This window comes from Mercurialis annua, linkage group LG5 (genome assembly GCF_937616625.2).
Source record: "Mercurialis annua linkage group LG5, ddMerAnnu1.2, whole genome shotgun sequence".
In the NCBI taxonomy this organism is placed as follows: domain Eukaryota; kingdom Viridiplantae; phylum Streptophyta; class Magnoliopsida; order Malpighiales; family Euphorbiaceae; genus Mercurialis; species Mercurialis annua.
The window spans coordinates 34,822,424-34,894,512 of record NC_065574.1 but is presented as its reverse complement, the minus strand read 5'-3'; the positions used below and the strand labels follow the sequence as shown (position 1 = coordinate 34,894,512).

The 72,089-nt window shown below is 34.5% G+C and overlaps 2 protein-coding genes and 1 long non-coding RNA gene across 3 annotated transcripts; all 3 read left to right on the top strand.

The window, feature by feature from the left end:
* The first annotated feature begins 31,273 nt into the window (after positions 1 to 31,273).
* On the top strand, positions 31,274 to 32,124 carry LOC130015462 (uncharacterized). Its single transcript, XR_008790671.1, has 2 exons — positions 31,274 to 31,497; positions 31,899 to 32,124. It is a non-coding gene; the product is annotated as an uncharacterized LOC130015462 (long non-coding RNA).
* A 7,658-nt stretch (positions 32,125 to 39,782) lies between these two features.
* Positions 39,783 to 40,624, top strand: LOC126681803 (uncharacterized). Its single transcript, XM_050377357.1, has 3 exons — positions 39,783 to 39,928; positions 40,032 to 40,106; positions 40,156 to 40,624. Exons 1-3 carry the CDS (start codon positions 39,783 to 39,785, stop codon positions 40,622 to 40,624), a joined length of 690 nt encoding a protein of 229 aa, XP_050233314.1.
* Positions 40,625 to 40,630: 6 nt separating this feature from the next.
* On the top strand, positions 40,631 to 46,528 carry LOC126681802 (uncharacterized). The gene is made up of 3 exons (XM_050377356.1): positions 40,631 to 40,739; positions 46,071 to 46,121; positions 46,224 to 46,528. Exons 1-3 carry the CDS (start codon positions 40,631 to 40,633, stop codon positions 46,526 to 46,528), a joined length of 465 nt encoding a protein of 154 aa, XP_050233313.1.
* The last annotated feature ends 25,561 nt before the right edge of the window (positions 46,529 to 72,089 follow it).

Below are 72,089 nucleotides of genomic sequence, written 5' to 3'. Positions count from 1 at the left end.
TTGTTTCGTAACTTTTGTAAACGTTTGTCTTAAATCGATGAAAAGGTTCAACGTTTGGATTTGTTAGGAAACGTTTGTAAACGTTTGGCTTAAATCGATAAAAAGGGGAATCGTTTGGATTTGTGTCGTAACGTTTGTAAACGTTTGGCTTAAATCGCGAAAAAGGTGAAACGTTTGGATTTCTTTCGTAACGTTTGTAAACGTTTGGCTTAAATTGCTAAAAAGGTAAAACGCTTGGATTCGTTTTGTAACGTTTGTAAACGTTTAGCTTAAATTGCTAAAAAGGTGAAACACTTGGATTTGTTTCGTAATATTTGTAAACGTTTGGCTTAAATTGCTAAAAAGGTGAAACATTTGGATTTGTTTTGTAACCTTTGTAAATGTTTGGCTTAAATCGCTAAAAAGGTGAAACGTTTGGATTTGTTTCTAAACCTTTAAAAATGTTTGGCTTAAATCACTAAAAAGGTCAAACATTTGGATTTTTTTCGTAACGTTTATAAACGTTTGGCTTAAATAGCTAAAAAGGTGAAACACTTGGATTTGTTTCATAACATTTCTAAACATTTGGCTTAAATTTCTAAAAAGGTGAAACTCTTGGATTTGTTTGGTAACGTTTGTAAAAGTTTGGCTTAAATCGCTAAAAAGGGGAAACATTTGGATTTGTTTCGTAAACTTTGTAAACGTTTGGCTTATATCACAAAAGAGGTGAAACGTTTGGATTTGTTTCGTAAAGTTTGTAAACGTTTGGCTTAAATCGCTAAAAAGGTGAAACTCTTGGATTTGTTTCGTAACGTTTGTAAACGTTTGGCTTAAAATGCTAAAAAGGTTAAACGCTTGGATTTGTTTTGAAATGTTTGTAAACGTTTGGCTTAAATTGCTAAAAAGGTGAAACGCTTGGATTTGTTTCGTAACGTTTGTAAACGTTTGGCTTAAATTGCTAAAAAGGTGAAACGCTTGGATTTGTTTCGTAACGTTTGTAAACGTTTCGTTTTGTTTCGTAACGTTTGGATTTGTTTCGTAACGTTTGTAAACATTTGAGTTAAATCGCTAAAAAGGTGAAACATTTCGATTTATTTTATAACGTTTGTAAACGTTTGGCTTACATCTCTAAAAAGGTGAAACGCTAGGATTTGTTTCGTAACGTTTGTATTTGTTTCATAATCTTTTTAAACGTTTGGCGTAAATCGCTAAAAAGGGGAAACGTTTGGATTTGTTTCGTAACGTTTGTAAACGTTTAGCTTAAATTGCTAAAAAGGTGAAATGTTTGGATTTGTTTCGTAATGTTTGTAAACGTTTGTTTTAAATAGCTAAATAGGTGACACGTTTGGATTTGTTTCGTAACGTTTGTATATGTTTTGGCTTAAATTGCTAAAAAGAGTTTCGTAACGTTTTAAACGTTTGGATAAGTTTCGTAATGTTTGTAAACGTTTGGCTTAAATCGCTAAAAAGGGGAAACATTTTGCTTAATTCGCTAAAAAGGTGAAACGTTTGGGTTTATTTCGTAACGTTTGTAAACGTTTGGCTTAAATCGCTAAAAAGGTGAAATATTTGGATTTAAACTGCTAAAAAGTTGAAACGTTTTGATTTGTTTTGTAACTTTTGTAAACATTTGGCTTAAATCTCTAAAAAGATGAAAAACTTGGCATTGCTTCGTATCGTTTGTGAACATTTGGCTTAAATCGTTAAAAAGGTGAAACGTTTGGATTTGTTTCGTATCATTTGTAAACATTTGGCTTAAATCGCTAAAAAGGTGAAACGTTTGGGTTTGTTTTGTAGCGTTTGTAAACATTTGGCTTAAATCGCTAAAAAGGTGAAACGTTTGGATTTGTTTGGTTACGTTTGTAAACGTTCCGCTTAAATCGCTAAAAAAGTGAAACATGTGGTTTTGTTTCGTAACGTTTGTAAATGTTCGGCTTAAATAGCTAAAAAGGTGAAACGTTTGGTTTTGTTTTGTAACGTTTGTAAACGTTCGGCCTAAATCGCTAAAAGGGGAAACGTTTTAGTTTGTTCCGTAACGTTTGTAAATGTTTGGCTTAAATTGCTAAAAGGGGGAAACGTTTGGATTTGCTTAGTAACATTTATAACCGATTGGTTTTGTTTCGTATTGTTTGTAAACGTTTGGCTTAAATCGATAAAAATTTGAAACGTTTGGATTTATTTCGTAACGTTTTAAACGTTTGGTTTTGTTTTGTAACTTTTGTAAACGTCTGGCTTAAATATCTAAAAAGGTTAAACGTTTGGATTTGTTTCGTAACATTTGTAAACGTTTGGCTTCTATCGTTAAAAAGATGAAACGTTTGGATTTGTTTTGTAAAGTTTTAAACGTTTGGCTTAAATCGCTAAAATGGGGAAACATTTGGATTCGCTTTGTAACGTTTGTAAATGTTTGACTTAAATCGCTTAAAAGGTGAAACAATTGGATTTGTTTCGTAACATTTGTAAATGTTTGGCTTATATTGCTAAAAAGGTGAAACGCTTGGATTTGTTCCGTAACGTTTGTAAATGTTTGGCTTAAATCGCTAAAAAGGTGAAACGTTTGGATTTGTTTTATAATGTTTGTAAACGTTTGGCTTCAATCGCAAAAAAAAGGGAAACGTTTGGATTTGTTTCGTAATATTTGTAAGCGTTTGGCTTAAATCGCTAAAATGGGAAAACGTTTGGATTTGTTTCATAACATTAGTATACATTTGGCTTAAATCGCTATAAAGGTGAAACACTTGGTTTTGTTTCGTATCGTTTTTAAACGTTTGGTTTAAATTGCTAAAAAGGTGAAACGTTTGGATTTGTTTTGTAAGGTTTGTAAACATTTGGCTTAGATCGCTAAAAAGGTGAAACGTTTGGATTTCATTCGTAATGTTTGTAAACGTTTGGCTTAAATCGCTAAAAAGGTGAAACACTTGGTTTTTTTTCGTACCGTTTGTAAACTTTTGTTTTAAATTTCTAATAAGGTGAAACGTTTGGATTTGTTTTGTAGCGTTTGTAAACATTTGGCTTAAATCGCTAAAAAGGTGAAACGTTTATATTTTTTTTGATACGTTTGTAAACGTTCGGCTTAAATCGCTAAAAAGGTGAAACGTTTGGTTTTGTTTTGTAACGTTTGTAAACGTTCAGCCTAAATAGCTGAAACGGTGAAACGTTTGGTTTTGTTTCGTAACGTTTGTAAGCGTTCGGCTTAAATAGCTAAAAAGGGGAAATGTTTTGATTTGTTCCGTAATGTTTGTAATTGTTTGGCTTAAGTTGCTAAAAAGGTGAAATGTTTGGATTTGTTTCGTAACGTTTATAAACGATTGGTTTTGTTTCGTAACTTTTGCAAACGTCTGGCTAAAATATCTAAAAAGGTTAAACGTTTGGATTTGTTTTGTAACGTTTGTAAACGTTTGGCTTAAATTGCTAAAAAGGTTTGGATTTATTTCGTAACATTTGTAAACGTTTGGCTTCAATCGCTAAAAAGATGAAACGTTTGGATTTGTTTCATAACGTTTGTAAACAATTGGCTTAAATCACTAAAAAGGTGAAACATTTGGATTTGTTTCGTAACATTTTAAACGTTTGGCTGAAATCGCTAAAATGGGGAAACATTTGGATTTGTTTTATAACGTTTGACTTAAATCGTTCAAAAGGTGAAACAATTGGATTTGTTTCGTAACATTTGTAAACGTTTTGCTTATATTCCTAAAAAGGTGAAACGCTAGGATTTGTTTCGTAAAATTTGCAAACGTTTGTCTTAAATTGCTAAAAAGGTGAAATGTTTGGATTTGTTTTATAATGTTTGTATACTTTTGGCTTCAATTGCAAAAAAGGGAAGACATTTGGATTTGTTTCGTAACATTTGTAAATGTTTGGCTTAAATCGCTAAAATGGGAAAACGTTTGGGTTTGTTTCATAACGTTTGTATACGTTTGGCTTAAATTGCTATAAAGGTGAAACGTTTGGATTTGTTCGCAACATTTGTAAACGGGTGGCTTAAATCGCTAAAATGGGGAAACATTTGGATTTGTTTCGTAATGTTTGTAGACATTTGGATTTGTTTCGTAACGTTTGAAAATATTTGGTTTTGTTTCGTAACGTTTATAAACGTTTGGTTTAAATCGCTAAAATGGGGAAACGTTTGGATTTGTTTCTTAACGTTTGTAAACGTTTGGCTTCAATCGCTAAAAAGGGGAAACGTTTGGATTTGTTTCGTAACGTTTGTAAACGCTTGGCTTAAATTGCTAAAAATATGAAAAGATTGTTTTTATTCCGTAATATTTGTAAACGTTTGGATTTGTTTCATAATGTTTGTAAACGTTTGGCTTAAATCGCTAAAAAGGTGAAACGTTTGGATTTTTTTCGTAACATTTGTAAACGTTTTGCTTAAATCGTTAAAATGGGAAAACATTTGGATTTGTTTCGTAACGTTTGTAAACGTTTGGATTTGTTTCATAACGTTTGCAAATGTTTGGCTTAAATCACTAATATTTGGAAACGTTTGGATTTGTTTCGTAAAGTTTGTAAACGTTTGGATTTTGTTCGTAAAATTTGTAAACATTTTGCTTAAATCGTTAAAATGGGGAAGCGTCTGGATTTGTTTCGTAACGTTTGTAAACGTTTGGATTTTTTTCGTAACATTTGTAAATGTTTTGCCTAAATCGTTAAAATGGGGAAACGTTTGGATTTGTTTCGTAACGTTTGTAAACGTTTGGATTTGTTTCGTAACGTTTGTAAATGTTTGACGTAAATCGCTAAAATTGGGAAACGTTTGGATTTGTTTCGTAATGTTTGTAAACGTTTGGCTTCAATCGCTAAAAAGGTGAAACATTTGGATTTGTTTCGTAACGTTTGTAAACGTTTGGCTTAAATTGCAAAAAATGTGAAACATTTCTTTTTGTTCCATAATGTTTGTAAACGTTTAGATTTATTTCGTAACATTTTTAAGATTTGGCTTAAATCGTTAAAAAGGTTAAACATTTGGTTTTGTTTCGTAACGTTTGTAAACATTTGGCTTAAATCGCTAAAAAGCCGAAACGTTTGGATTTGTTTCGTAACGTTTGGCTGAAATTGCTTAAAAGGTGAAACGCTTGAATTTGTTTCGTAACTTTTGTAAACATTTGGCTTAAATCGCACAAATGGTGAAATGGTTGGATTTCTTTCATACCGTTTATAAACGTTTGGCTTAAATTGCTAAAAATGTGAATCGTTTGGTTTTGTTTCGTAACATTTGTAAACGGTTGGCTTAATTCGCTGAAAAATGTTAAACATTTGGTTTTGTTTCATAACGTTTTAAACGTTTGGGTTTGTTTCTTAACGTTAGTAAACGTTTGGCTTAAACCATTAAAAAGGTGAAACGTTTGGATTTGTTTCGTAACGTTTGTAAACGTTTGACTTAAATCTTTAAAATGGTGAAACTTTTGGATTTGTTTCGTAACGTTTGTAAACGTTTGGCTTAAATCGCTAAAAAGGTGAAACTTTTGGATTTGTTTCATAACGTTTGTAAATGTTTGGCTTAAATCGCTAAAAAGGTGAAACGTTTGGATTTGTTTGTAACGTTAGTAAACGTTTGGCTTAAATCGCTATAATGGGGAAACGTTTGGATTTGTTTCGTAATGTTTGTAAACTTTGGCATAAATCGCTAAATAGGTGAAACGTTTGGATTTGTTTTTGTAATACCCCAAATATTTTAAAATAATTAAGTAGTGCCACGTGTCGTGAGTTCCGATAAATTGAATTAAAATTGTTTTAATCTAATTATATCTGGAATTTGGAATAATTTTTATTAAGTGAATTAGCGCGATTTAAGGAAATAACTTAGAAAATTAATAATAAATAAATTAAAAATCCTATAATGGAAATTATTTCTCCAAAATCCGCAAAATATTTTATAGTATTTGTGGTAGAAGTTTTGAGTCAATCGGAGACTGTTTAAAATTTGGACGCGGATAAATTTTGGGCTAATTTGCAACTTTTGAAAGTTTCAAGGACAAAAGTTCAAAGTAGCCGTTTATATATAAGATTTGGATCATTGAATGAAAGATCTAGAATCATATCTTCATTTCCTTTCCTTTTTCAACGATCTCACCGTTTTCGTAGCTCGATCCCCGTTTCTCGTTCGTTTTCGACGTTCTATAGCTGGAATCAATCGTATTTTAACGGGTAATCACAGTAAGCACGTCGTTTAGCCATTTGTTTGAGTTTATTGGATGGGTTTTTGAATTGAATATTAGGTTACGGAGAAACCGTATCGCGATTACGTATTTGATTCGTTTTATACGTTTCTATTGTATTTTTGGTTAGATTAGCATGTTATTTAGGTGTTGGATAAGTTCAGGATTGATTTAAGCACGTCGGAATGGCCGTTTTCAGCGACCGGAGTCGTTCCCATGACGGGGCACGACGTGCACCTCCCCATTTTTGAAGGGAATGGCGTCCGAAAACCTATTCCGACGATTCCCAAACCCGATATCGACTTCTAGACTCCGAAAATGCGAAATTCGGAGGTTAAACGAGTTAAATGTGACTAGTAGTTGGAAATGAGATAGAATATGGTTATCAATTGGTTTTCTTAGAAAAATCTAAATACTATATCGGGAATTGAATTGAGAAGTATTAAGAAACGAACGAAGTATGATTCGTTTATGATGCACGACGGTTTATGCATTGTGTCTTGTCGTGTCTCGAGTCTAGAGTCAATCCTAGAATGAATTCTGATGTGAGTCAATTGTTTTGAAATCGTTTTAGATCCGGCAAGGCAAGAGGCAGTTGGAACAGGAGCTCGAGAAGCTTGATGTTTCTGAGCACCGAAGTATTTTTGGATAGCGTTTTCTGTGAGTTTATATAAATTTACAATTAAAGTATTTACACAAGCAAATATTTTATATTGCTTTACGTTTAATTTGAATATTTTCAATGCAAATTCTTTATATGAATTGCATAAATGTTGGTTTGAAACCAGTATCGATCCGATGGAACGTTCTACCTATTGGGCGACAATAGGACTGTGTGATCACCAGTTTTGATTTACTACAACTGTAAACTTGATTATGAATACGAATATAGAAGTTGGATATATGAATGTGGATACGAGAGTGAACTCGGTTAAAGTAACCTGAGCCTCGTATATATTGGGTTGAACTAGGTTCAGTTATCCCGAGGCCCACAACTTGGGATTAAGAGGTTGGTCGCGGCTGACGTGCTTGAGTTACTCCCGGGCCGGACCATTTGGATTAGTTTGATTTGATTATATACGTTTAGCATGTCGAGTATTAGGGTTTCAATCGGATCTTATACTTGGCTACACGTGATTTGAACACTATTACATTGTTTATGTTTTATATGAATACTTAGTAGTATATATATGAACTCACTCAGTATATTCCCATATACTGACCCCTCACAGTTTTCCCTCTCAGGTGAAAGAAGTTTTTGAAGCAGCAGACTTCTATCCTTCTTCCAGAAGTCTATATTTTGAAAGTATGTAAAGATACAGTACTTTACTTCTACAGCTGCAGTGGATAGATGTTTTGTATTTCAGTCTTTATTAAACGGTTTTCTGTGAGCAAAGTTATAAATTCTTTACGCTTACTGCGTTATTACTGTTTGTGGCTGCCAGATGATAATGTATTGCCTGGCATGTTTTCAGCATGACATGTGTTTTTGTTTGTCATGCATGACGGCTGTATTTGCAAAAAATTGTTTAACGTTTATAGGCTTGCTACGGGTTTCAGAGCTACCACTCCCATTCCCTAGCGCCGGTCTCGGCCCATGAGATTGGGTCGTCACAATGTTGGTATCAGAGCATGGTCCAATTACCATTGCTTATTCCGGTTAAGTGTTATGTAATTTAGTACCTAGGGATCTAGTGCAGCACATAGGACTCGAGTCTCGTCTTTGTCGCGTATTCGTTTGATTTTCAACTTTCAGCTTTCCCTCAAGGATGTGAGTCTATCGTAAGTGTGTGTCTGTTTGCATGTGATGAGATGCGCGTTAAATACTATTATGTTTACGATGATATACGTTTATGCGGTTATGTAACGTTGTTTGTCTTGGTCAGGATGTCTGACCAACGAAAAGAAGAAGAGCGAGCTGCCGCTACAGCACGAAGTGTTATAAAAGGGGCACATGATGTACACCTAGAAGTTCAAGATGAGTCTTTTGTTCACGGAGGAGGTGGAGGCCCATGCGCAGGCACCTCGAGTGCAAGCTCAAGCTCAGCAACCTAATGTTGTAGGTTGTAATCTAAATCAAAATCTTACGGGAATTGCGGCTATGCAAGCCAATCAGGCAGCGGTGCAGGCTATGCATCGTGAACACCTACAACAGCAACAGTTACGTAACGTTGCTTTCACTGATCGAGATATTGTCTTGGCTTACATGCGTCTTAAGCCAACTAAGTTCGACGGCTCGGATGATGCTTTGGACTTCCTAGAGGAAGTAGAACGTAATGCTCGACATTTGCAAGCTAATGAGAGACAGTCCATCATTATGGTGGAAATGTCTATTTAAGGACCTGCGAAAGACTGGTTTCAACGCCATATTCAGCCAACGAAGGACACCATAAACCGCTACAAGGAATATTTTCTACTATTTTAAGTAACGGAAAGCTATCGCGGTCAGTGGCTAACTCTGAGTAGAGGTAATCGATCTGTGCAAGAATATGTTACTGAGTTTACTAGGGCGAGCAGATTTGCACCCGATCTGACTGCAGATCCAGTAAGAGTGAACTCGAGGTTTGTAGAAGGTTTAGGACCCAAGTTTATGATTTTGACGTCTGATATTGGAAGAACATTCATGCAACTGATCGACAGCGCTAGGCAGATGGAAGTTTCTTTTATCTGTTTTGGAAGGATTCCCGATCCTTCTAATGTTACGCCTATGAGAAGTAATACGTTTCGTAGTGTACAGAGCGCACCTACCCAATCATATGTTGGGAGTTACTCTCGACCCACACCACGTCAGCAGGGACGCAAGAGGCCTCGACATGGATCTCGGGTTAGTGCATCAGGCCCAAGATTTGGTGCCAGATCCATGAGTGACATGGGAGCCGGAGCACCTATCTGTCTGAACTACAACAAGAAACACTTTGTAATGTGTTGCAGTGTCTCTGGAGCATGTTTTAATTGTGGCCAACATGGTCACTTTGCTAGGGACTGTCCACGACAGATGCCTCAAGGCTCCATGACTACAGTGGGGCAACCTTCTTATCAGCAGCAGAGAACTGCACATCAGGCAGCGTCACGGTATGATCAGACAGGAAGTACCTTCACTGGCAAAAGAGGTCGTGTTTATGTGAATCGTGGAGGAAGAAATGGCGGAGGCCATGGTACTGGTCAGACTTCACAGGCTGGTAGAAGTCATGCCAGGGTTTTTGCAATAAATCCTCAGGAGGCTCAGTCTTCCAATGCTGTTGTGCAATGTACCTTCCCTATCGCTTCTCAAGATGCATTAGTTTTATTTGATCCGGGCGCTACACATTTATTGGTTTCACCTAGCTTTGCTAATAAGTTAGGAGTGCAACCAGCGTATCTTAAGAACCCTTTATCAGTAGCCACCCCAGTAGGAGACAGTGTATAGGTTAGTATCATTTATCCCTCTTGTCTTGTGAGAGTTCAAGGACGAGACTTGATAGTGGACTTGATATTACTTGAAGTATTATTTTTTGACGTCATATTTGGAATGGATTAGCTAGCTCCGCACTATGCCAATGTGAATTGCCGGAAGAAGACGGTAATGTTCAACTCGCTTGGAATTGATCCAGTTTCAATTCAGGGTTATAAGACAGAATCCCCTACGAGTATCATTTCAGCCATTAAAGCTTGTCGTATGTTAAAGAAGGAATGCCAAGAATTTCTAGCCATAGTACAAGACATGGAGAAGAAAAGCGTAAACTTAAGCGACGTACCAGTGGTATCTGAATATGTTGGCGCAGCGAGACGCGAGGGTTCGGATCGTATATTTCAATTCAAAATCGGAATTCAAACAATCTGGATCCAGAAATTGATCATAAGCATAACAAATGGATCATCGTATCATCTAGTAATTAAAGCACGTATCTAGAAATCTTAGGAAGATTACTTATGTCGATTCTCCAATGATTCTTGTAGTCCCGATAGTACGGCGACTTCAAGCTTGTCAACACGAGTATGCGTCCGATTGAATCCTCGCCTTGAAGTAATCTGCAAGATTTCCTCTTGCCGAGCAACGCTAAGCTCAAACTCTCACCACGATTACGTCTTTGCTCAGATGTATGAAAAACGTTCGCCGAGCTTTTCTGTGATTGATGACTTGAACTCTTTCAAATATGCTCTCTTAAGTGAGGTGCATGTAGAATGAGCAGAGGCAACCCTTTATTTATAGGGTAGAACTTTTCTTAAGAATGCAACACCTCACATTCTAGGTGTCACACACCAAGCAACGGTGTTGACACATAGGTGTTGCCACCTTCTGACACGCCGGATGCTACGTGTCACACATAGAGACATACATGACATCAACACGTGACATCATCGCATGACATCATCACATGACATCATCGTGACATAATCCCATGACATCCTCGTGACATCATCACATGACATCATCGTGACATCATCACATTAACTTGGATAAAATACAATTAGGTGCCTACTAATTTATAACTCTTACAAATGAGTCCCTAATTTGTACTTGTTTTTTCATCTTATATTAATTTCCGAGATATGCTAATATCTATATGAAATCGATCTCTCGTAAACTCAATTGGTTGCACACCCCATTGTGTGTGACTAACTAGGTTCACATCTATATGGCAACAAGAGTCATAAGAAACACGTTTTTTATATTAAATAATCAAATCCCATTAAATTGTTGTAAATCTTAATGACTCTAAGTCATGTAAACCTTAATGACTCTAAGTCATGGGCTTTGTCAGTGGGTCAGCCGTGTTATCAGCTGATGCTATCTTTTAGAGAAACAATTTTCTCTTTCCAACAATTTCTTTAGATAATATGATAATGCCTTTCCTTAAGTTCGGATAAGTTGTGAGGCCCGGTTTCTTTTGCTAGGACAGTAGCACCATTGTGGTCGCAAAAAAGAGGAACTGTCGACTTAATGGAAGAAAACTGTACTTAATTCAGTTACGAACTAATTTATCCAAACACCTTCTATTACGACATCTCATATTATAATATACTTGGCTTCTATAATTGAATATGGAGTTGATTCTTGCTTAGAATACCTCTAGCTCACTACTCTTTTATTATAGATCAATATGAATCCGGAGATAAGACTCTCTACTATCTATATCTTATTATTAATCAGAATATATAAAACGGTCTACTTAAAAAAATCTAGTTCTCCATTTGTTAATACCATATCTTTAGTTCTTCAAAAGTACTCAAAGATATCCTTAACAACCATCCAATGTTCTCAACATTAATTGGATTGAAACCGATTAGTCCCACTAGTCGCATAACAATTTCTAGCTTTGTAAGTGACAACACATACATCAGACTGCCAATTGCCGAAGCCTATGGTATCTTTATAGATTCTTTCTTTCGTCAGAAGTCTCGAAAGACATTCCGTTTTAAAGAAGAATTTCATGCCTAACTAGTATCAATCCTTCTTAGAACTTCCATATTGAACTACTTCAATATGTTTTCTAAGAAGAACTTGTAGGAGAAACAAATTATTCTCTTAGATCTATCTTCATAGAGTCTAATACTGAGAATTTAGGTTAGCTCTCCAAGGTCTTTGATAAAGTACGTAATATATAAACCAAAGTTTTACAGAAGTTAACATTTTGATATTATTATGTTTTTAGTAATATGTTATCTACATACAAGATCACGAAAATGAGTCTGCTCCCACTAACCTTCTTGTAAACATTGGGTTTATCATATTTTTTAATAAATTCGTAACTCCTTACGGCTTTTTATCAAGACGATGAATCTCGAAGCTTTGTTTCCATCCACTATGGATCATTTTAGCTTACACGCCTTGGAACCTTCTCCGGATTCAAAATTCTCTGCTTGTTCCATATAGATATACTCCTTAATTTAACTGTTAAGGAATGTGGTTCTTACATCAACATGTCCAACCATATAATCTACATATGTAGCTATGGCAAGAAGAATCCGAATAGACTTAAGCATGGCTACCAGTGAGAAAGTGTATTCATAATACAACTTCTTGCCTCTAGCAAAACTCTTTTGCAACAAGCCTAGCTTTAAAGGTCTCCACCTTTTCATTAGTACCAATTTTACACATGAAGATCCATTTAATCATTATCGGTATAATACCTTCGGATGGATCGACTAGCTCCCAAAATTTGGTTACTACAAATAGAATCCATTTCAGATTTTATTGCTTCAAACCATTTTTTATGAATCTATATCATATATAGCTTCTAAATAAGTAGAGGGATCAACGCTATCTTTTTCTCCATGACTAAAAAACTCTTGTTTATCATGCGGGAAAACCATATCTCTCCGGTGGACGAAATACTCTATCTACTTGATCTTCAAGATGTGAATGTAGATTCTTTTATTAATTCTAGATTTTAGTGGCTTTAATCAATCTTCATTGATTCATTATTTTGTTGGTAACTAGATGATTCCTCATCTAATTCTATATTCCTTTCTTAGTATCCCTCTTGAATAAACGCTTTATCAAGTAAGACTACCACCGATAGACAACAATTGTTTGTTCGGTTAGAATATAGAAATAACATCCTAAACTGTCTTTAGGATATCAAACATAACCTTTCTATGATTGATTTGATTCCTAATTTATCGGATATTAGTTTCTTGATATCTTCCGAACAAATCTTAACTTCCTTAAGACTTGATTCCATACCTTATCTCATAAGGTATCTATGGATCGAATTTAGTTGGAATTAAATTTAGAATTTTATTAGCGGTAAGAAGGGTATGACTCGATAATGAGATAGATAAATCAGTATATAGCTCATTATTTATCGTATCATGTCCCACATTGTACGATACCTCCTTCTTGACAGACACACCATTCAACCATGGTGTTCCGAAGGAGTAAGTTTAAAAATAATATCACATTCCTTTTAGGAACGTACCAAATTTTGTACTCAAGTATTCTTCCCTTTTAGATCACATAGTAAAGTTTTAATACTTTTTCCAATTTGTTTTTCTACTTCATTCTTGAAGTCATTTGAACATTTAAAAATCTTCATGTTTGTTCGTCATAAAAAAAACTTTACTATATCGTGATAAATCATCGATGTAGAAAATAAAGTATAAGTATCTACCTTGTTCCGGTTCTATAAACATACCATATACATCACTATGTATGATCTCTTAAACGGCCTTAACTCTACCATTTTGTAGCACAAAGAATGATAAGGTCATTTTGCCTTTAAGATACGACTCATAAGTCGGAAGCGATGCAAAATCTTAATTTCTCAAGATTCCCATCCTATCTAACTTGATATGTCTATCTTTTGTAATATGCCCTAATCATAAGTACCAAAGTTGTTTAAAAGTTTGATAACTTATGGTATTAATTTCCAAAACATCTTTAATCAAATAATAAAAACCATTTTGTACATATCCACACCCAACTCCGTAGTATCAAACATAATACTACAAACATCCTTTGTAAATAGAAATCAACTACCAAATTTGTCATACAAATTCAGACATGATATTCCTATATATATTGGGTAAGTACAAAAATATTGTTTAAGTACAACCTATGTTTATTTAAGAAAATTGAAGTTCATCCTATAGCTCTTGTCGCAATGCTAGCGTCATTCCCGAGATTTAAGGTTACTTCATCTTTTTCCTTTCTTTCTCACTTTTACTAAATCCGTAAAGATAAACAAATGTGAAAATTAGCATCGGTATTCAATACTCAAGCTTTTAAATGAGCAATTGACATTGGAACATGAGATGGACACATTCTTTATGGAATTGTCGTTCCTCGCGTCATTGCCCTTTACGTATTCACAATACTTAATGCAATTTCCATTTCAATGTCTTTCGGTTTGACCGAACCACCTTTCAAATATTCTAAATATTTCCGGCAATGACTTATACTGTCCTACATCTTAACAAATGAAAACATTTTTATTTGTTAACCGATGTGCATTTGTTTTTCGCAATAGCCTTGGAGGCATCTTAATATCTTAATCAAACAAAAATGATTTTAAACCACTAGCCGATTACTATCGTGAATGTCACTTTAAAGGATTCTATTTAATCTTATTATCCCATAGACAACAAAGATCTCTAATTAGTATTTGTGTTATTCTGTATATTAAAACATAATGATTTGGTCTTTATCAAAATGGGCTCCCACTATGTATTTTGAATCCTACACTTCCAAAATAGGAAACATGAATCTTTGTTGGAAAAGATTTCAAGCGGGTGATTGAATTCTTATAGTCATTGTTCTTTCCCTCATGTACGCCTAATTGCCGTTATTGGGATCATAATGTACTACAAGTGAACAACACTTGTTCATCATATCTCATATGAGGTTCAATCATTTCCAACTCCTAATGTATTAACCCTCAGATACCCATTGTTGTCATTGGGTTTCAGCATTAGTTAAGTTTAACCCATTGAATCAACTAAGATGTATCAATTTGAAAAATACACGACTCAGGTACGCCTAATTGCCATTATTGTCGTGTACTATATCGATACACCTGTAACATCTCATGCTTAACAATAAACTCAACAACGGCCTCTTGACGATATCATCTCACCCCCATGTATCCATAGCCGACAACATGATAACTCAAAGCGTGTTAGTTTATTGCTCCAATGGAGAACTATTCATAAATCAATTTGTATAATTAATCAATATAAACTTAATCTTTTAACTTTTAGGAAGATTTCTTAGGGTTTTAAGTTATTCCGGTCTCACTAAGCACACGACACATTTTCGCATGCATCTCATACATATTAAAGCTAAAATGAATCATACAATCACACATGTATGATCATGGACTTCCTAGGTCTCATTCTTTAGCCACAAAAGAATGAGCAAACTATTACCTGTTCCGCATATTTTGTTGATGACAACATAATGCACAATCGAGTCACGTATTGTGTTAAATAATCACATTAGAAAAATTCCTAGGATAGATTGGAGGGTCACGAGCGGACCACTTAAGTGTCAATCTCCTAGACAGAATTTAATCAAATGTAATTGATGTCACAATAGCGTTTGCTAGTTTTGCAAACAAGACATAAGCCCTCAAAATTATATATTACATGCCCAATAATAATTCCTAAGTCCATGATTATCAATACATGCATTCAATCGTAAAGTTTTAAAACTTGATGATACGATGGCTCTGATACCACTGTTGGCGCAGCAGGACGCGAGGGTCTGGATCGTATATTTCAATTTAAAATCGGAATTCAAACAATCCGGATCCAGAAATCGATCATAAGAATAACAAATGGATCATCGTATCATCTAGTAATTAAAGCACGCATCTACAAATCGTAAGAAGAATACCTATGTCGATTCTCCAACAATTCTTGTAGTCCCGATAGTACGGCGACCTCAAACTTTTCCGCACGAGTATGCGTCCGATTGAATCCTCGCCTTAAAGTAATCCGCAAGAGTTCCTCTTGCCGGGCAACCCTAAGCTAAAATTATCACCGCGATTACGTCTTTGATCGGATGTATGAAAAACTTTCGCCAAGCTTTTATGTGATTGATGACTACTTGAGTGTGGTGTATGTAGAATGAGCAAAGGAAACCTCTATTATAGGGTAGAGCTTTTCTTAAAAATGCAACAACTAACATTCTAGGAGTCACACACCAAGCAAAGGGGTTGCCACCATTCGACACCTCACATGCTAGGTGTCACACACCAAGCATAGGTGTTGCCACCATCTAACACATCACATGCTAGGTGTCACACATCAAGCATGGGTGTTGCCACCTTCTGACACGTCGGATGCTACGTGTCACACATCAAGCATAGGTGTTGCCACCTTCTGACACGTCGGATGCTACGTGTCACCCACAGAGACATACATGACATCATAACGTGACATCATCGCATGACATCATCGTGACATCATCACATGACATCATCATGAAATCATCACATGACATCATTGTGACATCGTCACATGACATCATCATATGACATCATCACATGACATCATCACATTAACTTGGATAAAATACAATTAGGTACCTAGTAATTTATAACTCTTACAAATTAGTCCCTAATTTGTACTTGTTTTTTCATCTTAGATTAATCTCCGAGATATGCTAGTATCTACAGGAAATCGATGTCTCGTAAACTTAATCGGTTGCAGACCCTATTGTGTGTGACTAACTAGGTTAACATCTATATGGCAACGAGAGTCATAAGAAACACATTTCTTATATTAAATTATTAAAGCCAATTAATTATTAATACTCGTAGATCGTGAGTGACGTCTAGCAACATATCACGACCCTAAAATTGATATGAATGTTTCGATGCATTCTATATGAAACAATGTTCAAATTACCGTACACTCAAAATTCCCTTTATCTATGATTCGGATCTAAACTAGTGTCACGGTTACGTCAAACATTGTTTGTCTTGATCATATTACCTCATCTCGGTTCTTATTCTTGATAAATATGACATCCTGTAGAAACAACTTTCTAAGTAAGTCTTTTGCACCTGCGCAGGTTTTATCATCCATCAAGAACAATTCGAGATAGCATAGAATCTTGTCTCCGTTCATCCAGAGTAATGAATTCTTTCCAGGCTAAACCCCTATCTCCATATACAACTAATTAAAGCCAACACATCCCGCGGCCCTAGCTCATGAAAGATCTAGGGTTAAGGAGTATCAAACTCTAATCACCTATATACAAGATAGTGTCACCGCGAGTCAAAGGACATATGTACAATTATGAACTAGATGACATTAAATTGACTTTGATGAATTACCATGTATAAATCAACACTTTGAGTGTCCACATGTTTATTCTGATCCCCATCAAGTAGTATGAGACTCACTACTTACTATAATTAGTAACTCTTTACTAATCAGGAGAATAAACAGAGGTGACGATCTTTCCAGGATAATGCGATGCAAACATTTAAAACATTATGAAAGAAATCTAAACGTTTCACATTTTTAGCGATTTAAACCAAACCTTAACAAACGTTACAAAACAAAACCAAATGTATCACCTTTTTAGCGATTTAACCCAAACATTTACAAACGTCACGAAACAAAACCAAACGTTTAACCTTTTTAGCGATTTAAGCCAAAAGTTTAAAACGTTACAAAACCAATCCAAACGTTTACAAACATTACGAAACTAATCCAAATGTTTAAAATGTTACGAAATAAATCAAAACGTTTCATATTTTTAGCCAAACGTTACAAAACAAATCCAAACGTTTCACATTATCAGCGATTTAAGCCAAACGTATGAAACGTCTACGTTTGGATTTGTTTCGTAACGTTTTAAACGTTAAGATTGGTTTCGTAAAGTTTTAAAAGTTTGGATTTGTTTCGTAATGTTCTAAACGTTTGGATTGGTACAAAACTAATACAATCGTTTAAAACGTTACGAAACTAATCAAAACGTTTAGAACGTTACAAAACGAAACGTTTCACCTTTTTAGTGATTGAAGCCAAACGTTTACAAACATTACGAAACCATTCCAAACGTTATTCGTAACGTTTTAAACGTTTTGCTTAAATTGATAAAAAGGGGAAACTTTTGGATTTGTTTCTTAACGTTTGTAAACGTTTGGCTTAAATTGCTAAAAAGGCGAAACGTTTGGATTTGTTTCGTAATGTTTTAAACGTTTGGCTTAAATCGCTAGAAAGGTGAACGTTTCTATTTGTTTCATAATGTGTTAAACGTCTGGATTGGTTTCGTAACGTTTTAAACGTTTGGCTTAAATCGCTAAAATTGTGAAACATTTGGATTTGTTTCGTAACGTTTTAAATGTTTGGAATAATTTCGTAACTTTTGTAAACGTTTGGCTTAAATTTTTAAAAAGAGGAAACGTTTGGATTAGTTTTGAACGTTTGTAAACTTTTTGCTTAAATTACTAAAAATGTGAAACATTTGGATTTCTTTCGTATCGTTTGTAAACGTTTGGCTTAAATCGCTAAAAATGTGAAACGTTTGGATTTGTTTATTAACATTTTAAATGTTTGGATTTGTTTCGTAAAGTTTTAAACGTTCGAATTTGTTTCGTAACGTTTTAATCGTTTGGATTGGTTTTGTAACGTTTTAAACGTTTGGTTTAAATAGCTAGAAAGGGGAAACGTTTGGATTTGTTTCATAGCGTTTGTAAACGTTTGGCTTAAATCGCTAAAAAGGTGAAACGTTTGAATTTGTTTCGTTAAGTTTGTAAACGTTTGGCTTAAATCGATAAAAAGGTGAAACATTTGGATTTGTTTCGAAACGTTTAAACATTTGGATTGGTTTTGTAACGTTTTAAATGTTTGGCTTAAATCGCTAAAAAGGTGAAACATTTGGATTTGTTTCGTAACGTTTGCAAACGTTTGGCTTAAATCACTAAAAAGGTTAAAACTTTTGGATTTGTTTTGTAACGTTTTAAACCTTTGGATTGGCTTTGTAACGTTTTAAGCTTTTGGCTTAAATCGCTAAAAATGTGAAACGTTTGGATTTATTTTGTAATGTTTGTAAACGTTTGGCTTAAATCTCTAAAAAGGGGAAACATTTGGATTTGTTTTGTAACGTTTTAAATGTTTGGATTGGTTTTTTAACTTTTGTAAACGTTTGGCTTAAATCGCTAAAAATTTGATACGTTTGAATTCGTTTTTTAATATTTTAAACGTTTGAATTTGTTTCGTAACGTTTTAAACGTTTGCACTTGTTTTGTTACGTTTTAAACGTTTGGATTGGTTTCGTAATGTTTGGATTTGTTTCGTAACGTTTTAACCGTTCGGATTGGTTTCATAATGTTTGTAAACGTTTGGAATGGTTTCTTAACATTATAAACGTATTTCGTAACGTTTTTAAAGTTTGGCTGAATTTGTTTCGTAACGTTTTAAACGTTTGGCTTTTTTCGTAACATTTTATGCGTTTGGATTTATTTCGTAACGTTTGTAAACGTTTTGCTTCAATCACTAATAAGGTGAAACGTTTGGATTTGTTTTGCAACGTTTCTAAACATTTGGCATAAATCGCTAAAAATGGAAAACGTTTGGATTGGTTTGGTTTCGTAACATTTTAAATTTTAGGCTTAAATTGCTAAAAAGGTGAAACGTTTGGATTTATTTTGTTACGTTTGCAAACGTTTGGCTTAAATCGCTAAAAAAGTGAAACATTTCGATTTGTTTCGTAACGTTTTAAACGTTTGGATTTGTTTTCTAACGTTTGTAAACGTTTGTCTTAAATAGCTAAAAAGGGGAAATGTTTGATTTTCTTTCGTAACGTTTGTAAACGTTTGGCTTAAATTGCAAAATGGGTGAAACATTTGCATTTGTTTTGTAACGTTTGTAAACGTTTGGCTTAAATCGCTAAACGGGTGAAACATTTGGATTTGCTTTGTAACATTTGTAAACGTTTGGCTTAAATCGCTAAAAAGTTCAAACATGAAACTTTTAGATTTGTTTCGTGACGTTTGTAAACATTTGGCTTATTTCGCTAAAAAGGTGGAATGCTTGGATTGGTTTCGTAACGTTTTAAACGTTTGGCTTAAATCGCTAAAAAGGTGAAAAGTTTGGATTTGTTTCGTAACATTTTAAACGTTTGGATTCAATCGCTAAAAATAAGAAATATTTGGATTTGTTTCGTAACGTTTTAAACGTTTGGACTAGTTTTGAAACGTTTTAAACGTTTGGCTTAAATCGGTAAAAAGGTGAAACATTTGGATTTATTTTATAACGTTTGTAAACGTTTGGCTGAAATAGCTAAAAACGTGAAACGTTTGGATTTATTTCGTAACGTTTTAACCGTTAGATTTATTTTGAAATGTTGGTAAACGTTTGGCTTAAATCGCTAAAAAAGTGAAACGTTTGGATTTGTTTGTAACCAATCCAAACGTTTCACATGTTTAGCAATTTAAGCCAAACATTTACAAACGTTACGAAACAAATCCAAACGTTTCACCTTATTAGCGATTGAAGCCAAACAATTACAAACGTTACGAAATAAATCCAAACGTTTGGATTATATCGGTAAAAAGGTGAAACGTGAAACATTTGGATTTGTTTCGTAACGTTTGTAAACGTTTGGCTTAAATCACTAAAAAGGTGAAACATTTGGTTTTGTTTCGTAAAGTTTGTAAATGTTTGGCTTAAATCGCTAAAAGGGGAAAACGTTTGGTTTTGTGTCGTAACGTTTGTAAACGTTTGGCTTAAATCGCTAAAAAGGTGAAACGTTCCGATTTGTTTTGTAACATATGTAAACGATTGGATTAAATCGCTAAAAAGATAAAACATTTGGTTTTGTTTCGTAATGTTTGTAAACGTTTGGCTTAAATCGCTAAAAAAGTGAAACCTTTGGATTTGTTTCTTAACGTTTGTAAGTGTTTGGCTTAAGTGGCTAAAAATGTGAAACGTTTGGATTTGTTTCGTAACGTTTGTAAAATTTTGGCTTAAATTTCTAAAAAGGTGAAACATTTGGTTTTGTTTCGTAACATTTCGTTTAAATCGCCAAAAAGGTGAAACGTCTGGATTTGTTTTGTAATGTTTTACACGTTTGGATTAGTTTTGTAATGTTTTAAATGTTTGGCTTAAATCGCTAAAAAGGGGAAACGTTTGGATTTGTTTCGCAACATTTTAAACGTTTGGCTTAAATTGCTAAAAAGGTAAAACGTTAGGATTTGTTTCGTAACGTTTTAAACTTTTGGCTTAAATCGCTAAAAAAGGGAAACGTTTGGATTTGTTTCGTAACATTTATAAACGTTTGGCTTAATTTGCTAAAAAGGTAAAACGTTTAGATTTGTTTCGTTATATTTTAAACATTTACAAACGTTACAAAACAAAACAAAACTTTTCACCGTTTTAACAATTTAGGCCAAACGTTTACAAACGTTACGAAACAAATCCAAACCATTAAAACGTTACGAAACAAATCCAAACGTTTTACATTTTTAGCGATTTAAGCCAAATGTTTACAAACGTTACGAACCAAATCCAAACGTTTCACCTCTTTAGCGATTTAAGCCAAACATTTAAAACATTACGAAAAAAATCCAAACGTTTAAAACGTTATGAAACAAATCCAAACGTTTCACCTTTTTCGTGATTTAAGCCAAACGATTACAAACGTTACAAAACAAAACCAAACGTTTCACCTTTTGAGCGATTTAAGCCAAACGTTTAAAACGTTACGAAACAAATCCAAACGTTTCACCTTTTTAGCAATTTAAGCCAAACGTTTACAAACTTTACGGAACAAAACCAAAGTTTCACCTTTTTAGCGACCTAAGCCAAACGTTTAGAAACGTTATGAAACAAATCCAAACGTTTCACCTTTTTAGCGATTTAAACCAAACGTTTAAAACTTTACGAAACAAAACCAATCCAAACGTTTCTCATTTTTAGCGATTTAAGCCAAACGTTTACAAACGTTATGAAACAAACACAAACATTTCCCCTTATTAGCGATTGAAGCCAAACGTTTACAAACGTTACGAAATAAATCCAAACGTTTGGATTAAATCTGTAAAAAAGTGAAACGTGAAATGTTTGGATTTGTTTCGTAATGTTTGTAATCGTTTGGCTTAAATCGCTAAAAAGGCGAAACGTTTGGTTTTGTTTCGTAACGTTTGGCTTAAATTGCTAAAAAGGTGAAACATTAGGAGTTGTTTTGTAACGTTTGTAAACGTTTGGATTAAATCGCTAAAAAGGTGAAACGTGAAACGTTTGAATTTGTTCCGTGACGTTTGTAAACGTTTGGCTTAAATCGCTAAAAAGGGGAAACGTTTGGTTTTATTTCGTAACGTTTCTAAACGTTTGGCTTCAATCGCTAAAAAGGTGAAATATTAGGATTTGTTTCATAATGTTTTGAACGTTTGAATTTACGAAATCAATCCAAAAATTGCACCTTTTGAGCGGTTGAAGCCAAACATTTCGAAATGTTACGAAACAAAACCTGTTAGCTCAGTGGGACGCGCGGGTCCGGATCGTATATTTCAATTCTAAATTGAAATTCCAACAATCCGGATCCTAAAGTTGATCATATTAAAAATAAATAGATTGTCGTATCATTTAGTAATTAAAACACGCATCTAAGAATCATAAGAAGAATACATATGTCGATTCTCCAACGATTCTTGTAGTCCCGAAAGTACGGCGACCTCAAGCTCGTCCACACGAGTATGCATCCGATTGAATCCTCGCCACGATTACGTCCTTGCTCGATTGTATGAAAAACGTCGCCAAGTTTTTCCCGTGATTGATGACTACTTGAACTCCTTCAAGTGCTTTCTCTCTCTACAACTTTATAGTGAGATATGTGTTGTTTTGTGTAATGAAATGAGCAAAGGCAAGCTCTATTTATAAGGTAGAGCTTTGCTTAATAAAGCAACACCTTGCATGCTAGGTGTCACACACCAAGCAAAGGTGTTGCCACCACATGACACCTTTTATGTGGTGACATCACATAGGTGACATCATATAGGTGATGTCATCATATCACATCCCATATATGACATAAGCTCAAGACTTTATTACTTAATCACCATGACATCATCATTCCACTAATTTATAATTAGTGCTTTAAGTATCATTAATTACACTAATTAATTACTTAAGCCTTCTAATCATAAAATCTGGTTAAAATATAATTAGGTTCCTACTAATTAACTTGAACATAGTACAATTAGGTTCCTACTAATTTATAACTCTTACAAATTAGTCCCTAATTTGTACTTGTTTTTCATCTTAGATCAATTTCCAAGATATGCTAGTATCCATATGAAATCGATCTTTCGTAAACTCAGTCGGTTGCACACTCTATTGTGTGTGACTAACTAGGTTCACATCTATATGGCAACGAGAGTCATAAGAAACGCCTTTCTTATATTAAATAATTAAATTCCATTTAATTATTAATTCTCATAGATCGAGAGTGACGTCTAGCAACATATCAGGACCCCCAAATAGAGATGAATGTTTCGATGCATTCTTTATGAACCAATGTTCATAATTACCGTACACTCCAAATTCCCTTCATCTAAGATTCCAATCTCTACTAGTGTCACGGTTAAGTCAACACTATTTGTCTTGATTATATGACCTCATCTCTCAATTCTAATTCCTGATAAATATGACTTCCACTAGAAACAGCTTTCTATGTAAGTGATATACACCTGCGATGGTTTTATCATCCATCAAGAACAATTCGAGATAGCATAGAATCTTGTCTTTGTTCATCCAGAGTGATGAATCCTTTCTAGGTTAAACCCATATCTCCATATACAACTAACTAGAGCCAACACATCCCGCGACCCTAGCTCATGAAAGATCTAGAGTTAAGGAGTATCAAACTCTAATCACCTATATACAGGATAGTGTCACCGTAAATCAAAGGACATATGTACAATTATGAACTATATGACATTAAATTGACTTTGATGAATTACCATGTATGAGTCATATAGCGTCACTTGTTCGACTCAATCAACACCTTGAGTGTCCACATGTTTATTATGATCCCCATCAAGTAGTATGAGACTCACTACTTCCTATAATTAGCAACTCTTTGCGAATCAGGAGAATAAATAGAGGTGACGATCTTTCCGGGATAATGCGATGCCCTTATTCGCAGGACAACATCGATCATGAACGGTTATTTATATCACTTGTATAATAGAATCAGTCACTCATATTCTTAACACCTTAAGAATAGATTCTATCACAATGTGATAAGGACAATACGTAATAATTGAACACTTAGTTGATGAGACACTTAGTTCAAATAAAACATATATATCTTTCCCATTGGGATTATTTCTACAAATATACATGATTAAATGGCCCTAGGGCACATACTACAACCAATCTCTCACTTGCACTAGTGCCATTGATAACTATATATTTTCACAAGATGTAAATCTTAATGACTCTAAGTCATGTAAACTTTAATGACTCTAAGTCATGGGGTTTGTCAGTGGGTCCGCCGTGTTATTGGCTAATGGTATCTTTTAGAGAAACACCTTTATCATTCCAACATTTTCTTTAGATAATATGATAATGCATTTCCTTATGTTCGGATAAATTGTGAGACCCGGTTTCGTTTGCTAGGGCACTAGCACCATTGTGATCGCAGAAAAGAGGAATTGTCGAATTAATGGAAGAAAACCGCGCTTAGTTATATTACTAACTAATTTATCCTAACACCTTCTATTACGACATCTTATGTCATAATATACTCGGCTTCTATAATGGAATCTGGAGTTGATTCTTGCTTAGAACACTTCTAGCTCACTACTCCTTCATTATTGATAAATATGAATTCTTAGATAGACTCTCTATCATCCATATCTGATTGTAAATCAGAATATGTAAAACAGACTACTTAAAAATATCTTTCTCCATTTGTTAATACCATATCTTTAGTTCTTCATAAGTACTTAAAGATATCTTTAACAACCATCCAATGTTCTCAACATGGCTTGGATTGAAACCGATTAGTCCCATTAACTGCATAGACAATTTCAAGCTTTGTATGTGATAACACATACATCAGACTACCAATTGTCGAAGCCTATAGTATTCTTTGCTAGATTCTTTCTTTCTGCAGAAGTCTCGAAAGACACTCCCTTTGAAAGAAGAATTTTATGCCTAACTAGTATCAATCCTCTCTTAGAACTTCCATATTGAACTACTTCAACATCTTTTCTAAGAAAAGTCTTTAGGAGAAACCAATTATTCTCTTATATCTATCTCCATGGAGTCTAATACTGAGAATTTAGGCTACTTCTCCGAGGTCTTTGATGGAGTACGTATTAGATAAACCAAAGTTTTACAAAAATTAACATTCCGATATTATTATTTATTAGTTATAAGTTATCTACATGCCAGATCATGAAAGTGAGTCTGCTCCCACTAACCTTCTTGTAAACATTGGGTTTATCGTTGTTTTTTTAATAAATTCGTAACTCCTTACAGATTTATCAAGACGACGAATCTCGAAGCTTTCTTTCCATCCACTATGGATCATTTTAGCTTACACGCCTTGGAACCTTCTTCGGATTCAAAATCCTCGGCTTGTTCCATATAAATATACTCATTATTTTAACCATTAAGGAATGTGGTTTTTACATTCATATGTCCAACCACAAAATCTAAATGTGTAGTCTTCGTAAGAAAAATCTTAATGGACTTAAGCATGGCTACCGGCGATAAAGTGTATTCACAATACGACTTCTTGTCTCTAGCAAAACTCTTTTGCAATAAGCCTAGCTTTAAAGATCTCCACCTTTCCATTAGTACCAATTTTACACTTGAAGATCCATTTAATCTTTATTGGTATAATACCTTTGGATGGATCGACTAGCTCCCAAAATTTGATGCTTTATATGGAATCCATTTCAGATTTTACTCCTTCAAACCAATTTTGAAGAATCTAAATGACATATAGCTTTCTTATAAGTAGTGGGATCAACACTTGATCTTTATCTCCATGACTAAACAACTCTTGTTTATCATGCGGGAAAACCATCTTTCTCCGGTGGACGAGATACTCTACTTAATCTTTGAGTTATTAATGTAGATATATATTTTACTAACTCCGGCTTTCAGTGGGTTTGATCAGTCATCATTGATTCATTATTTTGTTGGTAACTAGATGACTCCGCATCTAATTCTATATTCCTTTCTTAGTGTTCCTCTCGAATAAACGCTTTACTAAGAAAGACTACCACCGATAAACAACGATTGTTTGTTCGGTTCGAATATAGAAACAATATCCTTAACTGTCTTTATGATATCCAACATAACCTTTCCATGATTGATTTTGATACCAAATTTATCGGATATCAGTTTCCTGATATGTTCCGAACACCCTCAAATCTTAACATCCTCACTACTGGAAAACGCCTGCTTAGCGACAGATTTTCCCGACGTATGCAAAATCCGTCGCTAAACATGAGTTTGGCGACGGATAACGGCGACAGACTCATATCCGTCGCCAAACTCCAAATATTTATGGCGGGATTCAACCCGCCAAATTTAGCGACCACGGTAGCGACGGATTAAACGCTACGTTTAAACTGGGTTATTTAGCGACGGATTTTTGAATCCGTTGCTAAATGACCCTTTATATAAACGCAGCGTTTTGGGTTAAATATTACCGACGGATTTTAAAATCCGTCGGTAAAATCCAACCTAAAACGCGGTGCTGCCGTCTTTCCTTCTTCATCTTCCCCCTCTTTTCTTTCCTTTCTCCCCTTATTTTCCCCTCCCCTCTCTTTTTCTTTCCTTTTCCCCTTCCCTTCCCCTTCCCCCTCTTTTCCTTCCCCTTCCCTTCCCTTCCATTTCCGGCAGCCGCCGTCCGTCTGGCCCTGCGTTCCCCTCGCTGGCGTGCGTCAGCCACCACCGGAGATAGGTGAGTTTTGTTTCATTCTATTTATTTTTTTAGTTATACTTTTAACTAACCTAATTTATTTATTTTGTTTCATTTTATAATAATCAAAAATATCCCCCACCCATTTGCTGCCTCCGCTCACTGCCGACCGCCCAACTTCGACCGCCGTCGCCGTCCGCCTCTGCCTCTGCCGCCGCTGTCCAGCCCTACTAGGTAAGTGTTATGTTTAATAACTTATTGTAATATGTTAGTTTAATTTATTAAAATTAGGTTAACTAAATTTATTATGTTATTTCATAATTAAATTAGGTTAATTTATTAAGTTGGATGGTTTATTAAGTTTGTTAGTTTATTAAGTTGGTTATATGTTAGTTTAATTTATTAAAATTAGGTTAATTTAATTTATTAGGTTATTTAATAATTAAATTAGGTTAATTTAATTTAGTAGGTTCTTTAATAAATAAATTAGGTTAATTTATTAGGTTTGTTGGTTTATTAAGTTTGTTAGTTTATTAAGTTGGTTAATGATAATTAATAATTAGACTAAATTAGTATTATTAGGTTAAAAAAGTATTATTAGGTTAGATTAGTATATTTAATTAGTGTAGTTAATTATAATTAAAATAATGTTAGATTAGTAGCAATTTAAAAATTATTTTATGATAATATTAAATTAGATAACAAGAATTATTTTTTTACCATAATTTGTTGAAATCAAAATAAAATTATCATAATGTTATTTAGAATTAGTTGATTATGACACGATGTTAGGTTAATTTTTATATTAATTAATGTTTAAGTTAGTTATTGTTGACAAAATTATCATGAATTGGTGTGTTTGTAATATTAAAATGTATTGTTTCTTTACAGGCTTTCCCTGAAAAATAGTGATTCTCATTTTTAGGGAAAATGATGCCGGATTTTCATTTGAAAAATATATAATAAAAATAAAAGAGGTGAATTGTAAGTACTAAAAAATTTCTTTTTTCTCTCTCCTAGTTTCTCTCTCAGCGCTGAGCACATTTGTGCATCGCTGTTGCCGGAATGGCAAGGAACCGATCAGGGAAGATGACTGCTACTAATCCGATGACAACTAGATCTGATGAGGCGAAAAAATATGAAGTGAATAATGTTATAGAAGATCCAGCGATTTCTCATGTTTTAATCCCTGTTGAGATTATTTAAGATGTGGTACCTGTGGTAGAGGTTGTTGTGGAATCTCTAGTCGCTAATCAAGAAGTGACAGTTCTTAATGATGTGGTAGATCTGAAAGCTAATGAGGTGGTTGAATATGAGATTAAGGAAACAAATGGAAAAGAGGAATCTAAAGCTCCGCTGAAGAAATGGAGCAACCTGTTTGACAATCGACAGAAGAGTGAATCAAACGAACTTAAGTATATACCTCCTGCTATTAGGGATGGAAACATATTTGTTAGCTTTAGTTCGAATGAGACGCTGAAAGAGGAAACCAGATGGAGGAATGCTTTTGTTGGGTGTGTATATGGAAGTTTTCCTAAATATGAACGAATCAATGCTTTTGTAAGGAATAGATGGGCTACATTTGGATTACTAAATGTGATCAGAATTAATTCTTCTATGTTCTTATTTGAATTCCAATTTGAAGAGGGATGCACAAAGGCTTTAGGGTCTGGACCTTACACGTTTGATCAGAAGCCGTTGATGTTGAAAAAGTGGCAGCCTAGAATGTCCATGGATTCGAGTGAGATTAGATCGGTTCCGATTTAGATTCAACTTTCAAGATTGCCATGGGAGTTCTGGTCACCAGAGATCTTGAGTAAAATAGGCAGCTTTTGTGGTAATTCTTTATACTGTGATCAGTGCACAACTAATAGATCCAAGCTTGGATTTTCTAGGGTGCTTGTAGAGATGGATGCAACAGGTCCATTCCCAGATACTGTGGAGATGTGTGATGAGAATGGGATATCATTTAGACAGAAAATTATGTATGAATGGAGACTGTTAATTTGTGAAAAATGTTGTAAAATGGGGCACTCAAAAAGTATGTGCAGGGTTAACCAGGATTCTAAAAAAGCTCTAGAGAAGAAGGAAGTGCAGAGTTTTGACATAGAGGAGGAAGTTAATGATGTTGTTATAAAAAAGAAGAGTAATGTTCAAGGTAAAATTGAAGGGACCAATGATCAAATAACCAGCATAATGGAGGAAGAAGCATGGATGGAAATGGCAAGGAAATCTAGTATGAAGGGTCATAATCCTGTTATTCAAAGTGCAGGAAAAAGCCCAGGTAAGTGTCCTAATACTAACTCGTTTAGTCCTCTTGTAAATGAGGCAGTGGGAATTGATAAAATGCAGGAGAAGGGTATAAAATGGAATGTTAATACTAGTCAGGGGGGAGTAAGTTGAGACTCCACTCTAAGCTACTTGACATAGACAGATGATTGGAATTTGGAATATGAGGGGGATTAACAATCCATTTAAGCAATCTGAAATGGTTGCTTTTATTAAAAGGAATAAGTTGAGTATTTTTGGTATTGCAGAAACTAGAGTGAATAAGAATAAGTGGGAGGATGTTTGGGGAAATGTGGAGAAGTATCTAAGTGATTGGGAGTTGATTAACAATTACTCTTGCTCTAGTATGGGTAGAGTTTGGGTCTTATATGATAGTAACATAATTAAAATAAAAGATATTGTTGTCCACAGTCAGTTTATTCATTGTAAAATAGAGGGTGAGAATATGAATTGTTATTGTACCTTTGATTATGGCTCTTACCTTGCAGCTGAGAGGATAGAGTTATGGGATCAGCTTCTTATAATTAGTAAGCTGGTTAAAGAGAGATGGATTATTCTAGGAGACTTTAATGTTGTGTTGAGTAATGGGGATAGAATTGGAGGAAATGAGATTGATGAGAATGCATGTAATATCCCGTGTTTTTATGACTCGATTCGAAGGTTGTTTGACCGTTTAATGTTCGGTTTAGGTTGAACAATAATTGTGTTCTCACTTCGGTTTGTGCATGTGTTTTGGTGTTGGTTTGGTTCACACTTGTGTGTGTGTTTGACGGATCGTATCGTAGCTTTCGGGACGTGTTCAGACACATTTTAAGTCGGTTTTGAGGCTTTGACTGGACCTAGGACCGGACCTACTGAGTAAAAGCGGTTTGGAGGTCCGGTTTGCTCAATTTAGCTGAGCAGAAGGTAAACCGGTTCTCTGACCGGCTCTGCCCAGTAGAACCAGCCAGAGGGCCGACTCATTTTATGCTTGGCCGGTTCATTAACCGGTTCTGCCCAGTAGAACCGGCCAGTGAACCGGTTCACTACGGGAAGGCTTATAAAAGCCCGTTTCTGAAACCTAAACAGCCCCCACTTTTTCCTAAAACCCTAAACACAATTCTAATTCATTCCCAACTGATTTCCTACCTTTCCTTGGTGATTTAGACATTCAGTAAGTGTTCTAGACCTATCCTTTGTTGTTTAATTCATCGATTTCCTTGTCTCTTTGAATTGGATTCATTAGTTATGGCGTTTGGTTAATTGTAGGCTTGTTCTAATCAAATATATTATGGGCTCTCTTCCCTTGGTTGTTCTTAATCTATTCCAAAAGGTTAGTGGCTCTAAATCTTTGTTATAGTTTGTGGAGATTGCTAGATGATGTGTTAATTCAATACTTTGGGTAGCTTGGCTTACATTTCTGTTTTGCCTTGATTCTAAAATCTGTAAATGTTAATTGGTGTGGTTATTGTCTTGTTCTTGTCACTAATACATTGGGTGGATTGATTTGCTTAAGTTAATTGGAGGATTAATGCTTTGGGTAATGTTTTGAATTGAAATTCTTGTTTTAAGCTTTTATTAAAATCTGGAAATCTTTGAGTAAATAAATCATAGGTTGTAGATGTTAATCAATACATTGGGTGGGTTAAAGGAATTGTGCTTATGACATCGTACTATCAATTGATTAACATTGTTGGATTAAATTCTGTTTTGAACTTTAAGCTAAAAGCTGGAAATCTCCTTTGAAGGGTAAATAGGTTAATAACTAGCAACTAATACAATGGGGGATTTGTGATAATTTGACTAAGGCTTAATCATAGGTGAATTAAGGTTTTACAAAGGTTTAATTCGCTGTTTTGAATTGTTAACCTTGCTAGAAATTATTTGCAAAGGTTAGTTTAAAGCATTTGAGATGTTACTTGGGTGTTATTGAATTAAAGGCTTAGCAAACGTTGTGGCTTGTATTTTGCTCACTTAGGGTGATTGTAACCAAGCTACTAAGGGCTGGAAAGTGTTTTAAAATAATGATTCAATCTCGTTACAAACGTTAGCTTATCCTAGATTGTGGTTAACATGGGTTAAGTAATTGATTAAAAGCATGTAAGGAGTAAGATGGTCGTATTATGTTTAGCTAAGTTATTTTAGTTTCAAGTTGATACTTAAAATATGTTGAATCTTATTGATTCTATTTAAGGTGATATATTCAAGTGTACCTTGGGTGTTACTTGTCAAGTGTTGGCAAGCTTATTTGGCTAAATTATGTTTTGGCATTATTAAGTTAAGGTATGAGTTCTTATTAAAATAACTTTGGTTTCATTTAAGGTTTGATTTAAGACTTTGGTTTTAACTTTGGTTTTTGTATGAGTCGGGTTAGACGTGGTCTCCCGACATGTGATGTTGAGCTATATACTGCAGTTAAGGCTAACACACTACTTTGGGAAATCTTTCGATTTTAAATAAAGTATTTAAGTTATGAAAGGACTTTGGTTTTGTTTCAAAGATAAGAACTCACCTAACTTTATTTGCTTAACTTTGTTATTTGGTTTGAATGAAATATTTTGGATATACATTGGTTGTACTTGGTCACCTTGGTTGATTCTTTGGTTGTGTTCGAGATGCTAGTCCTATGTGGTGTCTAGTATTCTTAGAGTTAGGGGTTGTTCGAATTTTAACTCGTATAATGTTTTAGACTCGTCGACTGCTCGTGCTTCGGAGTCTACGCAGGGTTAGCTGTTTGCCAAGATTCACGTGGATAAGCAAGCAGTGAGTTTGTAGTGCTATTTACCGCTTTATTAAGTACCGCAATTTATTTTAGTATTATAAATGTTTTTGAACTGTTTTAAGCGATTATGGATCTGGATTGAAACGAGCTACTCGATAGGCTTGTATCGAGACTGTGTGCACCAGTATATACTCTGGGATCGGCAGACTGTGGTCTTGCTTACGCTGGTAATTTGACGAGGATTAGTTCCCGTCCACTCTGGGTTTATTTTTCAGTATGCTATGTCATACTTACGCTGGGATCATTTCAATACTGTTATTCCATAATCATACTATATTAGTATAAACTGTTTTGATTTAAGGGTTTTAAACTTAATAAATGTAAATAGTATTGCGAACTCATCTCAGTATATCTGACCCCGTTGTTTTCCCAAATTTTCCAGGTTTATGATTTGAAAGCTGGTCCACTCCGAATCTTTATTCCTCGGAGGTTTATTTTCTTTTAATAAATTGTCAAACTACCTTTTTCTTAGACCGCAGTAGTAAACTAGAAGTCTATATTATTCTATTCTGTTTGTCGGATTTGTCTGACTGGCTTTATTTTATGCTTTGGCATTACTATTGTTTAACTCTACTTATTTTTATTTAATGGAAGTACTTATATTTAAACTGATAGTTTAAGTTGGAGTCTCGGTTGCCCCCGAGCATTGGATTTTCTACAGGTTTATATGATTGGTGGTTTTCCGCAAGGCTTGCTACGGGTTTTGGTACAACCTTACCCATACCCTAGCGCCGGTCACGATCCATGAAATTGGGTCGTGATAAAGTTGGTATCAGAGCCTTAGTTTCGAACTAAGGCCAAATTTTTGCATGTTATGTGTTTATCGCTTTAAAGCATGTTAAGTGTTACGGTTGTGTTATAGGATCTACTGCGGAATTAGGATTCAAGTCTTGTCTTTTGAAACGTCATCTTCTGTTTTCAAAATTTCTACCTTCATCTATAGGAATGTTGAGTGTCGGTTTTATGTGTTACTGATGCTTTACTTCGGAATGTTTACTGCTTATACATTGGGTGATTTGTTGGCTGTAGTGCCATATATGAGATATACTTTGAGTGATTTTTGTTGACTGTTGTGCCATCTATGAGATATACTTTGGGAAATGTTTTGATGGCTATTGTGCCTTATATGGTGTTTACTTCGGGTGATGCTTTGTAGGATGTTGTTCCTTATATGATTTTTACCTTGGGTGATTAGTTCTTGGCTTTTACGCCTTGGATAATTTTGATTATAATTGGGTTGCCTTCACCTTGTTGGTGAGTACAATTTGGTTTTGGCTGCGTTGTTGGGTGCTAAATAGGTTGGCACATACGATGATACGTTAGGCTTTGGCCTTGTATAATTTTTAAAGGATTTTTGTGTTAAATCTTTAAACATGTTTTGTAGCTTTATGTTGTTTGATTGCACGTTGGTTTTACACTTTTTATTAAGAAAATTATTTTGATTACTTTTGTGTTTTGACACGAGAATCGGAATAGACGTCTGGTTTTAATACTTTTTAAAAATGTGATTTTTGATTACTTTTCAAGTAAAATGAATTCCATGTATTTCAGAATCTTACGTTTGGATTAGTGTTGACAAACAATTATTTTCAAAATAATTTAAATTATGAGGTGATTCACATTTGAGGATTTAATATTGCTTTTGTTAATTTCACCGCGTTGTGGTTTGTCGACGTTTGAAGCGTCGTTGGTCATATGTTTGGTATATTACGTTTGGCCAGATTAGGTGTTTACAGAATAACTGTTTGAGATTAAAGATTTTCTCACTTAAGATTTTGAAATGCTTTTGATTTTCGGATAAGGTTGAACTCCTATTTTTTTTTTTAGAAAAATTGAGATTTTATTTAAATATTTTTTTTTTAAATTTATAAATGGTTGTGGTGATTTATGTTCTTCTCAATTGAGTGATTGAGTTGATTTTTGATACTTGGGTTGCGTTGAGCTCTTATAAAAAAATGGGATTTTATTTAAAGGCATCCTTCCGGACTTACAAATGTTTTGAATACGTTTTATAGACTGTTGTTTTAGGTTCGACTTGGGTCACCCAAATTTGGGAGTTGAGCTTGGTAGTTATAATGACTCGGCTAACTCGATGGTTTTATAATTGAAATACTTTGGGTATTCTTTTAAAGCGATTAATTTATAAGAAGAGATATTTTTTTTTTCGGATAATTGATTTCGTTTTAACAGTGGGGCTCAACTAAAAAAAAACAATTGAATTTTTTTTTGGTTGACTTTAAATTTCAAAATGAATTTGAAGCGTACTCTTGAAAGGTGACATATTACATGTTGACTTTATTACAAATTCAAAACTGGTTATAGTACATTTTGATCTTGTCATTTAAGTATGTTGGTTTAATTGGCTGTATGGCACACTTGGATGGTTTTAGAATTATAGAATTTGTGATCTCTTGATTTGAATTTGCGTTGTTTACCTCGCAAGTTTAGTTGATTTATGTTGGTTGAGTTTGTTTTATCTCGTCGTGCAGAGTAGCATGTGAGGTAATTATTTTCATGTGTTCGTTTGGCTTAACCTTGATGTTTGGTTCTGATTTGTGTGTCGAGCATTTGTTAGACCCTGTACTGCCTTAGTTTTGGTTAGGGGTTAAGATGGGTTAATGTTTTGTGGGTCGAGATCTTTGGGTTTTGATATGGAAAATGAGTAAAGTGTTTTTGAAAAGATTGGCGATATTTGTATATCACAGAAAAATATATTTTTGAAATTCTTATCCGAGGAGATAGATAGGTGTATCTTGTAATGCTAGTGCTTCTCATCAAGTTGGATAATATGATGCGGAAATTGAATGTAAGTTTTTTTTTTGTAGAAGCATATATGATGTATTGTTTTCCTTAAATTAAATTTCAGTTTGATTGGAGTTTATCGAGTATTATTTTATTCATAAGAGATTTTAAAGGAGTTATCGGTTTGAATTGTTATGTTAGTATCATATGATTTGGTAGTTTGCGAGTATGAAATTTGAAATAATATTTTGAGGTTATCGAGTGCACGTCTCATAGAGTGTAACGTCTAGCAAATGTTTTATCGAGAAATTGATTTCGAATGAAAATTTGTAGAAGTATTTGAAATATTTTTATCACGTAATTGTGTCCATACATATCATGAACATGCATTTTTGTATGTCACGAATAGGAAATTGCATTGAGCACTGAGAATGTTCACTAAGTAAAAAAAATAAATTAATAATTGATACATGCATAATAGTACATGCATCACGTGCATAGAAAAGTTTAGAGTTGGATGCAACTCTTTGGGGATGAGAGATGTCATCACCCTGGCGCATAATTATGTAAAAAGGGATTTTATCGATAAAGTGTTTTTATGAAAGACGTTTTGAAACGAACTCGCGAGTCACATTGTGATAAATGTATTTAATAAGTTGTTGGATTTCAAATCATTTTGAAACTGTTACCGAAAGGTAGCTAGGCAAATACTCTGTGATGATGGTGGTGAATTAAGGACGATTACGCTATGAGTGATTGATCTGTAGTATCATAAATTTGGTGCTTCATAGGGAGTAAGAATGAATATAAAGGTTGCAGTCGAGTTATTGTTGCTATAAGTGTGATAGGATTTTGAGGTCGGATTGGAAGGCTTATGTGTTAGCTTCCAATTTATGATTTGAGGTTATTAGATTAAGGGATTTGGTTATGCTCGTCGTATGTGTTTATGCCGGGATTTTAAAAAAAATTTGTTATTACATATTCATTTTAGTATAAATGTTTTGGTATACTCGGATAAAAATATTATGTGGAAGAAGAGATTTTCTTTATAAATATTTTCTATTTTGATAAAAGTATAAAAAAACTATCAATCATTGATTTAAAGAGAATAATAATTCTGTTAGTTGAACTATTTTATATATTTGCAAACTTATATTGAGAGTAAGGTGCAACTGCGGAATTCAAAATACGAATATTTTGAAACTTTTAATGTGTTTACAAAACTTGAGGTTTTCGAACGGTACAAGCACTTTAGTCTTTATATATAAAGAGAGGTATAAGATGTTAACGTCTTTAAAACAGAAGTGGAAAATATAAATATAATATTTTGTATTTTGGAAATTTTGTTTTCAAATAAGTTTGACTTGAGCATAACCAATGATCTAGTTGCTAGTGAATTTGATCTAGGTGATATCATGGTTACAAGATTACAGTTACATTTGGTAAGATGATTTTGAGAGTTTGAGTTAGCTGATTCGAGAATCGTGATCAGTAGGTTTCAACAATAAAGGTTGGATGGTCGATACTATTGATTGGGGATTTTTGTTGTTTAAAGTTGGATATCGTTTTATTTGGTTGTTGAACCTTTTGTGTGCGGCATAAAATTTGGTTTGTGCAAAAATTTGTATGTATGTTGGTGTTTAATTACCTTGGGTAACTTTTGGGTTGTATGCTTTCTTATTGTATGAGTGGAAGGATCTATTTGAATGAGTCAGTTTGTTTGTAACTTGGAGATTTCGTTATCATAGTTAAAACGGTATATTCTTTGGAATGTCAGTATGTGAGTACGTGTTTAATGATTTGTTAAGGTTGATGGTCTTGTCGAGCTTGGTCCTTGTCGTGGGTACAGCTCGATTTTGATGATGTTTTAAAGTTGGCTGATATATATTGGCGAGAACCTTATCTAGTAAATTTTGGACTAGATCGTTCGTTTGATATAACAAGTTCATTTAAATGCTTCGATGTGGGATAATAGGTGTTGATATGTTAAGTAAGTGGCGAGGGTTGCATGGTGTCATTAATGGGGATTTGAAAGTTTCCATTTTGAAGTGTTAGATTTTGGTATAGTAAGAATTACGATTTGAGTTTCGGATTTTCCTTGCACCTTATAAAGGTTGTTATTATAGTTGTTAGACCTATAGCGGGTCTTGTTAACCTCCCTTGTGAACATATTTTTTGTTTATAGTTGAAAAATCTTGAGGATTTATATTTTGTTTAATCAATTAATCGTTTGGATCAACGAACTTTTGGATTTAAAATTTTGCTCCTATATGTGTGGTGACAATTTGAGTTGTTGATTTATATGAGTGGTAGTTTTGAGTTATCATTCCAAGAGCAACCTACTAAGTTAGTGGTTACGCAAGTGCGTAGGTTGATGGGTGAAGGTATGCATATGGTTTCAGTTTATACAGTTTTATAGTTAGGGAGTATACTTAGGCGACAGATTCCATTATGTGTAATTGTTATATTTCATTCCTTGAGGTACATTGAGTTTAGCATTGCTTCGAATGTTCGATGTTGTTTTAGTACTTTGGATTTGTGTTATATGTTTTACTTGGGTTGCTTTGTGCGCGTATATCGTGTTTTGTGCTTGTTTGCATTGTGTTAAAATCGAGGACGATTTTTGTTTTTAAGTTGGGGAGAATGTAATATCCCGTGTTTTTATGACTCGATTCGAAGGTTGTTTGACCGTTTAATGTTCGGTTTAGGTTGAACAATAATTGTGTTCTCACTTCGGTTTGTGCATGTGTTTTGGTGTTGGTTTGGTTCACACTTGTGTGTGTGTTTGACGGATCGTATCGTAGCTTTCGGGACGTGTTCAGACACATTTTAAGTCGGTTTTGAGACTTTGACTGGACCTAGGACCGGACCTACTGAGTAAAAGCGGTTTGGAGGTCCGGTTTGCTCAATTTTGCTGAGCAGAAGGTAAACCGGTTCTCTGACCGGTTCTGCCCAGTAGAACCAGCCAGAGGGCCGACTCATTTTATGCTTGGCCGGTTCATTAACCGGTTTTGCCCAGTAGAACCGGCCAGTGAACCGGTTCACTACGGGAAGGCTTATAAAAGCCCGTTTCTGAAACCTAAACAGCCCCCACTTTTTCCTAAAACCCTAAACACGATTCTAATTCATTCCCAACTGATTTCCTACCTTTCCTTGGTGATTTAGACATTCAGTAAGTGTTCTAGACCTATCCTTTGTTATTTAATTCATCGATTTCCTTGTCTCTTTGAATTGGATTCATTAGTTATGGCGTTTGGTTAATTGTAGGCTTGTTCTAATCAAATATATTATGGGCTCTCTTCCCTTGGTTGTTCTTAATCTATTCCAAAAGGTTAGTGGCTCTAAATCTTTGTTATAGTTTGTGGAGATTGCTAGATGATGTGTTAATTCAATACTTTGGGTAGCTTGGCTTACATTTCTGTTTTGCCTTGATTCTAAAATCTGTAAATGTTAATTGGTGTGGTTATTGTCTTGTTCTTGTCACTAATACATTGGGTGGATTGATTTGCTTAAGTTAATTGGAGGATTAATGCTTTGGGTAATGTTTTGAATTGAAATTCTTGTTTTAAGCTTTTATTAAAATCTGGAAATCTTTGAGTAAATAAATCATAGGTTGTAGATGTTAATCAATACATTGGGTGGGTTAAAGGAATTGTGCTTATGACATCGTACTATCAATTGATTAACATTGTTGGATTAAATTCTGTTTTGAACTTTAAGCTAAAAGCTGGAAATCTCCTTTGAAGGGTAAATAGGTTAATAACTAGCAACTAATACATTGGGGGATATGTGATAATTTGACTAAGGCTTAATCATAGGTGAATTAAGGTTTTACAAAGGTTTAATTCGCTGTTTTGAATTGTTAACCTTGCTAGAAATTATTTGCAAAGGTTAGTTTAAAGCATTTGAGATGTTACTTGGGTGTTATTGAATTAAAGGCTTAGCAAACGTTGTGGCTTGTATTTTGCTCACTTAGGGTGATTGTAACCAAGCTACTAAGGGCTGGAAAGTGTTTTAAAATAATGATTCAATCTCGTTACAAACGTTAGCTTATCCTAGATTGTGGTTAACATGGGTTAAGTAATTGATTAAAAGCATGTAAGGAGTAAGATGGTCGTATTATGTTTAGCTAAGTTATTTTAGTTTCAAGTTGATACTTGAAATATGTTGAATCTTATTGATTCTATTTAAGGTGATATATTCAAGTGTACCTTGGGTGTTACTTGTCAAGTGTTAGCAAGCTTATTTGGCTAAATTATGTTCTGGCATTATTAAGTTAAGTTATGAGTTCTTATTAAAATAACTTTGGTTTCATTTAAGGTTTGATTTAAGACTTTGGTTTTAACTTTGGTTTTTGTATGAGTCGGGTTAGACGTGGTCTCCCGACATGTGATGTTGAGCTATATACTGCAGTTAAGGCTAACACACTACTTTGGGAAATCTTTCGATTTTAAATAAAGTATTTAAGTTATGAAAGGACTTTGGTTTTGTTTCAAAGATAAGAACTCACCTAACTTTATTTGCTTAACTTTGTTATTTGGTTTGAATGAAATATTTTGGATATACATTGGTTGTACTTGGTCACCTTGGTTGATTCTTTGGTTGTGTTCGAGATGCTAGTCCTATGTGGTGTCTAGTATTCTTAGAGTTAGGGGTTGTTCGAATTTTAACTCGTATAATGTTTTAGACTCGTCGACTGCTCGTGCTTCGGAGTCTACGCAGGGTTAGCTGTTTGCCAAGATTCACGTGGATAAGCAAGCAGTGAGTTTGTAGTGCTATTTACCGCTTTATTAAGTACCGCAATTTATTTTAGTATTATAAATGTTTTTGAACTGTTTTAAGCGATTATGGATCTGGATTGAAACGAGCTACTCGATAGGCTTGTATCGAGACTGTGTGCACCAGTATATACTCTGGGATCGGCAGACTGTGGTCTTGCTTACGCTGGTAATTTGACGAGGATTAGTTCCCGTCCACTCTGGGTTTATTTTTCAGTATGCTATGTCATACTTACGCTGGGATCATTTCAATACTGTTATTCCATAATCATACTATATTAGTATAAACTGTTTTGATTTAAGGGTTTTAAACTTAATAAATGTAAATAGTATTGCGAACTCATCTCAGTATATCTGACCCCGTTGTTTTCCCAAATTTTCCAGGTTTATGATTTGAAAGCTGGTCCACTCCGAATCTTTATTCCTCGGAGGTTTATTTTCTTTTAATAAATTGTCAAACTACCTTTTTCTTAGACCGCAGTAGTAAACTAGAAGTCTATATTATTCTATTCTGTTTGTCGAATTTGTCTGACTGGCTTTATTTTATGCTTTGGCATTACTATTGTTTAACTCTACTTATTTTTATTTAATGGAAGTACTTATATTTAAACTGATAGTTTAAGTTGGAGTCTCGGTTGCCCCCGAGCATTGGATTTTCTACAGGTTTATATGATTGGTGGTTTTCCGCAAGGCTTGCTACGGGTTTTGGTACAACCTTACCCATACCCTAGCGCCGGTCACGATCCATGAAATTGGGTCGTGACAATGCAGCAGACCAGTTTAAAAAATGGATAAATGAAGCCAATGTTAGTGAATTAAAGAAGGTGGGAAACAAGTTCACTTGGACTAATAACCAGAATGGTCTTGATAGAATTTGGAGAACCATAGACTGGTGATTTGTCAATGACCAGTGGAATAGAGATTGTAGGGACTCATATTGTGACGTGCAAGCTCCTGGAATCTCTGATCATAGTCCTCTTGTCATTAAGATGCAGGAAGAGAGGGAGAGAAGGAAAATGGGGTTTAAATTTTACAATGCCTGGTGTGAGCATCAGGATTTTATGGATACGGTGAGGAATGGTTGGGATGAGGATTGCAATGGTTGTTGCATGTATAAAGTATACCAGAAGCTAAAAAGACTAGGAAGGAATTGAGGAAGTTGAGTGAGAAGGAGTTCAGTAGTATCTCTATTAGAGTAAATAAAATGAGAGAAACTCTATGCAAGTTACAATCTGACCTGCAGAATAATCCAAGTAACACTGTTCTTATGGATGAGGAAAGGGCAGTGAATAATCACTTCCTGAAGTTGATTAAGTGGGAGGAAAGTATATTAAGGCAGAAATCCAGAATTAAGTTGATTAATCTGGGGGATAGGAACACAAAGTTCTTCCATATATATATGAACCAGAGAACTTCCAGGAAAAGGATAATCAGATTCAAAGTCAATGGGGAATATATTGAAGATTCTGAGCAGCTTAAGGAAGGGATTGTGCATCATTATAGAAAATTCTTTAGGGATAAGCTAGAGGACAGAAGGAATGTAAACCCAATGGTCTTTGAGAAAGGCTTAGTGGTAAATAGAGAGTAGAATGATATGTTAAGTGGGATTGTCACCGCTGAGGAGATAAAAAGAGACTTGTTTAGCATTAATGATGACAAGGCTCCAAGGCCTGATGGCTTTGGAAGTGCCTTCTATAAGAAAGGTTGGAGTGTCGTGTTAGTAGTATGTGCCCTAGGGCCATTTGATCATGTATATTTGTAGAACTAATCCCAATGGCAAAGATATATATGTTCTAATTGAACTAAGTGTCTCATCAACTAAGTGTTCATTTATTACGTATTGTCCTTATCACATTGTGATAGAATTTATTCTTAAGGTGTTAAGAATATGAGTTACAGATTTTATTATACATGTGATCTAAATAACAGTTCATGATCGATGGGGTCCTACGAATAAGGTCATCGTATTATCCTGGAAAGATTTTCACCTCTGTTTATTCTCCTGATTAGTAAGGAGTTTCTAATTATAGGAAGTAGTGAGTCTCATACTAGTTGATGAGGATCAGGATAAACATGTGGACACTCAAGATGTTGAGTGGGTCGAAAAAGTGACGCTAGATGACTTATACATGGTATTTCATAAAAGTCAATTTAATGTCATCTAGTTCATAATTGTACATATGTCCTTTGACTTGCGGTGACACTATCTTGTATATAGGTGATTAGAGTTTGATACTCCTTATCCCTAGATCTTTCATGAGGTAGGGTCCGGGATGTGTTGGCTCTAGTTAGTTGTATATGGAGATAGGGGTTTAACAAAGAGAGGATTTATCACTCCGGATGAACGGAGAAAAGATTCTATGCTATCTCAAATTGTTCTTGATGGATGATAAAACCTGCGCAGGTGTATATGACTTACTTAGAAAGTTGTTTCTAGTGGAAGTCATATTTATCAAGAATAAGAACTGAGATGAGGTCATATGATTAAGACAAATAGTGTTTGACTTAACCGTGACACTAGTCGAGATCAGAATCTTAGATGAAAGGAATTTTGAGTGTACGGTAACTATGAACATTGGTTCAGAAAGAATGCATCGAAACATTCATATCTATTTGGGGGTCGTGATATGTTGCTAGACGTCAGTCACGATCTACGAGAATTAATAATTAATGGGATTTAATTATTTAATATAAGAAAGGCGTTTCTTATGACTCTCGTTGCCATATAATGTGAACCTAGTTAGTCACACACAATAGGATGTGCAACTGATTGAGTTTACGAGAGATCGATTTCATATAGATACTAGCATATCTCGGAAATTAATCTAAGATGAAAAACAAGTATAAATTAGGGACTAATTTGTAAGAGTTAGAAATTAGTAGGCACCTAATTGTATTTTATCCAAGTTAATGTGATGATGTCATGTGATGATGTCACGATGATGTCATGTGATGATGTCACGATGATGTCATGTGATGATGTCACGATGATGTCATGTGATGATGTCACGATGATGTCATATGAGGATGTCACGTGATGATGTCATGTATGTCTCTGTGTGTGACACCTAGCATCCGACGTGTCAGAAGGTGGCAACACCTATGCTTAATGTGTGACACCTAGCATGTGATGTTTCAAATGGTGGCAACACCTATGCTTGGTGTATGACACCTAGCATGTGAGATGTCGAATGGTGGCAACACCTTTGCTTGGTGTGTGACACCTAGCTTGTGAGGTGTGGCATTCTTAAGTAAAGCTCTACCCTATAAATAGTGGTTGCCTTTGCTCATTCTACACACACCACACTTAAGAGACCATATTTGAAGGAGTTCAAGTAGTCATCAATCACAGAAAAGTTTGGAGAAAGTTTTTCATACATCCCAGCAAAGACGTAATCGAGGCGAGAGTTTGAGTTTAGGGTTTCTCGGCAAGAGAAACTCTTGCAAATTACTTCAAGGCGAGGATTCAATCGGACGCATACTCGTGTGGATGAGCTTGAGGTCGCCGTACTATCGGGACTACAATAATCGTTGGAGAATCGACATAGGTATTCTTCTTACGGTTTCAAGATGCGTGCTTTAATTACTATATGATACGACGATCCATTTGTTATTGATATGATCAATTTATGGATCTGAATTGTTGGAATTCCAATTTTGAATTGAAATATACGATTCGGACCCTCACGTCCCGCTGCACCAACAATGGTATCAGAGCCACCGTATCAGCAAGTATTAAAGCTTTACGATTGAATGCATATATTAATAATCATGGACTTAGGAATTATTAATTGGCATGTAATTTATAATTCCGAGGGCTTAGGTCTTGTTTGCAAAAACAAGCAAACGGTATTGTGACATTAATTACATTTGATTAAATTATGTCTAGGAGATTGATACTTAAGTGGTCCGCTCGTGACCCTCCAATCTATCCTGGAAATTTTTCTAATGTGATTATTTAACACAATACGTGACTCGCTTGTGCATTATGTTGTCGTCAACAAAACATGCGGAACAAATAATAGTTTGCTCATTCTTTTTTGGCTAAAGAATGAGACCTAGGAAGTCCATAATCATACATGTGTGATTGCATGATTCATTTTAGCTTTAATATGTATGAGATGCATGCTAAAATGTGTTATGGGCTTAGTGAGACCGGAATAACTTAAAACCCTAAGAAATCTTCCTAAAAGTAAAAAGATTAAGTTTATATTGATTAATCATTAAATTGATTTACCAATGGCTCTCCATTGGAGCAATAAACTAACACGCTTTGAGTTATCATCTTGTCAGCTATGGATACATAGGGGTGAGATGATATCGTCAAGAGATGTTGTCGAGTTTACTGTTAAGCATGCGATGTTGCGGGTGTACTCGATATAATATACGGCGAGAAAGGCAATTAGGCGTACCTGAGTCGTATATTATTCAAATCGATACATCTTAGTTGATTCAATGGGTTAAGCTTAACTAATGTGGAAACCCAAGAATAGCATTAAGTACTTGAGGGTGAAAGCATTAGGAGCCGGAAATGATTGAACCTCATATGAGATATGATGAACAAGTAGTTGTTCACTTATATATCATTTTGATCCCAAGAATAGCATTAAGTACTTGAGGGAAAGATAAATGAGTATAAGAATTCAATCACCCGCTTGAATCTTTTTCCAACAAAGATTCACGTTTCCTATTTTGGAAGTGTAGGATTCGAAAAAGATAGTGGGAGGCCATTTTGATAAAGACCAAATCATTATGGTTTAAATATACAAAATAACAGGAATACTAATTAGAGTTCTTTGCTATCTAAGGGATAATAAGATTAAATAGAATTCTTTAAAGTGACATTCACGATAGTAATCCATTAGTGGTTTAAAATCATTTTTGTTTGATTAAGATATTTAGATGCCTCCAAGGCTATTGCGAAAAAGAAATGCACATCGGTTAACAAAGAAAAATGTTTTCATTTGTTAAGATGTAGGACAATATAAGTCATTGCCGGAAATATTTGGAATATTTGAAAGGCGGTTCGGTCAATAAAAGAAAGTGTTTCTTTTGTCAAACCGAAAGACATTGAAATGGAAATTGCATTAAGTATTGTGAATACTTAAAGGGAAATGACTGGAGGAACAACTCCATCAAGAACATGTGTCTATCTCATGTTCCAATGTCAATTGCTTAGATATAGTTGCCAATGGCACTAGTGCAAGTGGGAAATTGTTAGTAGTATGTGCCCTAGGGCCATTTGATCATGTATATTTGTAGAACTAATCCCAATGGCAAAGATATATATGTTCTAATTGAACTAAGTGTCTCATCAACTAAGTGTTCATTTATTACGTATTGTCCTTATCACATTATGATAGAATCTATTCTTAAGGTGTTAAGAATATGAGTTACAGATTTTATTATACATGAGGATCAGGATAAACATGTGGACACTCAAGATGTTGAGTGGGTCGAACAAGTGACGCTAGATGACTTATACATGGTATTTCATCAAAGTCAATTAAATGTCATCTAGTTCATAATTGTACATATGTCCTTTGACTTGCGGTGACACTATCTTGTATATAGGTGATTAGAGTTTGATACTCCTTATCCCTAGATCTTTCATGAGCTAGGGTCACGGGATGGGTTGGCTCTAGTTAGTTGTATATGGAGATAGGGGTTTAACCAAGAGAGGATTTATCACTCCGGATGAACGGAGAAAAGATTCTATGCTATCTCAAATTGTTCTTAATGGATGATAAAACCTGCGCGGGTGTATATGACTTACTTAGAAAGTTGTTTCTAGTGGAAGTCATATTTATCAAGAATAAGAACTCAGATGAGGTCATATGATTAAGACAAACATTGTTTGACTTAACCGTGACACTAGTCGAGATCGGAATCTTAGATGAAGGGAATTTCGAGAGTACGGTAATTATGAACATTGGTTCATAAAGAATGCATCGAAACATTCATATCTATATGGGGGTCGTGATGTGTTGCTAGACGTCACTCACGATCTACGAGAATTAATAAGTAATGGGATTTAATTATTTAATATAAGAAAGGCGTTTCTTATGACTCTCATTGACATATAGATGTGAACCTAGTTAGTCACACACAATAGGGTGTGCAACCGATTGAGTTTACGAGAGATCGATTTCATATAGATACTAGCATATCTCGAAAATTAATCTAAGATGAAAAACAAGTATAAATTAGGGACTAATTTGTAAGAGTTATAAATTAGTAGGCACCTATTTGTATTTTATCCAAGTTAATGTGATGATGTCATGTGATGATGTCACGATGATGTCATGTGATGATGTCACGATGATGTCATATTATGATGTCACGTGATGATGTCATGTATGTCTCTGTGTGTGACACCTAGCATCCGACGTGTCAGAAGGTGGAAACACCTATGCTTGATGTGTGACACCTAGCATGTGATGTGTCAGATGGTGGAAACACCTATGCTTGGTGTGTGACACCTAGCATGTGAGGTGTCGAATGGTGGCAACACCTTTGCTTGGTGTGTGACACCTAGCATATGAGGTGTTGCATTCTTAAGCAAAGCTCTACCCTATAAATAGAGGTTGCCTTTTCTCATTCTACACACACCACACTTAAGAGACCATATTTGAAGGAGTTCAAGTAGTCATCAATCTTGGAGAAAGTTTTTCATACATCCCAGCAAAGACATAATCGAGGCGAGAGTTTGAGCTTAGGGTTTCTCGGCAAGGGAAACTCTTGCAGATTACTTCAAGGAGAGGATTCAATCGGACGCATACTCGTGTGGACGAGCTTGAGGTCGCCGTACTATCGGGACTACAAGAATCGTTGGAGAATCGACATAGGTATTCTTCTTACAGTTTCTAGATGCGTGCTTTAATTACTAGATGATACGACGATCCATTTGTTATTGATATGATCAATTTCTGGATCCGATTTGTTGGAATTCCAATTTTGAATTGAAATATACGATTCGGACCCTCACGTCCCGTTCCACCAACATGTTGTTGGTGATGACATTACTAAAGCAGTTATGGAATTTTTCAATACTGGAAGAATGTTGAAGCAAGCAAATTCTACCAGTATTTCTCTCATTACTAAAGTGGATATCCTTGATTCCATAAGTGATTACAGGCCAATAGCATGATGCAATGTGCTGTACAAGGTCATTTCTAAGATCCTAGGTAGAAGATTGAGTTGTGTCTTGGACAGAATTATATCTAAAAGCCAATCTGCATTCATCCCTGGTAGAAGCATTGCAGATAATATATTACTGGCACATGAGCTAGTTAGAAACTATCACAGGCAAAAAGGTGAATCTTGTGCTATGAAGGTGGACCTCCAGAAGGCTTATGATACTGTAGAGTGGGATTTCATTGAGGAAGTTATGATGGGGTTGAACATTGACAATAAGTTTATCAACCTAGTCATGACCTGCATTAGAAGTGCTATGTTCTCAGTTCAAGTCAATGGTGAGAGTTGTGGATAATTTCAGAGTGCTAGAGGTCTGAGACAGGGGGACCCTATCTCTCCCCTTGTCTTTGTCCTTTGTATGGACTATTTGTCCATATGCCTTGACCTGAACACCATGGAAGGATCAGGTTTCAAGCATCACAAAAGCTGCAAGAAGATCAATATGTGTCACCTGGCTTTTGCAAATGACCTATTTCTGTTCAGTAATGGTGACCCCCAGTCAGTTTCCATTCTGAAGAATACCTTATCTGACTTCTCTCAAGTCTCAGGTTTGTGCCTTAACCGAAACAAAAGCTTTGTGTCTTTTAGTGGCCCAAATGGTGGAGCTAAAGATAGAATCCTTATGATCATGGGTTTTAAACAAGGTAGCCTTCCTGTAAAATATATTGGGCTTCCCCTTATGTCCACAAAGTTGTCTAAAAGTATGTGTAATGAGTTGATTGAGAGAAATGCAGATAGAATCTCTTCTTGGACCTCTAAGTGTCTTTCATATGCGGGTAGACTGCAGTTGATCAATTTTGTGCTATTAAGTATGCACGTTTATTAGTATTCTGTTTTTATGCTGCCTAAGGCAGTTATTAAAGTGGTTGAGGAGAAGTGCAGGAGATATCTTTGGCATGGGGATACTAATAAGAAAGGCAGTCCTGTGAAGTGGGACACTGTGTGCTCTAATAAGAAAGAAGGAGGGTTAGGCATTAAGGCAATTTTTATGTGGAATATAGCTGCTATTGCTAAGAATATTTAGAATGTTGTATCTTTCAAACCTTCCTTATGGGCAAACTGGGTCATAACTAACAAGCTCAGGTTGTCTAGTTTTTGGGGTATATCTAAACCTCTAGATAGTTCATGGAGTTGGAGGAACATGCTGAAAGTTAGGCCTTATATTGCTCACCTATTTGACTATAAGCTGGGGAATGGGGAGCTGTTTTTCTTCTGGGGTGACCCATGGATGAATGGGCAATCTGTGATGGAGAGGTTCCTTGGGATTGACATTAAGGAATCTGATATTAAAAAGGCTAACAAGATTTGCAATCTGTGGACAGATGGGAGATGGGAGATGGTCTTTACCTAACCCTATTGATGATATTACTAGTAATGCTTGGGATTTCATTAAAGAGAATTACAGATTCAGAAGTGATTGTGATAATACTGTGGTTTGCAAAGCCATAAATAATGGCAAATTCACTATCAGTAGTGTGTGGAGGAACCTGGTGCCTGAGAGTAGCAGAGTGCCTTGGAATAAGCTTGTTTGGGTTGGAAACATTCCAAGGTTTGCTTTCATTACTTGGATGGTTATTCATAACAGACTGAAGACTAAAGATAAATTGAAAAAGTGGAAAGTGATCAATGAAGACAATTGCAGTTTGTGTAATGTGCAAAATGAGAGCAGGAACCACTTGTTTTTTAGTGTCATTTCTCAAGAGATATTTGAAGGAGAATTTTGAATGATCTTGGTATTAGAAGAAGAGAGTTCTCCTATTTTTCTAGAAGAGCTGGGGGGAGATCTGTGGAAGCTAGAAAGAGACGAAATGCTTCCACTGCTGCTGTTTACTACATCTAGAAGGCCAGGAATGATATGGTTTTCAAGTCTAAGAGGACTATAGTTGAAGAATGCTATGAAAGCATTAAGGCTTGTATTTAAGTTTATGTTGCTCCTGTGTTGAGCTATCTGATGTTTTAATTGCTTTTGCTTGCTTGTATCAGCCTTGTGATGAAAACAGTTTTCTTGGTCTATAGCAGCTTGCTCGTTTTGGTGTTTTGCCAAAAAAAAAATATATATAATAACTATGAATTTAATTAGTTAAAGTATATATACATTTTTTAGTATTATGAATAATGATTCGCATGTATGATTGTAGGTATGTGTCCCGTTGGCGGTTGTTGATAGCCATTATTGTCAGGTCTCTTTTGCCCTTCAGTTGCGGTTCTGCTCTACAACAAGTAAATATCGATATTTATTTATTTTTATTTTTGTAATTGAAGTAGACTAGATAAACTTAAATAAAGAATAAAAAAAGATTTTATTCACACCGAATAAAATCTGACCTAGCCGTAGAAAACTCGTCCCGTGTCCTCAAGAGATTGAACGACACGGGATTGTACGTGTGTACAGTTCGTAAAACTGGTGTCTACGTAATTCGATCACGGAAAAAAATATATGTATAGATGCGGTAGAAAAATATTTGGTAGTTTTTCCGTCGTATGTTCTCCGGGTGGCTATCTAGTATATGCTGCGTAACGCTAGTTCCTAACGGGATATATATTTGGCGTTATTCAATATATATTTGATAAAGCACTTGGAGAACTGAGCCAGAAGGCTGCCAAATATTTTTCTCTGTATTTATGCATAAATCGTGATCGTATTAAGTAGACCCAGTTTTGCGAATGTGATAGGGCCCTAACTTTTAAAGCGGTCAATTACATTGACTTTGCTGTAACCGAGTATTAAACCCACCTAAATGTACATGCTACAGAAATGAATTCAGATTGCAGTTGGATATATAGTGGGAGACTGGTGAGAGGATTGTTGACTGAATGGTACATTAGTAACGTTAGGGAGTTTTTCAACTTTGCTGTGCAACACCCCGAGTGTATGAGCGGGGTTCAGATTAAATGCCCTTGCCCTAAACCCAAATGTCGGAACACTGCTTTTCGAACTGTTGACGAAGTGGAGTTTCATCTCTACACAGACGGGTTTATGAGTAATTACCACGTCTGGACTCACCATGGTGAGGAAAATAGGAGGGTCGAGGTGCCTATTAATGTTCTACAAGCGGACAACATGTGGGAGCATAGAAATAAAGACGAGGGTTGCAGTTCATTCCAGAGAATGGTTACTGATGCTGGTGGTCCCGAAGTATGGACAAAAGAGCCTCCGAATGCAGAAGCTCAGAAGTTTTATGATATGATGCGTGCGGCCGAAGAACCCATATGGCCTGGGAATGACAGGCACTCCGCTTTGTCTGCAGCCGTAAATTTTTTAGAATTCAAGTGCCGATTTCAAGCGTCTGACGGTCTGATGAATGAAATGAGTGAGTTTGTACATCAACTGTTACCTAAGGACGACAAGTTAGCAAAAAATTCGTACAACATTAAAAAGCTTGTTAGAGGGCTTGGACTTCCAGTTGAGGTGATTGACTGCTGTAATAATATGTGTATGTTATACTGGGGTGACGATACAGGTTTGACTGTGTGTAAAGTATACGGGCATGACAGGTGGAAACCAGCTACTACGGGTAATTCAAAAAGAAGAAAGACGAATGTGCCTTATAAAAAAATGCATTACATTCCTATAACTCTGAGGCTGCAGAGGGTGTACGCTTCTAGGGCAACAGCTAAACATATGATTTGGCACGCCAAGCACGAGATGGAGAATGGTATCATGAATCATCCGTCTGACTCGCCAGCTTGGAAACACTTCTCGGAGCTACAACAAGATTTTGCAGCCGAAGTTAGAAATATCAGATTGGGGTTGTGTACGGATGGGTTTCAACCATTTGGTGCATTTGGGCAACAATACTCGTCATGGCCGGTAATTGTGACTCTGTATAACTTGCCTCCTGGTATGGCCATGAAAGACGAGTTCATGTTTCTAACGGTTCTTGTTCCCGGACCCAATATTCCAAAAGCCAGTTTGGATATTTTCATGTACCCGCTAATAGCAGAACTGAACCATTTGTGGGAATTTGGGACGTTGACATACGATATTCATAGGCGGAAAAATTTTCAATTGAAAGCCGCTCTTATGTGGACGATTAATGATTTTCCGGCTTATTCAATGTTGCCTGTGTTAGTAGTATGTTCCCTAGGGCCATTTGATCATGTATATTTGTAGAACTAATCCCAATGGCAAAGATATATATGTTCTAATTGAACTAAGTGTCTCATCAACTAAGTGTTCATTTATTACGTATTGTCCTTATCACATTGTGATAGAATCTATTCTTAACGTGTTAAGAATATGAGTTGCAGATTCTATTATATAAGTGATCTAAATAACAGTTCACGATCTCATGGGGTCCTACGAATAAGGGCATCGTATTATCCCGGAAAGATTGTCACCTCTCTTTATTCTCTTGATTAGTAAGGAGTTACTAATTATAGTAAGTAGTGAGTCTCATACTACTTGATGGGAATCAGGATAAACATGTGAACACTCAAGATGTTGAGTGGGTCGAACAAGAGACGCTAGATGACTTATACATGGTATTTCATCAAAGTCAATTTAATGTCATCTAGTTCATAATTGCACATATGTCCTTTGACTTGCGGTGACACTATCTTGTATATAGGTGATTAGAGTTTGATACTCCTTATCCCTAGATCTTTCATGAGCTAGGGTCGCGGGATGTGTTGGCTCTAGTTAGTTGTATATGGAGATAGGGGTTTAACCAAGAGAGGATTTATCACTCCGGATGAACGGAGAAAAGATTCTATGCTATCTCAAATTGTTCTTTATGGATGATAAAACCTGCGCAGGTGTATATGACTTAGTTAGAAAGTTGTTTATAGTGGAAGTCATATTTATCAAGAATTAGAACTGAGATGAGGTCATATGATCAAGAAAAACAGTGTTTGACTTAAGCGTGACACTAGTCGAGATCGGAATCTTAGATGAAGGGAATTTTGTGTGTACGGTAATTATGAACATTGGTTCATATATAATGCATCGAAACATTCATATCTATATGGGGGTCGTGATATGTTGCTAGACGTCACTCACGATCTACGAGAATTAATAATTAATGGGATTTAATTATTTTATATAAGAAAGATGTTTCTTATGACTCTTGTTACCATATAGATGTAAACCTAGTTAGTCACAAACAATAGGGTGTGCAACCGATTGAGTTTACGAGAGATCGATTTCATATAGATACTAGCATATCTCGAAAATTAATCTAAGATGAAAAAACAAGTATAAGTTAGGGACTAATTTATAAGAGTTATAAATTAGTAGGCACCTAATTGTATTTTATCCAAGTTCATGTGATGATGTCACGATGATGTCACGATGATGTCATGTGATGATGTCACGATGATGTCATGTGATGATGTCACGATGATGTCATGTGATGATGTCACGATGATGTCATACGATGATGTCACGTGATGATGTCATGTATGTTTCTGTGTGTGACACCTAGCATCCGACGTGTTAGAAGGTGGCAACACCTATGCTTGATGTGTGACACCTAGCATGTGATGTGTCAGATGGTGGCAACACCTATGCTTAGTGTGTGACACCTAGCATGTGAGGTGTCGAATGGTGGAAACACCTTTGCTTGGTGTGTGACACCTAGCATGTGAGGTGTTGCATTCCTAAGCAAAGCTCTACCATATAAATAGAGGTTTCCTTTGCTCATTCTAAAAACACCACACTTAAGAGAGCATATTTGAAGGAGTTCAAGTAGTCATCAATCACAGAAAAGCTTGGAGAAAGTTTTTCATACATCCCAGCAAAGACGTAATCGAGGCGAGAGTTTGAGCTTGGGGTTGCTCGGCAAGAGGAACTCTTGCAGATTACTTCAAGGCGAGGATTCAATCGGACGCATACTCGTGTGGACGAGCTTGAGGTCGCCGTACTATCGGGACTACAAGAATCGTTGGAGAATCGACATAGGTATTCTTCTTACGGTTTCTAGATGTGTGCTTTAATTACTAGATGATACGACGATCCATTTGTTATTGATATGATCAATTTCTGGATCCGAATTGTTGGAATTCCAATTTTGATTTGAAATATACGATTCGGACCCTCACGCCCCGCTGCACCAACAGTGGTATCGGAGCCACCGTATCGTCAAGTATAAAAGCTTTACGATTGAATGCATGTATTAATCATGGACTTAGGAATTATTAATTGGCATGTAATTTATAATTTCGAGGGCTTAGGTCTTGTTTGCAAAAACGAGGAAACGCTATTGTGACATTAATTACATTTGATTAAATTCTGTCTAGGAGATTGGTACTTAAGTGGTCCACTCGTGACCCTCCAATCTATCATGGGAATTTTTCTAATGTGATTATTTAAGACAATATGTGACTTGCTTGTACATTATATTGTTATCAACAAAACGTACGAACAAGTAATTGTTTGCTCATTCTTTTGTGGCTAAAGAATGAGACCTTGCTAACATCAATTTATACTATTCTCGTAAAAGTAAAACCGTGGAAAAATTCTCCATATTCAAATACATATAAACGTTTAAAGACATAAAAATTTAAATCGTATCTAATTTAATTTTTTTTGGACAAAAACACAATTGAAGAAATCGCTCAAGTAAAAAACTTATTATGCCTTTAAATCAATTTTGACAAAATTTCTCCCTGTCATCAGAAAGGTAAAATTAGCAATGTGAAATCTCTTGTTTATAAAAATACATTTATATCAATATACCAAAATACTTGGACATTTTCAAAACTGAAAAGATGAATTCTCGTTTAAAACAAAAATATAGTGTAAGCAAACACATGGAGCATAACCAACATTCTTAATCCACAAAATCCTTAAATCTTAATTCTGAAATTATCGCAAGCACTTTCTAATCTGAATCTAACCATACATCGCACTTGACAGAACTATATCTCAAGTGCAACCTCAAATTCAATTTCACTTTCTATGAAACACACGATTCTGGCAAAACAGACTAATCCACTACAACATAATCGTCCAAAATTTACCACCATCATCACAGAGTATTTGTCTAGCTACCTTTTGGTAACTGTTTCAAATCATTTTAAACTCGACAACTTTATAAATACATTTATCACAATGTGACTCGCGAGCTCGTTTCAGAACATCTTTCTCAAAACACTTTATCGACAAAATCCATTTTACATAATTGTGCGCCAGGATGATGACATCTCTCATACCCAAAGAGTTGCATCCAACCCTAATCGTTTCTATGCACGTGATGAATGTACAATTATGCATGTATCAATTTTTTGTTTATCTTTTATTTAGTGAACATACTAAGTGCTCAATGCAATCATATTCGTAACATTCAAAATGTATGTTAATGATATGTCCGGACACAATTACGTTTTTAAAATATTTCAAAAAAAATTTAATAACCGACCTTTGAAACCAAATTCTCGATAAAATATTTGCTAGACGTTACACTCTGTGAGATGTGCACTCGATAACCCCAAAACACTTTTCAATCCCCATACTTGCAATCTATTATCATTCAATGTTATATAACAACTTAACCTGATAACTTCGCTAAAACTTTATCACATGAAGTATCTAACTAACCTCAACCCAAACTGAAACTTATTCCTAAAGAAATAACACACCAATACGATCCTACAAAACTTAGCACCAGCTCCCGCATCGCATCATCAGACTTGATGGAAACACCAGTGTATTAATATACCGATCTATCTTCTCGGTTCAGGGTTTCCAGTATCCGTTCTAGGATAATCATAAGTGATCAGCCAATCCAAGGGAATATTTCCCTCATCTTCCTCGATATCGAAACCCAAAGATTTTGATCCACGTAGCATACATCAAAGTAAGACAACCTTGACCACGTGAGTAAATCATCTCACATTGCTACTCCACGCGAAGAAACAAACAAGTACAATCAACTTAGTCCAACAGACAAGCGAGTTATACAACGAATTTTGTAACCAACGGATTACGAATTCTATGAACCACAATTCACTGAAGCTTGCCTTTGAACACAATAAACCCAAACATACTTAAATGACAAATCAGGACATGCCACATTATAAAAAAAAATCATTACAAAAGCACCATGTAATTATATCATCATTTAATAGTACGCTTCAAAATGAATTTTGAAATTTAAAGTCAAATACAAAAACTTCCAATTTTTTGTTGAGCCCCACGGTTAAAACATAGTCACAATTTGGAAAAGTCTCTTTTTATTAATCAGTTTCTCTAAGATGGTACCCACGTATCTCAAATCATAAAATCATCGAGCTAGCCGAGTCAATGCAACTACCAAGCTCAACTCCTAAATTTTGGGCGACCCAAGTCGAACCCAAAACAACCGTTTATAAAATGTATTCAAAATATTTATAAATCCAAAAACTATTTTAATAAAATTTCCACCCATTCAAATTTTGGAGCTCAACTTAACCCAATCGCTAAACAATAATTTTTTTTAAAAAAAATTCAAGTGAGAAATCATAAATCTCAAACAACCACTTTGTAAATCCCAAAAATTCAAAATAGAATAAATATCCTCTTTATTAGCAACTTAACCAAAAATCAAACTTTTAAAGAATTAAACTCAAACTTCTCTTTTGATTCTGTGTCAAAACACAAATTAAAACAAAATCACTTTTCTTAATGAAAACTCTTAAAGCAACATGTGGTCAAACCATATAAGACCACAAAACACGTTTTAAAGTTTAACCTAAAATTTCTTTACTAGAAAATAAGGTTAACGTCTAAATGTATTCTCATAGGTGGCAACATATATAGCACCGAACAATTACGGTCAAAGGCAAAGTGTACCACCGTATAATCCATCGTTATTTAAAATCATTATTGGCATAAAGCTAAAGTTTTCAAACAACATCACACCCAAGTATGAACTTAGAAAACATCATCAACAAAAGATTTCCCGAGAAATCAAAAGCAATTATAATCACCTAAGTGAAATAACCTCAACATGATAAAACACAGCAAGTAACATCCAAGTGAAATTAATTGTTAATCATAGCATCAACACCAAATAAAGACTGACAGACATCACCTATAGCATGTAGGCTGAGTGTTTGAAAACAAAAGATGACATTTTAAAAGACAAGACACAGATCCTAATTCTGTAGTAGTTCCTATGACACGACATCAACTTATCATGCCAAAACACATAACACATAACATGTATACGACCTTGGTTTGAAACCAAAGCTCTGATACAAAGTTTGTCATGACCCAACTCATGGATCGCGACCGGCGCTAGGGTATGGGTATGGTTGTACCAAATCCCGTAGCTAGCCTTACGGATAACCAACAAATACATAAACCTGCAAGAAAACCAATGCTCGGGGACAACCGAGACTTCAGCCTAGTTCTAGCAGTTCATAATATACAACATTTACTATAATGTGCTCAGCCAACTCTAAGTCTTAAACATGGCAGAAATTCATATTAGCCCAAGTTAATAAAACAATGCCAAAATAGCAATAATCCATTGAATAAGTTTATAACAAGTATTAGACATATAAGACTTCTAATTTATACTGCGGTTTAAGAATGAAATCAGTTTAATAACTTTATTAAATAAAGTAAAACCTCCGAGGAAATAAAGAATCGGAGAGCAGCTGACTCGCTCAAATCATAACCCTGGAAAAATTGGAAAAACAACAGGGTCAGATATACTGAGATGAGTTCATACCACTATTTACATTTATAAAGTGGAAAACCTTTAAAAATCTTTTAAATCATTTAATATGAACATCATGTATCGTAGTTGGAACCAGAATCCACAATACCATATATATCCATAATCTAATAGGCCTGGTCCCGAGAGCTGAGCTACATCGAGTTACCACCGACCATTCTTAATCCATAACAAGAGTTCCGAGAGCTTAGCTACACCGAGTTACTCTACTGGTCCCGAGAGCTATGCTCACACCGAGTTACCACCACATATCACATACCTTATCTAGATCAAAACCGGTGCACACGCAGTACTAATGATGCCCATTAGGTAGCACGTTCCAACTAGAAGCCATAATGATAAAACAGTTCGAAATATACGTACAGTATATATTTATATATTAGAATAATAACAATTTACTTAATAAAGCGGTAAATAGTAAGTACAAACTCACTGCTCGCTAATCCACGTGATAACCTGACAAGCAATTAATCCTGGTTCGTCTCCAAAGCACGAACAGTCGACGAGTCTAGACAATATAAATAATTATTAAATTGAACCCTAATTCTAGAGAGTACTAGACGCCACATTGGACCAGTACAAATGATAAATTAAAGCATAGCCACACAGAGTAAACACGATTCTCAAATAATTTATAATGCCAAAAACTAATACAAGTCTATTGAGTTCTCGTTTTAAAATCCGATTGTGAAAATATCATTTGAATAATAAATTAAATCAATTTCCAAATAGTGGGTTAGCCGAGTTACTGTAACTACCAAACTACCTCACATGTCGGGCGACCCAAGTCTAACACGACCCAAATATTTTATCAAAATTATAAACCATAGTTTATATTTCCAAAAATATATTTATTGATAAAATAATAATTAAATATTAAAACGGAACTCAATAGCTTAAAAAACAAGTAACTAATAGTTACCGACAAATTACTTAACTAAAATAAATTAAGAAAAAAAATTAAAAGCTAAAACGTAAATTAGCCAAATTGGCACGTCAAGCTAAAGTTTAGATTAAACAATAATTACCCAAGTAATTATATGAATTTAGGCTATAAAAATAATTATCGTTTTTTAATATAATTATTAATACCAAATCAATTATAATTAAATAACATTATTTTTCAAATTTAATATAATGTAATCAATTAGCAATTGAGTCGTCAAACGATATACGGAACTTTAGTTTCAAATCGGAATTTTAATAACTTCCATAAATTATATTTATTATGTTTAAACACCATAGCTTATCGTTTGAAATATTCAAATAGAAACAAATGATATGAACATTTGAAATTTCACTTACCGTAAGGTATCTTTTCGGAAATATTTAAATTAGAAACAAGCAAGGTTTTAGTATTTAAAATGGGAAAATAAAAATCTACGTTATGCATTTGTCTGTAGAGAGTGAATGACCTAAAGAATTCCTTTTGTTTTAATTATCATATTTTGTAATTTAAGAAAATAATTTTTTGCTTTGATATTTTATATGTCTTATATGAATTCATAGTCCTTATATGAATTCATAACTACTATATATTGGCAAGAGTTTTGAATTGTGCAATGACCTGTTCATTATGGATGGTCATGCTCTTATTACGTGCATTGGAATATAAAAACAAGAACAATACACAGTGAAGGGTCGAACAAGACAAGAATTTCATGATTAAAATTAACTCAATTATCAACAATCACTATCATTCATAGCCTTAGAAACACATAAATAGAATTAAGAAAAAGAACCATCAGCAGTAACCACAAGAACACACACAGTCAAGAATCTCAACAAAACGGTGAATCGTACGGCGTCTAAAACTAGAAAGATTGAACGTACCGGATTGAGATTCAATGCCTAAGGATCGAATAGGATCATTAGAACAGAAGCAATGGAGAAACCCACTTCAGACCGATGCTAAGAACGATAGAGATACGAGTTATAATACGGCAAAGCGATATCGAATGAATAATGAAGGAAAATATGTGAATAACTTGCCGAATCCAAAAGTTAATGATAAGAGATGATGGTAGAATGTTACAGAGTGCTTCAGGGCGAGGGAGTCGGCTAGGGTTGATAGAAAACAATAGAATATGAAAAATAGGGTTTAAAAAACAAAACACGTTTATTTAAATAGCCAAAATCCTGTAAAAGAACAGTGCACATTCATGCACTTGAGTGCACGATCGTGCACTCCAATGCTCCTCCAACAAGCCTCAAATTTTGATCCAACGGTCAATTTATGTCGTGCACAGCATATCCAAAAATGAGTCCGATCCAACGGTTCAATTGGGAGATATGAATGGTTTATCAAAATATGTCAGATTTAGACGGCACACGAACACAACATCGATTATAATCTGAATACAAATGAAATCACTATTGAAAACTCACACGACACATGCGACACATACAAGATACAAATCCAACCCCAATTAAAATTTCACACTTGCTAAGTCAACCATTAATAATCCGAAACTAAGTTGGAAACACAACAAAACCATGACAGAAATATATGGGATATTACAGCAAATGTTTGGCTTAAATCGCTAAAAAGGTGAAACGTTTGGATTTGTTTCGTAACGTTTTAAAAGTTTGGATTGGTTTCGTTACTTTTTAAATGTTTGGTTTGCTTTCGTAACATTTGTAATATGTTTTGCTTAAATCGCTAAAAAGGCGAAATGTTTGGTTTTGTTTTCGTAATTTCTGTAAACGTTTAGATTGGTTTTGTTACGTTTTAAATGTTTGGCTTAAATCGCTAAAAAGGGGAAACGTTTGGATTGGTGTCGTAAAATTTTAAACGTTTGGTTTCAATTGCTAAAAAGGTGAAACGTTTGGATTTCTTTCGTAACGTTGTAAACGTTTGGCTTAAATCTCTAAAAAGTTTAAACGTTTGGTTTTATTTCGTAACATTTTAAACGTTTGGCTTAAATTTCTAAAAAGGGGAAACGTTTGGTTTTTTTCGTAACGTTTGTAAACGTTTGGCTTAAATCGCTAAAAAGGTGACACGTTTGGATTTGATTCGTAATGTTTTAAATGTTTGGCTTAAATCGCTAAAAAGGTGAAACGTTTGGTTTTCTTTCAAACGTTTGTAAACGTTTGATTAAATCGCTAAAAAGGTGAAACGTTTGGATTTGTTTCATAACATTTAGATTGGTTTCGTAACTTTTGAAACCTTTGGCTTATATCGCTAAGAAGGTGAAACGTTTGGATTTGTTTCATAACGTGTATAAATGTTTGGATCGGTTTCTTAACGTTTTCGTAATGATTTGAACGTTAGGATTTGATATATAACGTTTAAAACGTTTGGCTTAAATCGCTAAAAAGGTAAAAAGTTTGGATTTGTTTCGTTACGTTTGTAAACGTTTTGTAGCGTTTTAAAATTTTAGTGATTAAAATGTTTGGATTGGTTTTGTAACGTTTGGCTTAAATCGCTGATAAGGTGACCGTTTGGATTTATTTTCTAGCGTTTGTAAACGTTTGGCTTAAATCGCTAAAAAGGTGAAACATTTGGATTTGTTTCGTAACATTTTAAAAGTTTGGCTTAAATCGATAAAAAAATGTGAAACGTTTGGATTTGTTTTGTAACGTTTTAATCGTTTGGATTTCTTTCGTAATGTTTTAAATGCCAAACGTTTGTTTAAATGTTTGGACTGGTTTTGTAACATTTGTAAACGTTTGGCTTAAATCGCTAAAAAGGCGAAACGCTTGGTTTTGTTTCGTAACGTTTTTATACGTTTGGCTTAAATCGTTAAAAAGGGGAAACGTTTGGATTTGTTTCGTAACGTTTTAAACGTTTGAGTTTGGATTTGTTTCCTAACGTTTTAAACGTTTGGATTGGTTTCATAATGTTTGTAAACGTCATTTTGCTTAAATCGCTAAAAAGGTGAAATGTTTGGATTTGTTTTGTAACATTTTAAATTTTTGGATTAGTTTCATAACGTTTTTAACGTTTGGCTTAAATCGCTAAAAAGGTGAAAAGTTTTATTTTTTTTTTCGTAACGTTTTAAACGTTTGGATTGGTTTTGTAACGTTATAAACGTTTGGCTTAAATCGGGTTTTGTTTCGTAACATTTTAAACGTTTGGATTTGTTTCGTAACGTTTAAAACGTTTGGATTGGTTTCATAATGTTTGTAAACGTCATTTGGCTTAAATCGCTAAAAAGGTGAAATGTTTGGATTAGTTTAATAACATTTTAAACGTTTGAATTAGTTTCGTAACGTTTTAAACGTTTGGCTTAAATCTCTAAAAAGGGGAAACGTTTGATTTTTTTTGTAACGTTTTAAACGTTTGGATTGGTTTTGTAACGTTCTAAGCGTTTGGCTTAAATCGGGTTTTGTTTCATAACAGTTTAAGCGTTTGGATTGGTTTCGTTTGTTTTTGTTTCGTAACGTTTTTAGCGATTGAAACCTTTGGATTTGTTTCACCTTTTTTGCGATTTAAACCAAACGTTTACAAACGTTACTAAACAAAATGTTTCCGCTTTTTATCAATTTAAGCCAAACGTTTACCAACGTTACGAAACAAGTTTCACCTTTTTAGCGATTTAAGCCAAACATTTACAAACATTACGAAACAAATCCAAGCGTTTAAAATGTTACAAACAAAACCAAACATTTACAAACGTTACGAAACAAATTCAAACAATTTAGCCAATTGTTTACAAACGTTAAAAAACAAATCCAAGCGATTTAAGCCAAACGTTTACAAACGTTACGAAACAAATCCATGCAAACGTTACAAAACAAATCCAAACATTTCACCTTTTATACGATTTAATCCAAACGTTTAAAATGTTATGAAACCAATCCAAACGCTTAAAACTTTATGAAACAAATCAACCTTTACAAATGTTTGGATTTGTTTTGTAACGTTTGTAAACGTTTGGCTTAAATAGCTAAAAAGGGGAAACATTTATATTGGTTTCGTAACGTTTTAAATGTTTGGCTTCAATCGGTAAAAAGGTGAAACATTTGGATTTGTTTTGTAATGTTTTAAACTATTGAATTTGTTTCGTAACGTTTGTAAACGTTTAGCTTAAATCTCTAAAAAGGTGAAACGTTTGGTTTTATTTCATAACGTTTTAAACGTTTGTATTTGTTTCGTAACATTTTAACGTTTGGCTTAAATCGCTAAAAATGTGAATGTTTGGATTTGTTTCGTAACATTTTAAACGTTTGGCTTAAATCTCTAAAAAGGTGAATAAGCGAAACAAATCCAAACGTTACGAAACAAATCCAAACGTTTCACCTTTTTAGCGATTGAAGCTAAACGTTTACAAACATTACGAAACAAATCCAAACGTTTCACCTTTTTACCTATTTAAATCGCAAACGTTTGAATTTGTTTCACCTTTTTAGAATCAAATCCAAACTTTTAAAACGTAACGAAAAAATCAAAATGTTTTCCCTTTTCAACTACTTAAGCCAAACGTTTACAAACGTTAAAAAAAATCCAAGCGATTTAAGCCAAATGTTTACAAACGTTAAGAAACAAATCCAAATGTTTCCCCTTTTTTACGATTTAAGCCAAACGTTTAAAACGTTACAAAACCAATCCAAACGTTTAAAACATTATAAAACAAATCCACGTTTGTAAACGTTTGGCTTAAATTGGTAAAAATGTGAAACATTTGGATTTGTTTCGTAACGTTTGTAAACGTTTGAATTTGTTTCGTAACGTTTGTAAACGTTTGGCTTAAATCGCTAAAAAGGTGAAATGTTTGGTTTTTTTTTTGTAACATTTTAAACATTTAGATTGGTTTTGTAACGTTTTAAACGTTTAGCATAAATCGGATTTTGTTTCGTAACGTTTTAAACGTTTAGCATAAATCGGATTTGTTTTGTAACGTTTTTAGTGATTGAAACGTTTGGATTTGTTTCACCTTTTTAGCGATTTAAGCCAAACGCTACGAAACAAAACGTTTCCCCTTTTTATCAATTTAAGCCAAACGCTTACAAACGTTACGAAACAAGTTTCACCTTTTTATCGATTTAAGCCAAACGTTTACAAACGCTACGAAAGAAATCCAAACGTTTAAAACATTACGAACAAAACCAAACGTTTACAAACGTTACGAAACAAATCCAAACGATTTAAGCCAATTGTTTACAAACGTTAAAAAAAATCCAAGTGATTTAACCCAAAAGTTTGCAAACGTTACTAAACAAATCCATACAAACGTTATGAAACAAATCCAAACGTTTCACCTTTTTTACGATTTAAGCCAAACATTTAAAACGTTACGAAACCAATCCAAATGTTTAAAACGTTACGAAACAAATCTACATTTGTAAACGTTTGGCTTAAGTTGCTAAAAATGAGAAACGTCTGGATTTGTTTCGTAACGTTTTCAAATGTTTGAATTTGTTTCGTAACGTTTGTAAACGTTTAGCTTAAATCGCTAAAAAGGTGAAATCCAAACGTTTCACCTTTTTAGTGATTTAAGCCAAACGTTTATAAACGTTACGAAAAAAATCTAAAAGTTTCACATTTTTAGGAATTTAAACCAAACGTTTAAGAACGTTACGAAACAAATCCAAACGTTTCACCTTTTTAGAGATTTAAGATAAACATTTACAAACGTCACGAAAATATTCCAAACGTTTCACCTTTTTAGCGATTTAAGCCAAACGTTTACAAACGTTGTGAAACAAATCCAAACGTTTCACCTTTTCAGCGATTGTCGCCAAACGTTTAAAACATTACGAAACCAATCCAAACATTTAAAACATTATGAAACAAAACTAAAAGTTTCACCTTTTCAGCGATTTAAGCCAAACGTTTACAAATGTTACGAAACAAATCCAAATGTTTAAAACGTTACGAAACAAATCCAAACGTTTCACATTTTTAGTTATTTAAGCCAAACATTTAAAACGTTAGGAACCTAATCTAAACGTTTGGCTTAAATTGCTAAAAAGGTGAAATATTAGGATTTGTTCCGTAATGTTTGTAAACGTTTGGCTTAAATCTCTAAAAAGGTGAAACATTTGGATTTTTGGCTTAAATTACTAAAAAGGGGAAACGTTTGGCTTAAATCGCTAAAAATGTGAAACGTTTGGAGTAGGTTGGTAACGTTTTAAATATTTGGCTTAAATCGCTAAAAAGAGAAAATGTTTAAAACGTTACGAAACAAATTCCAAAATTTAAAACGGTACGAAACAAATCCAAACGTTACGGAAAAAACTAAATGTTTCACCTTTTAAGCGATTTAAGCCAAACGTTTACAAACGTTACGAAACAAAAACAAACGTTTAAAACGTTATGAAACAAATCCAAACGTTTTCCCTTTTTAGCGATTTAAGCCAAACGTTTAAAATATTACGAAACCAATCCAAATGTGTAAAACGTTACGAAACAAATACAAACGTTTCACCTTTTTAGCGACTTAAGCCAAACGTTTACGAATGTTACAAAACAAATCCAAACGTTTAAAATGTTACGAAACAAATCCAAATGTTTCCCCTTTTTAGCGATTTAAGCCAAACATTTACAAACATTAAGAAACAAATCCAAACCTTTCACATTTTTAGCAATTTAAGCCAAACGTTTACAAACACTATGAAACAAATCTAAAGGTTTCAAAATTTTAGCGATTGAAGCTAAACGTTTACAAACGTTACAAAACAAATCCAAACGTTTCACTTTATTAGCGATTAAAGCCAAACGTTTATAAATATTACGAAACAAATCTTAACGTTTCCCCTTTTTAGCGATTGAAGCCAAATGTTTGCAAATGTTACGAAACAAAACCAAATGTTTCACCTTTTTAGCAATTTAAGCTAAACTTTTACAAACGTTACGAAAAAAATCCAAACCTTTCCCCTTTTTAGCGATTTAAGCCAAGAGTTTAAAACTTCACAAAACAAATCTAAACGTTTAAAACCTTACGAAACAAATCCAAACGTTTCACCTTTTTAGCGATTTAAGCCAAACGTTTACAAACGTTACGAAACCAATCCAAACGTTTAAAACGTTACGAAACAAACGTTTGCATTTATTTCGTAACGTTTTTGTTTCGTAACGTTCTAAACGTTTGGAAACAAATCCAAACGTGTCACCTTTTTAGAGATTTAAGCCAAACGTTACGAAACCAAAAAGGTTACGAAACAAATCCAAACGTTTCACCTTTGAGCGATTTAAGCCAAACATTTACAAACGTACGAAACAAATCCAAACGTTTCCCCTTTTAAGCTATTTAAGACAAACGTTTAAAATATTACAAAACAAATCCAAACATTTACAAACGGTACGAAACAAATCCAAACGTTTCACCTTTTTAGCGATTTAATCCAAACGTTTACAAACGTTACCAAACCAATCAAAATGTTTCACCTTTTATGTGATTTAAGCTAAAAGTTTAAAACGTTACAAAACCAATCCAAACGTTTACAAACTTACGAAAAAAAATCCAAATGTTTCACCTTTTTAGCGATTTAAGCCAAATGATTACAAACGGCAGGAAACAAATCCAAACTTTTCACATTTTTAGCGATTTAAGCCAAATGTTTACAAAGATTACGAAGCAAATCCAAACGTTTCACCTTTTTAGAAATTTAAGCCAAACGTTTACAAACGTTACGAAACAAATCCAAACGTTTCCCCTTTTTAGCGATTTAAGCCAAATGTTTTCAAATGTTACGAAACCAAGCCAAATGTTTGGATTGGTTGCGTAACAGTTTAAACGTTTGGCTTAAATCGCTAAAAAGGTGAAACGTTTGGATTTGTTTCGTAACGTTGTAAACGTTTGGCTTAAATGTTTGGTTTTGTTTCGCAACGTTTGTAAACGTTTGGCTTAAATCGATAAAAAGGGGAAACGTTTGGTTTTGTTTTGTAACATTTGTAAACATTTGGCTTAAATCGCTAAAAAGGTGAAACGTTTAAAACGTTACAAAACCAATCCACACATTTCACCTTTTTAGCGATTTAAGACAAACGTTAAGAAACAAATCCAAATGTTTCACCTTTTTAGCGATTGAAGTCAAACGTTTACAAACGTTACGAAACAAATCCAAACGTTTCACCTTTTTAGCAATTTAAGCCAAACATTTTCAAACGTTACGAAACAAATCCAAACGTTTACGTAACGTTTTAAACGTTTGGATTTGTTTCCTAACGTTTTAAACGTTTGGCTTAAATTGCTAAAAAGGTGAAACGTTTGGTGTTGTTTTATAACGTTTGTAAACATCTGGCTTAAATCCATAAAAAGGTGAATTGTTTGGATTTGTTTCGCAATATTTTAACCGTCTGGATTTGTTTCGTGATGTTTTAAACGTTTGGATTGGTTTCGAAATATTTGTAAACGTTCGGATTATATCGCTAAAAATGTGAAACGTTTGGATTTGATTTATAACGTTTTAAGCGTTTTGATTTGGTTTCGTAATATTTTAAACTTTTGGCTTAAATAGCTAAAAAAGTGAAACGTTTGGATCTATTTCGTAACATTTTAAATGTTTGGCTTAGATTGCTAAAAAGGTGAAACGTTTGGATTTGTTTCATAGCGGTTTTAAATGTTTGGCGTAAATCACAAAAAAGGTGAAACGTTGGCTTTGTTTTAAAATGTTTGTAAACGTTTGGCCTAAATTTCTAAAAAGGTGAAATGTTTGGTTTTGTTTCGTAATGTTTGTACACGTTTGGCTTAAATTGCTAAAAAGGTGAAACGTTTGGTTTTGTTTCGTAACGTTTGTGAACGTTTGACTTTAATCGCTAAAAATGTGAAACGTTAGGATTTTTTTGTAAAGTTTGTAAACGTCTGGCTTAAATCGCTAAAAAGGTGAAACGTTTGGATTTGTTTCGTAACGTTTTAAACGTTTGGATTTTTTTTTGTTATGTTTGGCTTAAATCGCTAAAAAGGTAAAACGTTTGGATTGGTTTCGTAAAGTTCGTAAATTTTTGGCTTAAATCTCTAAAAAGGTGAAACGTTTGAATTTGTTTCGTAACGTTATAAAAGTTTGGATTGGTCTTTGTGACGTTTGTAAACATTTGGCTTGAACTGCTAAAAAGGTGAAATGTTTGGTTTTGTTTCTTAATGTTTGTAAACGTTTGGCTTAAATCGCTAAAAATGTGAAACATTTGGATTTGTTCATAACATTAAAAACGTTTGGCTTAAATCACTAAAAAGGTGAAACGTTTGGATTTGTTTCGAAACGTTTGTAAATGTTTGGCTTAAATTGCTAAAAAGGTGAAACGCTTGTTATTGTTTCGCAACGTTTGTGAACGTTTGTCTTAAATCGCTAAAAATGTTAAATGTTGGCTTTGTTTCATAATGTAAACGTTTGGCTTAAATCGCTAAAAAGGTGAAACGTTTGGATTTGTTTCGTAATGTTTACAAACGTTTGGATTGGTTTCGTAACTTTTTTAACTTTTGGCTTAAATCGCTAAAAATGTGAAACGTTTGGATTTGTTTCGTAACGTTTGTATATGTTTGGCTTAAATTGTTAAAAAAGTGAAAAGTTTGGATTAGTTTCGTAACGTTTTTAACGTTTGGATTGGTTTCGTAACGTAATTCAGTGGCGAATCACAGTAAGCTTGACATTTTATCGTTTGGATGGATGAATTTAAAGTTATATTGAGTTAAAGTTTTAGGCCACGAAATGATACTATCATTTTAACGATAATAGGATTGAATTATAGCGTTTTGAGCCTGGATTATGCGTTATGCACGTGTTAGGAGCGTTTTTATATTGGAAGCACGTTGAGAATTGCGCCAGGGAGAATTTATGGGGCTGTGCGCGCGCATAGTCCAAGAACTGCGCGGGCGCACAGTCCAGGAACTGCGCGGGCACACAGTCCTCTGTGCAGCCGCACTTACAGACGTGCGCACGCACAGTAAATCCGCTGATCGACCCGTTTTGAGAAAATTTGTCGTACATGCATATCGAGATTTGAAATCGATTAGTATTCAATTAATTATCGATTAACTTGAGACGTTAACCTAATGAGGTTAAACGAGAATTGATTTAGAAGTGATATTCGATCCGTAAACGAGTTAGATACCGTTTATCGGAGTATATGCTTGAGAAGCACGACGGTTAATAAGAGTAGTGAGTCATGTTTTGAGTCTAGAATCAATCTTAGAGTAGGATTCTGATTTGAATCGTTCATTTAATATCGTTTTAGATCTGGCAAGGCAAGAAGCAACTGGATCGGGAGCTCGAGAAGTTTGATGTTTCCGAGCACTGACGTATTTTGGATAAACGTTTTTTGTGAGTTCGTTTGTTTACTTTTCAAGTATTTAAAAAGTATATCGTTTTTACATCGCAAATGCTTTATATCATTTCATTACATGGCATTTGTTTATATCGTGAATGTTTATATGGAATTGCATTCATACTTGAATTTGAAACCAGTATAGATCCGATGAAACATACCTTCCTATTGGGCGGCAATAGGACTGTGTGATCACCTGTTTTGATTTGAGAAGTTATGAAAAGGGCCCATCTTATCGAATATCGAACATCGAATATCGTATCATATCGAAGTTGAAATATATATCGAATTGGATACGAGGTTTAACTCGGTTGAACCATCTCAGGACCCGTATCTAGTGGATTTAACTCGGTTGAACTATCTCGGGACCCAACTCTTGGGATAAAGTGACAGTAGAGGTTGAATTTGGGTGAATTATCTCGGGACCCTACCAATTGGATCGGTCGATTTGATTATTATCGTTATTATCGTATATCGATAGATATTTGGAGAATAGGAATTCATCCGGATCAATTACTTGGCCGCATTTGATCGAATCGTTTACATTATCGATTTTATTTTTATTGAAATGCTTATTAGTAATTATGCAAACTCACTCAGTAAATTCCCATATACTGACCCCTCGTAGCTTTCCCTTTCAGGTGAAATACGTTTTTGAAGCAACGGACTTCTATCCTACTTCCAGAAGTATGTATTTTTGAAACTATATGAAGAAACAGTACTTTACTCTTAGAGCTGCAGTAGATATATGTTTTGTATCATATGGTTTTCTGTAGATATAAGTTTAATGTTTTAAAGTTATGAATGTTTTACGCTTGCTGCATTATTTAATGTTTGTGATTGCCAAAGGATATGTATACCTGGCCTGTTTTGTTGCATGACACGTGTATGAGTATGTCATGCATGATGTTTGATGTTTGCAAGAAATTGATGTACGTTTTTAGGCTTGCTACGGGTTTTGGAGCAACCACTCCCATTCCCTAGCGCCGGTCTCTGCCCATGAGATTGGGTCGTGACAGTTCATAAAGAAAAGAGTTTTCATTTGTTAAGATGTAGGACAGTATAAGTCATTGCCGGAAATATTTATAATATTTGAAAGGCGGTTCGGTCAATAAAAGAAAGTGTTTCTTTTGTCTAACCAAAAGACATTGAAATGGAAATTGCATTAATTATTGTGAATACTTAAAGGGCAATGATGAGAGGAACGACAATTCTATCAAGAATGTGTCTATCTCATGTTCCAATGTCAATTACTCATTCAAAAGCTTGGGTATTGAATACCGATGCTAATTCTCACATTTGTTTATCTTTTACGGATTTAGTAAAAGTGAGAAAGATAGAAAAAATATGAAGTAATCTTAAAGCTTGGGAATGATGCAAGCGTTGCGATAAGAGCTATAGGATCAACTTCAGTTCTCTTAAATAAACATAAGTTGTACTTAAATAAGTATTTTTGTACTTATCCTATATATATATAAATATCATGTCCGAATTTGTGTGACAAATTTGTTAGTTGATTTTCTATTTACAAAGAATATTTGTAGTATTATGTTTGATAATATGAAGTTGGGTAGTATGTACAAAATGGTCTTTATTACTTGAATAAAGATGTTTAATGCAAAAGATGTTTTAGAAATTAATACCATAAGTTATCAAATCTATAAACAACTTTGGCATTTATGATTAGGACATATTGCAAAAGATAGACTTAGCAAGTTAGATAGGATGGGAATCTTCAGCTTCCAATTTGTGAATCGTATCTTAAAGGCAAAATGGCCTGATTATTCTTTGTGGTACAAAGTGGTAGAGCCAAGGCCGTTTAAGAGATCATACATAGTGATGTATATGGTATGAACGAACCAAGGTAGATAGTTATACTTCATTTTCTACATCGATGATTTATCACGATATAGTTAAGTTTGTATTATGAAGAACAAACATGAAGATTTTGAAATGTTCAAATGACTTCAAGAATGAAATAGAAAACCAAATTGGAAAAGGTATTAAAACTTTACAATGTGATCGAAAAGGGAAAAATACTAGAGTACAGAATTTGATACGTTCCTAAAAGGAATCTGGTATTCTTTTTCAACTTACTCCTTGAGAGCACCATGGTTGAATGGTGTGTCTGTCAAGAAGGAGGTATCGTACAATGTGGGACATGATACGATCAATAATGAGCTATATACTTACTTATCCATCTCGTTATGGGGTCATGCACTTCTTACCGCAAATAAAATTATAAATTGAATTCCAACTAAATCCGCTGCATAAATACCTTATGTGATATAGTATGGAATCAAGTCTTAAGGATGTTAAGATTTGAGGGTGTTCAGAACATATCATGTAACTCATATCCGATAAATTTGGAATCAAAATCAATAATGGAAAGGTTATTTTTGATATCCTAAAGACAGTTTAGGATGATATTTCTATATTCTAACCGAACAAACAATCGTTGTTTATCGGTGGTAGTCTTACTTGATAAAGCGTTTATTCAAGAGGGAGACAAAGAAATGAATATAGAATTAGATGAGGAGTCATCTAGTTACCAACAAAAGAATGAATCAATGAAGATTGATCAAACCCACTAAAAGCCGGAATTAGTAAAAGAATCTACATTAACATCTCGAAGATCAAGTAGATAGACTATTTCGTCCACCTGAGAGATATGGTTTTCCCGCATGATAAACAAGAGTTGTTTAGTCATGGAGAAAAAGATCAAGTGTTGATCCCTCTACTTATGTAGAAGCTATATATGATATAGATTCTTAAAAAATGGTTAGAAGCAGTAAAATCTGAAATGGATTCCATTTATAGTAACCAAATTTTGGGAGCTAGTAGATCCATCCGAAGGTATTATACCGATAAGGATTAACTAGATCTTCATGTGTAAAATTGGTACTAATGGAAAGGTGGAGACCTTTAAAGATAGGCTTGTTGCAAATGAGTTTTGCTAGAGGCAAGAAATTGTATTGTGAATACACTTTCTCGCTGGTAGCCATGCTTAAGTCCATTCAGATTCTTCTTGCCATAGCTACATATGTAAATTATATGGTTGGACATGTTTATATAAGAACCACATTCCTTAATAGTTAAATTAAGGAGTATATCTATATGGAACAAGCCGAGGATTTTAAATCCGAAGAAGGTTCTGAGGCGTGTAAGCTAAAATGATCAATAGTGAATGGAAACAAAGCTTCGACATTCGTCGTCTTGAAAAAGACGTAAGAAGTTATGAATTTATTAAAAAGGATGATAAACCCAATGTTTACAAGAAGGTTAGTGGGAGCAGACTCACTTTCGTGATCTTGTATGAAGATAACATATTACTAATAAATAATAATATCGAAATGTTAACTTCTGTAAAACTTTAGTTTATCTAATACGTACTCCATCAAAGACTTTAGAGAGGTAGCCTAAATTCTCAGTATTAGACTCTATCGAAATAGATCTAAGAGAATAATTGGTTTCTTATAAAGGCTCTGCTTAGAAAAGATGTTGAAGTAGTTCAATATTGAAGTTATAAGAGAGGATTGATACTAATTAGGCATGAAATTCTTCTTTCAAAGGGAATCTTTTCTGAGACTTTTGAAGAAAGAAAGAATCTAGCAAAGATACCATAGGCTTCGACAATTGGCAGTCTGATGTATGAGTTTGTCACTTACAAAGCTAGAAATTGTGTATGCAATTAGCGGGACTAATCGGTTTCAATCCAATCCATGTTGAGAACATTGGATGCTTGTTAAGAATATCTTTAACTACTTTTGAAGAACTAAAGATATGATATGAACAAATGGAGAACGAGATTTTTAAGTAGACCGTTTTACAGATTATGATTAATAATCAGATATGGATAATAGAGAGTCTATCTGCGGATTCATATTTATCTATAAAAAAGGAGTAGTGAGCTAGAAGTGTTTTAAGCAAGAATTAACTCCAGATTCTATTATAGAAGCCGAGTATAGGCAAAAGCCAAAACGAAACTCTTTGAACCGTGCAATAAGTTCAACCAAAACACGGCTCTCGCAGATAAGTTTTGGCTGGTACAACCACTCTATTGTCCACTTCTAATAAACGTGATTGACCAAATTCTAGATCATCTTCTTGAATCGTATAACTGTCAAAAGTGAGCCTCGGTGCGGAGAGCATCAGATTCACTCGAATATGATGAGAGGAGATGTCGTAATAGAAGGTGTTTGGATAAATTAGTTCGTAATTGAACTAAGTACGGTTTTCTTCCATTAAGTCGACAGTTGCTCTTTTCTACGACCACAATGGTGCTACTGTCCTAGCAAAAGAAACCGGGTCTCACAACTTATCCGAACATAAGGAAAGGCATTATCATATTATCTAAATAAAATGTTGGAAAGAGAAAAATGTTTCTCTAATAGATAGCATCAGCCAGTAACAAGGTTGACCCACTGTCAAAGCCTATGACTTAAGATTAATTAAGGTTTACATGACTTAAAGTCATTAAGATTTATATCTTGTGAAGATGGGGCTTAGATATAGTTGTCAATGGCACTAGTGCAAGCGGGAGATTGTTAGTAGTATGTGCCCTAGGGCCATTTGATCGTGTATATTTGTAGAACTAATCCCAATGGAAAAGATATATATGTTTTATTTGAACTAAGTGTTCGTTTATTACGTATTGTCCTTATCACATTGTGATAGAATCTATTCTTAAGGTGTTAAGAATATGAGTGACAGATTCCATTATACATGTGATCTAAATAACCGTTCACGATCGATGGGGTCCTGCGAATAAGGGCATCGCATTATCTCGGAAAGATCGTCACCTCTATTTATTCTCCTGATTAGTAAAGAGTTACTAATTATAGGAAGTAGTGAGTCTCATACTACCTGATGGGGATCAGAATAAACATGCGGACACTCAAGGTGTTGAGTGAGTCGAACAAGTGACGCTAGATGACTTATACATGGTAATTCATCAAAGTCAATTCAATGTCATCTAGTTCATA

What these genes read in the sequence shown, in the direction of transcription:
- LOC126681803 (XM_050377357.1), top strand. Translation starts at nt 39,783, where the DNA reads ATGAAATTGGGTCGTGACAATGCAGCAGACCAGTTTAAAAAATGGATA. An exon ending in ATTTGGAGAACCATAGACTG is followed by an intron (nt 39,929 to 40,031) that starts GTGATTTGTCAA and finishes ATTAAGATGCAG; the next exon opens with GAAGAGAGGGAGAGAAGGAA. An exon ending in ATCAGGATTTTATGGATACG is followed by an intron (nt 40,107 to 40,155) that starts GTGAGGAATGGT and finishes GCATGTATAAAG; the next exon opens with TATACCAGAAGCTAAAAAGA.
- LOC126681802 (XM_050377356.1), top strand. Translation starts at nt 40,631, where the DNA reads ATGTTAAGTGGGATTGTCACCGCTGAGGAGATAAAAAGAGACTTGTTT. An exon ending in AAGTGCCTTCTATAAGAAAG is followed by an intron (nt 40,740 to 46,070) that starts GTTGGAGTGTCG and finishes TTACTAAAGCAG; the next exon opens with TTATGGAATTTTTCAATACT. An exon ending in GAAGCAAGCAAATTCTACCA is followed by an intron (nt 46,122 to 46,223) that starts GTATTTCTCTCA and finishes CTAAGATCCTAG; the next exon opens with GTAGAAGATTGAGTTGTGTC.